This window comes from Lissotriton helveticus, chromosome 1_1 (assembly GCF_964261635.1).
Source record: "Lissotriton helveticus chromosome 1_1, aLisHel1.1, whole genome shotgun sequence".
Classification (NCBI taxonomy): domain Eukaryota; kingdom Metazoa; phylum Chordata; class Amphibia; order Caudata; family Salamandridae; genus Lissotriton; species Lissotriton helveticus.
The window spans coordinates 557268532-557340620 of record NC_136057.1 but is presented as its reverse complement, the minus strand read 5'-3'; positions in this window follow the sequence as shown (position 1 = coordinate 557340620).

Below are 72089 nucleotides of genomic sequence, written 5' to 3'. Positions count from 1 at the left end.
GTCTCCATGTAGGAGTGGAGTACTTTCTGAGTAGAATCTTGCTTGTACCACATGAACGCCCCTTGACGTAATAAAATAAGTCATCCATCTAAGGGCTAAGGTCTTGTCTCCACATGACTCCAGTCACAGGAGAATTAGCCCATGAGAGACGGTGTCAAATGCAGCACTTAAAACCTACAGGACCTGTGCATCAGTCTGACCCACGGCTGCTCGTCATCCCAGGCTTCCACTCATTGGAGTGTGCAGCTTGGAAACAAGATAGCGACATGTGTAGCAGATCATTCTCAGTGCAATGGTTGGTGAGCTGTAGATTAATTTATTTAACAGCAACTCTGCAGCTTCCTGTGTATGTGGGTGCAGAGGTCATAGCTCTCCTGGCATTGTCAGTGGTGCTAACTCATCGAGTGCCTCTGTGAAGCAGGATACTACTTGTCTGTTGGCTATGTCAATATCATTAACCAATATGGGTTCATTTTCTTGTAAAGCCAGTGCAAATGTCTCTGTCCCCAGGAAAGGTAGTGTAGAAATGGGCCACAAAAAAATAAGCACTTCATGGTCTATCTGAGGGTACATTTCAGTGGACGGACCATGTCTACTTTACATTCAAAGGGGACTGTACATGAATTGAATGAGTGGTAGAACAGTAATGACAATGATAGCATGATGCTACGACCTATCTGCATATGAGTGTATGTGTGTGCAGCTTCCTGCAGTGAGCCTGTAATGACAACAGTTGCTATCTTCATAAACACATCTGTTGCTAGCACTCCAAACTCATCAAAGGTTATCGCTATGACTGCTATATCCATAGTAGTTATGCTACCCATGCCCTGGTGAGCCTCCATAGGAAAGTTGACAGAAACTTTTTACACCTCATCTGACAATAAATTGAATAATCCATTACAGGACCCCATAGATGTATGAGGGGCTGAGTCAATCTCACATCTCATTGTAAGACTTTCAGTAAGCTAAACATGTTTGCAGGTTAGTATTCAGACATATCAAGTTGTGTGTCATACAACTTGCGTTGAATGCCCTGATCAGTATTTAAGATTGTGATTGTACTTGCTTGTAAGCCCCCTAACTATGAAACAATAGTTCTTCGGCCAACAGTGTGTCAGCTGTTTTCATCATTGCTCTTGCCTATCGTACATCCATGTTGAACGTGGGTGCAAAGGTCATAGCTCTCCTGGCATTGTCAGTGGACTATGGTGCTAACTCATCGAGTGCCTCTGTGAAGCAGGATACTACTTGTCTGTTGGCTATGTCAATGTCATTAACCAATATGGGTTCATTTTCTTGTAAAGCCAGTGCAAATGTCTCTGTCCTGCTCTGCAGTTAATTGGAGTCCAAGCCAGGAAGGAGCACGTAGTATAGGTAATTTTCATCATTGCTCTTGCCTATCGTACATCCATGTTGAACGTGGGTGCAGAGGTCATAGCTCTCCTGGCACTGTCAGTGGACCATGGTGCTAACTCATCGAGTGCCTCTGTGAAGCAGGATACTACTTGTCTGTTGGCTATGTCAATGTCATTAACCAATATGGGTTCATTTTCTTGTAAAGCCAGTGCAAATGTCTCTGTCATAAATCATCCCACTGCCTGTGGGTCACTGTTTCATTGGCTTTGTATGTTGTGACTACTTGACTTGGGATGTGAAAAGGGATACTATGGTGGTAGTACCATGGAAATGGCCACGAGCATTCACAATTCCATGGTTGTCATGTCATTGAAGATTGCATCCAGGAAGTGCCCTGCTTGGTGTGTGGGAGCAATGTCTCATTTGTGTCAGCTGCAACACTATGAGGCTATCACAGACTATTGCTACATCTGATTTCCCAACATCATCAAAGTGTAAGTTGAGATAACCTAAGCTGATGACAAATTTGTGTCGGATTGACCAATGTATCTCTGAATACACACGGCTACTGAAAAAAAGTTAGATCCTGGGCCAGTGGTGCTGGAAATCAGGAAGCATGCTATGATGTAATGGTCACTGATGGTGAGTGTGGATACATATCCTTCACATTTGGACATGTCTGCCTCTCCCATTTGGCATGTTAACGATAATTTGTAACTTATTGCAGACCACCCCTTCCTTGTCCCACCTGATCCTTACTTGCAATCCAATAGCCTCCTGGTACAGCATCAAGGATGTCAGGGATGGAATAATTAACAAGAAACATCTTGGCAATGACCATCTCCTTTGGGCTTATCTCCCTTGAGTATGGTGTGGTCTACAGATTCATGTCAGGTAACGGACCGACTATTCAGCTGGAAGAAGAACAGGTCTCTACCCAGTTGTGTAACGGTAATCAAGTGTGAGACCTCATTGTTGCAGTGCCCACAATTTTAAGTCTCCTTGTCAGCCAGGATACATTGCTGACATACATTTCCAAACATTGGAGTCCTGCTCTGCAGTTAATTGGCCGTGTACTCAATGCTTTGATGGGGTGTATGACTTGCAGGAATCAGGGGCCTGGTTCTGGCTGGTTGCGGACAGGTGCCAACGTGCTGCCCCTAGGTGTGCATAATGAGAAGTCTAAGGTGTGCCCTGCATGGTGGATCAGTGTGGTGACAACCCTGCTCAGCCTAATGTCAGACAACATGTCATATGTCAACATGGACAATGTATGTTGAGCAGTCATGGCATGTGAGTTGGAGTCCAAGCCAGGAAGGAGCACGTAGTATAGGGAGTGGATGGTGTTGCATCTGCTGAAGTCAATGGTGTTGGTGAAGCAAACAAGTCCACAATGGTCCATGCATGTAAGGGGTAGCTAACTTTTGTTTTGGGTCTACTCATGACAGGAAACATCATTTGTTGTGCGTTGCTGCAGGCTGGCCAGCTGCAGCAGCACAGAATGTCAACTGTGTGTTATGTGTTCTCCTGCATCCTACTTAGCAAATGCAAATGACAGTACATTCGGGGGATCAGTGTCAGTGGCAGACGGGAGAAGAGCCACTCATGCTACTGAGCTTCACACAAAAAAGATGTTGGGTAGTTGAGGGAGTAACATCAGAGAGCCAATATTATTTGCAAACATGCACCAAAGCATTACTAATTCCTCTTTCCCTCATATGTCACAGGGGACCAAGGATATGCACTCGGACTATGGATGATGACACCCCTACAAAACCCCACCACCCATGGCCAGAGGCAGTATAATGCGGCACACAGACGCATAAGGTCCATTGTTGAGCGCACATTTGGCGTTTTAAAATCACGTTTTCGGTGCTTGGACATCACAGGTGGCAGCCTGCTGTACAGCCCTGAAATGGTGAACAAAATCATCCTTGCATGTTGTGTGTTGCGCAACATATGTGTGCGTACAAAAGCACCATGGATCCAAGTGCCAGAACCACCAGATGTAGATGAGGACAAAGAAGAGGCTGGTGCTTTACACCCCAAAGCAAATGCAGCCGGACTTGCACGAAGGAATGAATGATAAACAATTTCTTTGACTGAGTCAGTCACATTGTGACGGTCCCCCTCCGATGCATGTCAGAGCAAAATGACCACACACGTTGTGTGTGTCAAATAAAATGTCAGAAACACATGCCATGTCTACGTGTCTCTGTCTGACCTGGGCACTGTACTCATGAAACAGTTACGTGGCTCAACATGTTGTAAGATAAAACACTACTCCATTAATGTTGGGAATGTGTCCACAGTACAGATGTGCTTCACAGGGTGTCAAATGTATGACATTATAGTCTACATGATGCTACGTAGGCCAGCCAATATAAAAAGGTTGTGTCCCCTGAGATTAATACAAGCAAACTAGTGTGTTGTTTGTGAGGAGGATGAGATTCAGAATCGGTTGACATTGGCCAAATCAAGGTATATTGGAGGGTGTACTTAGTGTGAAATGTCAAATTACGGAGTGTGTGAAATGGTGTAAAGGATGCTAATAGTGCATGCAATCTTCTAATATACAATGGGGCATATCATCCAGACCCTTGTTAAAAATATGTCAGTCTTAGCGGCCGGAAACTGTCCCTAAAAAAGCAACAATGGGCTTGCTAATCTGCGTGTTACAATTCATATAGAGAAACAAAAGAGGAGCTTGGCCCTGATGGACAAATGGGGAGGCTGGGCCTAATTAATTATTTGAACATGGAAAGGTGCCCCACCACTTACTTTTTATCCCACTCTTAAGGAAAGTTGAAGACGCTGTTTGTCGTACTCAACTGGGTATTTTTATTTATACCAATCGATTTTTTGATTTCAAATTCTATTTTTTCAAAAAAACCTTATTATAGACAGACAAACACATATATACAATGTACATTAAACATGTAGTGTGGCTTATCTACACGACAACGTGTTACCAAACAAATTATATTCACTATTGTCAAAAAATTAAATACAGAAACATTTTGCAACAGACAGTAATATTTACAGTGTAATGAATGAAAAACACATTATCAAGTGAATAAGACTTTGTGCAAAACACCAGGAAAATGGTGAAAAAGTGGGAAAATAGGAAAGGAACGTGAAGGCAAATTCGAAATTAATTATCAGCCAGCGAGAGCTGGTATCCAAATTGTCCTTTTCTAATTGGCCATTAAACATGTAGTGTGGCTTATCTACACGACAACGTGTTACCAAACAAATTATATTCACTATTGTCAAAAAATTAAATACAGAAACATTTTGCAACAGACAGTAATATTTACAGTGTAATGAATGAAAAACACATTATCAAGTGAATAAGACTTTGTGCAAAACACCAGGAAAATGGTGAAAAAGTGGGAAAATAGGAAAGGAACGTGAAGGCAAATTCGAAATTAATTATCAGCCAGCGAGAGCTGGCATCCAAATTGTCCTTTTCTAATTGGCCGACGCGTTTCGAATCCAGGAGATTATGTTCTGGATTCTCATCAGGGCACAATTACTCAGTCTGTGAAATTTAAAAGAAGAAATAACGTTTTTGGGTATTTGGGATGGAAAGACAGGGCTCCCTATGAAGTGACATACAGCGAGGGGACCTACCGGGTCTTCAGCAGAAACAAATTCGAAGGACAGTTGTGAGTGCAGGCTGGAACGGCTCCAAGAGGAGTCAGAGGGGCAGAACTTCCTGCAAGGAGGTGGATTTACATTAGCACAGCTAGAACATGTAACAAGCAGAGTTCGGTTGGAAAGAGGACTCAAAAAATGCACATACCGTCAACTAATTCTCTGCTTGACGGGGGCAGTCGCCTTTGAATGGAAAATTGGATTCTTCTGTGGAATCTCACTGAAGGTGAAGTCAAGGCGCTGTGTGTATAAAAGTGCGGAATTGATATGTGTGGCTGCGGATTGCATGGGCAACAAACACTGTACTCAGTGGCAATGGACATACCTTTGAAATTCAATCACTCGGTGCGGGGGGTATAGCTCTGCGGGCAAACTTTACTTCGATGGCCAGCGCATGCGATTTTGACCGGGCTCCAATTCACTAAAAGCAAGCGGGACCGGGTTAGTTTGTTTACGCGGTGAGCGAGAGTGAACAAAAGGTAATGGCGTGGCGCCGCAGGAGCGATGCTTACCTCCGTGTTACTCGGTGAAAATTTCCAGCATTCTGCATGGATCCAAAGATGGACGCCACCGATGTTGCCATGGAGATGAGCACGTCGCTGTGTGCTAGGGTTTATGGGATTTGTAGTTCATGCTGCGCATTGCTACTGGGAAAATTCCATGTAATGTATTGCTGAGGAAGAAATGAGACGAGACTAGTCCGCGCAACAGGACTGGAGGCACAACTGAATCATAGTCTCGCAATTTCGGACAAGCTGTTCAGGCCCTTACGTACACTATTAAATTTCAGAATGAGATATGCTTCCTTTTTAAGGAGCATTCTATCCAGATCTGCGTTATTCTGTGATGGACGTAATGTATGCAGTACCGTCCACCTAAGATCATTGGCATCGTGGTTGGCAGTCAAGAAATGTTCAACCATGGGGGCAGTCGTGATTTTGTTTTTAATTCGGGACCGATGTTGGCAAATACGTGTATTCACTTGTTGTCTAGTTTTGCCAATGTAGATTTGGTCACAGGGGCACTGCACCAGGTACACGACATTCTTGGTTTTGCAATTAGAGAATTCTTGATGTTTCCATCTGGTTGCCCCATGCTGGAACTCATCACCTTCGATCGTATTCGGACACACAACACAGGTACCACACTTGTGGTGTCCTGTAATTGGCTTAAGGTTCCACTGGGTTAGTAGATCAATTTTCTTTTTTGGTAACGACACGTCTGCCCTCATAATATGTTGTCCCACATTTTGATTCCTCTTATAAGCGAACAGCGGTCGGAAGTGGGCAGTCTAGATTTGCCATTAGGTGCCAATTATTCAATACAGTTTTTCTTACTGTGTGCATGCGCTGGCCATCGAAGTAAAGTTTGCCCGCAGAGCTATACCCCCCGCACCGAGTGATTGAATTTCAAAGGTATGTCCATTGCCACTGAGTACAGTGTTTGTTGCCCATGCAATCCGCAGCCACACATATCAATTCCGCACTTTTATACACACAGCGCCTTGACTTCACCTTCAGTGAGATTCCACAGAAGAATCCAATTTTCCATTCAAAGGCGACTGCCCCCGTCAAGCAGAGAATTAGTTGACGGTATGTGCATTTTTTGAGTCCTCTTTCCAACCGAACTCTGCTTGTTACATGTTCTAGCTGTGCTAATGTAAATCCACCTCCTTGCAGGAAGTTCTGCGCCTCTGACTCCTCTTGGAGCCGTTCCAGCCTGCACTCACAACTGTCCTTCGAATTTGTTTCTGCTGAAGACCCGGTAGGTCCCCTCGCTGTATGTCACTTCATAGGGAGCCCTGTCTTTCCATCCCAAATACTCAAAAACGTTATTTCTTCTTTTAAATTTCACAGACAGAGTAATTGTGCCCTGATGAGAATCCAGAACATAATCTCCTGGATTCGAAACGCGTCGGCCAATTAGAAAAGGACAATTTGGATACCAGCTCTCGCTGGCTGATAATTAATTTCGAATTTGCCTTCACGTTCCTTTCCTATTTTCCCACTTTTTCACCATTTTCCTGGTGTTTTGCACAAAGTCTTATTCACTTGATAATGTGTTTTTCATTCATTACACTGTAAATATTACTGTCTGTTGCAAAATGTTTCTGTATTTAATTTTTTGACAATAGTGAATATAATTTGTTTGGTAACACGTTGTCGTGTAGATAAGCCACACTACATGTTTAATGGCCAATTAGAAAAGGACAATTTGGATACCAGCTCTCGCTGGCTGATAATTAATTTCGAATTTGCCTTCACGTTCCTTTCCTATTTTCCCACTTTTTCACCATTTTCCTGGTGTTTTGCACAAAGTCTTATTCACTTGATAATGTGTTTTTCATTCATTACACTGTAAATATTACTGTCTGTTGCAAAATGTTTCTGTATTTAATTTTTTGACAATAGTGAATATAATTTGTTTGGTAACACGTTGTTGTGTAGATAAGCCACACTACATGTTTAATGTACATTGTATATATGTGTTTGTCTGTCTATAATAAGGTTTTTTTGACAAAATAGAATTTGAAATCAAAAAATCGATTGGTATAAATAAAAATACCCAGTTGAGTACGACAAACAGCGTCTTCAACTTTCCTTAAGAGTACAATTCATATAGAGGCCTGTGTTAGATGTGCAGGATATCTAACCTGGGCTTGTATTTGAAATATATCCTGCATATTAGCAATCCCATTGTTGCTGTATCATTGGCAATTAACAGCTGAACAGATGGCCATGATGTTAATGAGGTTCTCGAACATATGCCCTGAAGATTTATGGGTGGAATCGGGTAGGAGCTGCAAAGAGGGCATGTAATGTCTGGAAACATGGAAAATGGGGCGTGAAATGTGGCACAATATGAAATTTGGGTGTCAAGTTGGGGGTCAAATACGGAAATGGGGCATGAAATGTGGCACAATATGAAATTTGGGTGTCAAGTTGGGGGTCAAATACGGAAATGGGGCGTGAAATGTGGCACAATATGAAATTTGGGTGTCAAGTTGGGGGTCAAATAAGGAAATGGGGTGTGAAATGTCGCACAATATGAAATTTGGGTGTCAAGTTGGGGGTCAAATACAGAAATGGGGCGTGAAATGTGGCAAAATATGAAATTCGGGTGTCAAGTTGGGTGTCAAATACGGAAATGGGGCGTGAAATGTGGTACAATATGAAATTTGGGTGTCAAGTTGGGGGTCAAATACGGAAATGGGGCGTGAAATGTGGCACAATATGAAATTTGGGTGTCAAGTTGGGGGGCAAATATGGAAATGGGGCGTGAAATGTGGCACAATATGAAATTTGGGTGTCAAATTGGGGGTCAAAAATGGAAATGGGGCGTGAAATGTTGGGCATTATGAAATATATGGGACATATTTCCCCACAATGGGAAATGTGGCGTATAATGGGGTATCAAGATTTATCTGTCTGTCATAAGACATTAGCCTGGAAGCCAGTACCACATACAGATCAACACGGTCTACCATAACTATGTTGACAAGATACTTTCCAAAACTGATGGACCACCACCGACACACGGAAAACACCAACATCTCCAAAAGGGTACATGCATGGGTGAAGACACCTCCCACAGCTGGACAGACAACTATATGAGGATACACACTGACACCTGGCTCATTCATAGCTATCAGTGAGACACATTCCCCATTGCATATGAACCACTACGTAACATCAACATCTGTCAAAACACATGTAGGTACACCCACCCCTGGAAGTGTACAGAAAGTGATGGCCCTATGTCATGTGTCCCCCATGGGTGAGTAGCACATGTAAAATAAATGCTCATTACTGATGGCCCACTTGTGAGCAATGCCAATATGGCGTGAAATGTGTGGTGGTGAAGCCAGCAAATAGTTCAGATGTGCTTGGGTCAGCGCAGCCGGGAGCTTCATTTGTACGGGCACATTCATACGTTGTTTGCAGATCTGCTGCACATCTTGGTGAATGGCAGCACAACTACACACCTGCTGCAGCCCTGAGGCTAATCTAAAGGAAAATCCGGGCCTGCTCATCACACCGCTGAGCCAGGGACTACTGAACCACAGATTACGCACTTAACATATGTGAGTCACTCGCTATGTGAGCACCCAGAAGAGCTTGCCCCCCCCCATGCTGTGGAAGTGGTACAGTTACCATTACGGTGCCACTGGGAGGAGGACGAGGGCCACAATGCATAGGGGAGTGCAAACTGTGGTCTGGACAACTGATCCACTGGACTGGACCATTGTAGCAACTTGGACCCTGATGCCAACCCACGGTGTCCCTGCGTGGTCCTGCGCACTGACACCTGATCCCGAGAGGATGACCCAGAGTGTCACACTCTACATCCTGTGACGGACCACTACGCTCCCAGATTTGTGAAAGAGAGCCCCAGATGGACTACAATGTCCTCCAAGAGTCCTGCTGCCAAACCGGTACTTGGTGAAAGTGGGGACATAGACTTATGACAAACTTGTGTCGAGTCATGATGAGTCACAGTGCATCTGGACATCCCTGAGGGCCTTCACCACACCCCACCCATACCTGACCTATTCTGACCTTAGACTGTCTGATCCTGGGCACTGTGGGTCTGTTGGTCAGCGCAGGGAGACGACAGAAGGTTTGTTGTGATCCTGCGTGCTGGGGTGGTGCGGTGGTGCCTCTGCTGGCCCGCCCGCTAAACGCAGTCTCCGCATAGCCCCACTTCCACCCACTCTGCTCCCCACTGCTGTGTGGACTAGCTATGACTGCGGCCATGTCCCAACACTCACCAACTGCTGTGCCTTTGGCGTGGGTGCACAAGTGTGACGGGGAGGACTCGATGCATGAGAAACACTAATAGGTGCGGCAACAGACGCTCAGTATGCGTGCCATACTCTGACCACACAACGAGTGACTTGTAATGGACACTTTGCCAGCCAACCCTACTCGCATTGCAGATGCGGATCAAAGTGTTGCGCCCACAGAAGGGAACTGTGGCATGTTCATCCTGACATCGTAGTTCAGGAAAGGCCTCCACCCCTGTGATACAGAGCCAAGCGGCTCAGATAAATCACACACATGCACCACGCAGAGCTGTGCTGTTGCAAACAACACCTCAGTCTCCAGCTGGACACTGTCCACCAAGCCGCTAACCTGTTGTCACGCATGGAATGTAGATCTCCAGGTGCCCTACACTTCAGCCTGTGCTCAATGCTGAATGGTGTAACCCTGGTGTGGCAGCTTCACCTGCGATGGGTGGACATTCCGAAGCCCAACCTATTCTGCGCCAGGAGGCAACATGTGGCTGAAACTCCAGCCACATGTCACACGGCACTCGTGCCAGGGTGGCTGCCAGAGGTGCACTGACCTTCCCTCCATCCTTCATGGGCAAATCAAGTAAGATGAAATAGCAAACTGCAATGGATTATGGCTCTGGCATGCAGGATGCACTGTTAGTAGCAGTTGAAAAGCTGGGTGAGTCACTACAGCAAGTATGCTCTCCCTCAATGAACAAAATTGTGAACGTGGCAATAGACCTCACACATCTACGTGCAGATCATCCCTAACAGGAAGATCACACCATTCCCGCAGAAGCTGACATTGCTAAAATCGCTCTGCATGTTGCAGCTGCAGACCTACATATAGTACACTTACACAACCATGTAGAGTTGCTGGAAGACAGAGTTGAGGATGCCGAAGGATGGACACAAAGCAACAACATACGCATGGTGGGCCTGCCGGAAGGCCAGGAGGCTAAAGATCTGGATGTGTACTCTGTGAATTGGGCCTACTCGATGCTACCTGAAGGCACTCTCTCATATTGCATCAGACTTGAACGGGGAAACAGGGTGCCTACAAGAACATTGGCAACAGGTTTGAAGCCACCTACGTTCTAGATCCGCATCCTCAATTACAGGGACAAGGATGCCATATGCAAAAAAATTAATACAACAAGGCATTCAGGTTGTCAATCATACTAAATTTCCACCCAGGACTACACGTCACAGGTCACTAAACACAGATACACATTCATGACAGTCAAGGAACGTCTTAGGCAATACAAGCTTCTGGACTCTATCCTGTTCCCAGCATGTCTACGTGTAGTAGCAAAGGGAAATACTCAATTTGTTCTAAATCAAGGCTGGACAATGGATGGACTCTTACGCCTCTGCAAACACTGAGACTGTGCCCACTTATCCGCAACAGCAGTCGCACAATGCATCCTCCCGCCGCACCAATGCAGGTAAAAGGTGGATGCAATCTCACCCCTCACAATCAGCAGGACCGGCATTGAGCCATGCGCAGATTGAATGTTGCAAGGCACTCAAGGCCACAGCGGACATCACAGGATTTCAACTGGACCACCTGGCTCTACCATGAGCCAACAGGACCAGATGAGCCACAATCACTCTTCCAAAGAGCCACAGGCATCTCAAAACTCTCATGAACTACCCAATGCCACTCCACAAATGTCCAGCTACATCGCCTAACAAGCTGCACTTGTGCACAACTTGGATGACACACCCTTGGTAACTACAGGGACCAGCAGCCATGGCATGCCTATCCTGAACTGTCTTGTGTCACAATCCCTGTGAAATCCCACATACTTGCATTTTGGCTGTGTCACAATCACTGACTCCCTGACCCAGAGGACCCTCTCATTCCCAAGCTGTGCTCCCACACGTTTCACCTATATCGGTATGTATCTTCGGGCTGGGATGTTGCACCCTGTGGCGCATGCCCACTTGCAACTGTCTGGCAGCTTGGAACCTCACAAGAACCAATCAAGACACTTGCATACCCTTGGTCCATCATGCGGTACGTATCCCACACCCCTCTGTCATTGTGTGAATGTTGCCTTGGTACAAGGTTTTGATGATTGACGTTAGCCAATTCTCCCTATTGTAATAACTTGCTATCTAACATCTGTAGAAGTTTAACTTCCAAACATTCAGTGCCAGGGTAGCCAACACTGCGACCACATTACATTGTTGCAACTTCTACATGCACATGTGCTCTCCAATGGATTACACTCTACACCTGCTATGACCTCCCTCAAAATGGGAACATGGAATGGGCGGGGCATACACACTCCCTCATGTGGTTTGTAATTTTACAACTATCTCAAACAACACCATATACAGCCAGCACAGCTACAGGAGATTCATTTGTCTAAAAGCTGAAATGCCACCTCTACATCAACGTTGGCTGTGACAGTTGGATGCCACGGGATACTCAGTGTATGCAGGAGTGGTACAAATATGGGTCAGACCGGGGGTCACCTTTCTATCCATGAACGTCAAAATAGAGATCAAAGATAGCTATGTAGCAGTGCATGGCATTATAGACATCAGGCCTTTAGTACTTGCCTCACTGTATGCAAACATGGAACAGGGGGCATTCTTTTATTACAGTTTGCTAATACTAGCTCAATGGCAAGTACGGATACCTTACCTTGCCTGATGGGCTATTGAGATTGTGACATTGGCATACCGTTCCATTGGTGCAATGGTGGCACCGCCTGTTTACACATATCAACCAATTTAGCAAAATCGCCGGATCAGTTTAGACATGTACACTGCTAGTCTTTACATTGGGGTACCTTCTTGATGGATCAGTCTCCAGACACTAATTGCCAAATTTGTACCTTGACATCATTTGACAAAAGCACATATGTGAGAATTAATTATTATTTATTTACAATATTTACAAATGTGGTGAGCATATAGGACAAGTGCAGAGGTTGTCCGTTGAATGGCCAGACAGAAACAATTGTTGTTAACTGGGCCAAGGGAAGAGGCATCGTTCAGTCCACAGGCTGGTAGAAGTGGCAAGGAATGGGGTGATATAGCAGTCCACCGGGGGTCCGGGAAGGTTCCAGGGGACAGTGGAAGAAAGTGCAAGAAGTATATGTGTGGCATGATAGTGAGCACAGCACAACAGAAGAAACTGGGGCTTTGGCACAGAGGGATGCTACCGCTTCCTCCTCAGCACAAAAGCGCCGTCATCCTCATCTCCATCATCGGGTGTGTCATGTGCCTCACAGGTTTCAGTTGGTGTTGTGGGTGCAGTACTGTGAGGCACTGACACACCAGGTGGTGAGCTGAGGATGTTGAGGCAGCAAACCTTGTGGCAGTAAGGAGTCAACAAGCAGGTGCAGGGCATTATAGATCCCAGCAACCAGGCACATGTGGGCTGCCCTGGTAGCCAAGTCTTGGGCCTGCTTCTGCTCCATGCTCTCCTTGATCTGGCGGATGTTGGCCAGATCCTGGCTGACACTGCTGGAGCCACCCTGAGCAGATAGTGACTGTTGTCTCCGGATCATGACTCCAGCAATGTCAGCCATGGACTGCTGGAGAGCATTTAAGGGGCTGTGGGTGTATGTGAGTGTTTGCATGTAGTCCCTAATGGGACTTAGGCACCCACGTAGGCCCGCAATTTGGTCTGCCAGTTTCTGAAACCCCACCTGCACCTTTTCCCCCAACTGTTCCTGGAGCTCGATGACCCGCCTTTGGAAGGCACGTGTGGTGGGATCTGGCTCCTGGGAGCTAGCTGGGGTGGGAGGTGGGAGGGTGGGGTTGCCGGAAGGCTGCTGGGTTGCCCTGCTCCAGAGGCAGACGAGTTGATGCTTTGATCAGGAGTTGCATGGAGTTGACGTCGATGTCCACATACTCATCCACGTCATCAGCGGGTGCTAGGCCAGGCTGCTGTTCAGGAGGTGCTATCTCGCCCTCTGAAATGTGATATTGGAGATAAATCACATCAGTGTTTGTCAGAAACAATCATGCAGTTGTTTATTTCACTTAGAGACAGCAGGACAATGTCAGAGCATACTGATTGGTGGGGGGCGGACAACTTGTTGCCAAATGGCTATGACTTTGATGAGGTTGCATATGTGAAGTTGTAGTGGTACATGGTGGTCTCACAGTGCCATATCGGCAAGAAGACCTAGCTAAATGGCTCTGCTTTCGCGCTTGGAAACTGCCACTGGAGCGGGGATGATGTTAATGCTGTGCTTGATGATATGCCCTGTGATGTTCATTGACACTGGCAATAGGGTGTCAGTTTGTGACCCATCGTCGCATATGCTCATCCTTCCCCACTATCCTGTTCCTATCCTCCCCTCCCCCTTAGTGGTTGGATCTTCTTTGTTTCTGTATTGATCCATGCTGTATAGTTAAGGGATTACAGACTTCCATATCAATGCACCACCCACGGCCTTAATAGGGACAGATACATGGAACGCTGATACATCTCCTGGTGTCATAGGGCCTTACTGCCATCCTCTTAACCATTGTGACTCCAGGATGCCACTATGGGAGTTCCATGCATCCAGCTAGCCGCTGTGCCTATGATATGGTTGCTTGCATTACGTCATGGCGACCTACACCTCCTCTAAGGCCCACAGTGTTAGACATTAAGGGGCAGAAACACAATAACTGATGCATCCATGCGTCAGCAGGGATCCCCCAGTTATTGTGCACAATGCCGCAGCCAGCATGGATGTGCTGCATATACAATGCGGCGTAACATGGGCCACAAACGGAACGGATGCCTGACGCATATCTGCGGTAAATGCATCGCATTGCTGGAGTGGGTTTGCAAGTGCAACGCAGCCTCTGACATGATTTTGGGGCCCAAATATTTACAATGCTGTGTCAATCATTACACCTGCTAGAAGCAAGCACAGGGATCTGAAGCAGCATGGCCCCAAAAGTGAGTGAGTGAAATCTTGTAGATTTCACCCAAGCACTTGTATGAGGCGTTCCAGCGCCGGAACGCCACCCCCTGCGCTTGCATGCCTCCTTCTGACACTGGACTTTTGAACTTGACAAATCTCACAGATGCGTAACGTTGTGGATACCCCGCTGCATGGCGCATCTTTTGCGCCGCCGCTGCATCATAAGAAGGGACGCAATGGCGGCATAAAAGAGGTCCAAGGGGCGTGTAATTCAGCACCATGAAGTATGGTCGTTGGAGTTTAAATCTTCCCTAATGGGTGTTGCCTTGGAACAACTGCATGCTGCTGTATCACGTAATACAAAATGTTTGAAATGTAAATGAAAAATGAAACATATTAACATTAATGAAAAATAAAATGGTTTTAAAGTGATTAAAATAAAATCCAGGCAAAGTTTTAATCATCATCACCATAAAAATACACCACTGTATTATACAGTATCACCATTGGGCCCTTTGCGGCCTCTTAGCATGCATTTTTTGATCGCATTTCCAAAAAGGAGCCGCATTCACATATCAGTTTTACAATGTAAACCTTTGCGGCCTATTTGCGTCCATATTTTCGTCGCTATTGCAAAAGTTTTGACGCTAACACACAGGAAGTGATGTATTACTGCTTCCTGCCACAGGGGTGTGGTATTGACTTTCACTTTCACTTTTCAGCACAGTACTTGTGAATGTGCTGAGAGGAGGAGGTGTATGTTGGATTGTGCTGTTGCTGTGTGATTTTGAGAGTGGTGCTGTGTGCTGTGTCCTGTCAAGAGTGTCTCTTTGGTCTGTTTTAATTGTTTTACATTGTTTGTGTGTCTACTGTCCTCAGTCTTGTTGTATTTGTGTGGGGTTAGTTAGTTAGTTAGTTAGTTTGTTACAGTTTGATTAGTGGGTCATTATTTATTAGATTTTAAGTGGGTAACAGGGTGCAGGATGATGCTGGCTGTGGGGAGGTCGGGGAGGATGAGTGAGGGGGCATTTGGGGGCTTCCTGTGGTTGGTTAAGTATTACCTACCTTTGATGTTGGAGGCTGGGGGACATATCCTTCAGAGCTACAGAGTGTCAATCAATCAATCAATCAATCAGGTCATTTGTAGAGCGCACTACTCACCCGTAGGGTCTCAAGGCGCTGGGAGGGGGGGGGGGTGCCGCTACTGCTCGAACAGCCAGGTCTTGAGCTTCTTCCTGAAGGAGAGGTGGTCTTGGGTCAGGCGCAGATTGGTGGGAAGTGAGTTCCAGGTCTTGGCGGCCAGGTAGGAGAAGGATCTTCCTCCTGTTGTCGCTCTTCGGATGCGGGGGACGGCGGCGAGGGCGTGGTTGGTTGATCTGAGGAGGCGCTTGGGAGTGTAGAAGTTGATCCGGTTGTTGAGGTAGCTCGGGCCTTGGTCGTGTAGGGCTTTGTGTGCGTGGGTGAGGAGACGGAAGGTGATTCTCTTGTTGACCGGGAGCCAGTGCAGATCTCTCAGGTGTCCGGAGATGTGGCTGCGTCGGGGGATGTCGAGGATGAGTCTCGCCGAGGCGTTCTGGATCCGCTGGAGTCTCTTCTGGAGTTTGGCAGTGGTTCCGTCGTAGAGGGCGTTGCCGTAGTCCAGTCGGCTGGTGACGAGGGCTTGGGTGACCGTCTTCCTCGTCTCGGTGGGGATCCACCGGAAGATCTTACGTAGCATGCGCAGGATGTTGAAGCATGATGAGGAGACGGCGTTGACTTGCCTGGTCATGGAGAGGGAGGAGTCCAGGATGAAGCCCAGGTTGCGTGCGTGGTCCGTTGGTTTGGGTGCGGTGCCCAGGGCGGGAGGCCACCAGGAGTCGTCCCAGGCGGAGGGTGAGGAGCCCAGGATGAGGACCTCCGTCTTGTCTGAGTTCAGTTTCAGGCGGCTGGTCGTCATCCATTCGGCTACGTCTCTCATCCCTTCGTGCAGGTTGGCTCTGGCGGTGGCGGGGTCGCTGGTCAGGGAGAGGATCAGCTGGGTGTCGTCAGCGTAGGAGATTATGTTGAGGTTGTGTTGGCGTGCGATGGCCGCGAGGGGGCTCATGTAGACGTTGAAGAGGGTGGGACTCAACGAGGATCCTTGAGGGACGCCGCAGATGACTTTGGTGGCCTCTGACTTGTACGGTGGTAGGCGGACTCTTTGTGTTCTTCCGTCGAGGAAGGAGGTGATCCATTCCAGTGCCTTCTCCTGGATTCCGATGTTGCTGAGGCGCTGTACTAGGGTGCGGTGGCAGACAGTGTCGAAAGCCGCGGAGAGGTCCAGGAGGATGAGGGCCGCTGTTTCTCCGTTGTCCATCAGGGTTCGAAGGTCGTCGGTGGCGGCGATGAGGGCGGTCTCGGTGCTGTGGTTCGCTCGGAAGCCAGACTGTGAGGGGTCGAGGGATCCATTCGTCTCGAGGAAGGCGGCCAGCTGTTTGTTGATGGTCTTCTCGATGACTTTGGCCGGGAACGGGAGGAGCGAGATGGGACGGTAGTTCTTGAGGTCGGTGGGGTCTGCTGTGGGTTTCTTGAGGAGAGCGCTGAGTTCGGCGTGCTTCCAGCTCTCAGGGAAGGTGGCGGAGTCGAAGGAGGTGTTGATGATGTCCCGCAGGTGGGGTGCGAGGACAGTGTCTGCTTTGTTGAAGACGTGGTGAGGGCAGGGGTCAGTCGGAGATCCGGAATGGATGGAGTTCATGGTGCGGATGGTGTCTTCGGTGCTGATCGGGGTCCAGGTGCGGAGGGTGGTGGTGGGTGGCGTCGTTGCGGTTGTGGCTGGCGTTGGTTGGTTGTTGAAGCTGTTGTGTATGTCCGTGATCTTGTTGTGGAAGTAGGACGCGAGGGAGTTGCAGAGTTCTTGCGACGTGTCGATGAGGAAGGTGCGCTGGGAGCGTGTGAGGGAGCAGATGGAGCTCTACTTTGGAGTAAGCCGGAATGGGTGCCAGTGGAAGCACCGCTGGCAAGACAAGTTGGCGTGTGAGGCGGACCTACTTGACTACACAGTAGTGATGCCTGGCCTACAGGGTGGTAAGTACTAAGCCCATTTTTTAACATCACAAAACTTTAAGTATGAAAGTGAGTGACGTGTGTGACAAGTATGTATGACATGTACATGCTGTCTCATAACTGTTATACTTTGACAACGTGGTCCTGACAATGTTATTAGCCAGAAAAGACCTACGCATGATTCACGTAAATTAGGATTGGAAGGACTACCTCTTCCAAACACAGTGTGTGCAACAGTGGAGTAGGTGTGTGAGTAGTCAATCCAAATAGCCCTTATTGTATTGCACCATCAAGGGCCAGTTGTGGTGAGTATTCACGTTGAAATTGATGCGTGAAAACATATTTGCGCTGTGAAGACCACATATGGTACAGAGATCTTCTGTGTGACACTTGGCAAAAACCAACAATGTCATAGTGAGTGGCCACTCAGCAGTAAGGGTGGCAAGGCGCGGAGGGTATTTGCATGTATAAGTCCATCAAGGGTGGAGTCAGTCAAAAAGATGTTTCCAGCTTTTATCATCCTTGATGGTGAGCACTTTTGTCTGTCGGAGGAGGGGACGAATCTCAATGCGGGCTATGTCTGCAAGGTGGGAAAAGGAGCAGACTCACAATCTCGTCTCTCTTGTGCCAATAGACACATTGTAGGACAAATGACTGATCATAGGTCCTTTTCCTGTGTGTAAAATAAGTTGTACGGTGAGGTAAGCAGGCCCAGTGTTGAAGAGGGCTGTGTGAGCATTGATGAACATCTTGGAGGAGGACCCGGCCTCCAATGTTGAGACAGTGAACTGTGCGCAGATGGTGGGAGATGTGTCAGTGTCCTGGCAGTGTGAGGATCAGTACTGCGGTGGCATGTGGGATGCCCTGTAATTTACAGATGTGCTTTGTCTTTATTCCAGCTGTGATAGTGGGGCTGTATTTGGGTGAGCTGTTGCCACGGGCATGAGTGACTGTCCATGTGTGTTTGAGAGGTAATCATGTGAGGGTCTAACATAGGGGGCAGAGAGTATGGTAGCAGGAGCAGGAGCAGGAAATGGGGTAGATTTTGGGCTACATATATATATGTTACAGTTCATCTATATTCACAGGTTGGTTGGTTTGTCCCGGGGGGTGTCCCCAAGGGTAATCAGACATAATATCGAAATTATTATATCGAACTGACATAATATCGAACATTAAATATCGTAGGTCAAAAATATCGAACTAAAAAATATCGTATACAAAAATATCGTAAATAGTATGTTTATCATAATATCGAAAGTAATTATATCGGAAGACAAAATATCGAATAAAAAAAATATCGTATAATAGTAAATAATAGTAAAAAATATGCATATTAAGTTAATATTTTATTGAAATCAGTTAATGTTATGGAACAAAAAATATTTTAATTTTTTTTTATCTTATAACAATTATAAATACATATATATTTTTAGGAGCGGGTTATTGGGTTTATAGGGGATGTTTTTTCGAATTTAGAAATTCAAAATTTAAATAAAAAATGTAACAAATTTGGAAAAATTTTCGAATTTCGAAATTTGAATTTTAAAAAAAATGTAACAAATTTGGAAAAATGTATGTATTACATTTTTTTTCGAAATATTGTTTATATTATAATAATTATAAATACATATATATTTTTAGGAGCGGGTTATTGGGTTTATAGGGGATAAGGGTGGGGAGTGTTTTAAAAATATATGTTTAAAAAAAATTATATTTCTAAAATATGATATCTTTTTATAAATATTAATATAATAATTATAAAATGTAAAAAAACAATTAAAAAAATTTCAAAATTTTTCGATTTTAGAAATTCGAAATTTAAATAAAATATTTAACTAATTTGGAAAAATATATGTATAAAAAACAATTTCGAAATATTGATTATATAATTTAAATATTGATATATTTATATAATGATTATAAAATTTAAAAAAAACATATTAAAATTGTTTTAAAGTTTTCGATTTTAGAAATGCGAAATTTAAATAAAATATTTAACAATTTTGGAAAATTATATGTATTAAAAAAATTGCGAAATATTTATTATATAATTTAAATATATATATCATTAATATAAAAAATTTATAAATTTTACAAAATACAAATAAAAAATCCTAATTAGATTTTAGAAATTTAAATAAAATATGTAAAGATTTTGAGAAATATATGTATTCATAAAATTTCCAAAATATAGATTATATATTTATTAATAAATATATAATCATTAGAAATATAATACAATATATAACAAATTAAAAAATCTAAAACAAATGTATACATATATTTTTATTAAATAAATATAACAATTTTACAAATATATGTATTAATAATTATAAATATTGTTACATTTTATTTTTAAATTTTTTAATTTCGCATTTTGATATTTGATTTGTAAATTTTCAATTTCTACATTAAATATTTAGATTTGTATAAAAATGATAAAATATATATATATATTTTATATAATATTTTTTTAAAATCTTTTTGTTTTATAGTCTTTTAGTTTTAATTTAAAACTGTTATAATATTAGAAGTTTTTTCATATATAACAATTAAAGATTTCCTATATTTACGTCCAGCACCTATTTCAATTTTATGTACACTGGAGTGGGAATAGTAAATTATATGTAATTAGTGTCCAGCACCTACTTCTATTTAATGTAGACTGGAGTGGGAATAGTAAATTATATGGTTTTGTTTTTTAAGGGGTATTTTTAGGGTTCAGGGTCAGTTTTCAGTTTTTGGGTAAAGGGGTATTTTTAGTGTTCAGGGTCAGTTTTCAGTTTTTGGGTAAATGGGTATTTTTAGGGTTCAGGGTCAGTTTTCTGTTTTTGGGTAAAAGTGTATTTTTAGTGTTCAGGGTCAGTTTTGGGATTTTGGGTAAAGGGCTATTTTTAGGGTTCTGTGTCAGTTTTCAGTTTTTGGGTAAAGGGGTATTTTTTGGGTTCAGGGTCAGTTTTCAGTTTTTGGATAAAGGGGTATTTTTAGTGTTCAGGGTCAGTTTTCAGTTTTTGGGTAAAGGGGTATTTTTAGGGTTCAGGGTCAGTTTTCAGTTTTTGGCTAAGGGGTATTTTTAGGGTTCAGGGACAGTTTTCAGTTTTTGGGTAAAGGGGTATTTTTAGTGTTCAGGGTCAGTTTTCTGTTTTTGGGTAAAGGGGTATTTTTAGGGTTCAGGGTCAGTTTTCAGTTTTTGGGTAAAGGGGTATTTTTTGGGTTCAGGGTCAGTTTTCAGTTTTTGGATAAAGGGGTATTTTTAGTGTTCAGGGTCAGTTTTCAGTTTTTGGGTAAAGGGGTATTTTTAGGGTTCAGGGTCAGTTTTCAGTTTTTGGCTAAAGGGGTATTTTTAGGGGTCAGGGACAGTTTTCAGTTTTTGGGTAAAGGGGTATTTTTAGTGTTCAGGGTCAGTTTTCAGTTTTTGGGTAAAAGGGGTATTTTTAGGGTTCAGGGTCAGTTTTCAGTTTTTGGGTAAAGGGGTATGTTTTTGTGTTCAGGGTCAGTTTTCTGTTTTTGGGTAAAGGGCTATTTTTAGGGTTCAGGGTCAGTTTTCTGTTTTTGGGTAAAGGGGTATTTTTAGGGTTCAGGGTCAGTTTTCAGTTTTTGGATAAAGGGGTATTTTTAGTGTTCAGGGTCAATTTTCAGTTTTTGGGTAAAGGGGTATTTTTAGGGTTCAGGGTCAGTTTTCAGTTTTTGGGTAAAGGGGTATTTTTAGGGTTCAGGGTCAGTTTTCAGTTTTTGGGTAAAGGGGTATTTTTAGTGTTCAGGGTCAGTTTTCTGTTTTTGGGTAAAGGGGTATTTTTAGGGTTCAGGGTCAGTTTTCAGTTTTTGGGTAAAGGGGTATGTTTTTGTGTTCAGGGTCAGTTTTAAGTTTTTGGGTAAAGGGCTATTTTTAGGGTTCAGGGTCAGTTTTCAGTTTTTGGGTAAAGGGCTATTTTTAGGGTTCAGGGTCAGTTTTCAGTTTTTGGGTAAAGGGCTATTTTTAGGGTTCAGGGTCAGTTTTGAGTTTTTGGGTATAGGGGTCTTTTTAGGTTTCAGGGTCAGTTTTTGGGTAAAGGGGTATTTTTAGGGTTCTGGGTCAGTTTTGAGTGGGAATAGTAAATTATATTTAATTAGTGTCCAGCACATACTTCAATTTAATGTAGACTGGAGTGGGAATAGTAAATTATATTTAATTAGTGTCCAGCAACTACTTCAATTTAATGTAGACTGGAGTGGGAATAGTAAATTATATTTAATTAGTGTCCAGCACCTACTTCAATTTAATGTAGACTGGAGTGGGAATAGTAAATTATATTTATTTAGTGTCCAGTAACTAATTGATATATATGTGGATTAATTTGGGAAGAGTTGTTGATTTATGTATAATAAAATAATATATATTATATTTTGTGTATGGGAAAAAAACATTTTTATGATATTAATAGTAAAACACACACTTAATAAATTTTTTCAAACAACATACATTTATTAGGTATTGTATCATTTGCTGAGTAAATTATTTTCAACATATATTATTGACATTTGTGAAATATTTATATTTTTGAAACAAAAACATTATATAAATGTAAAATAAAATTTTACATGAGAAAAATAAAACATAGTATTGTTTAATGTCATATCACATTTTTATAGTGTTACATATATTCTTAGTAAATGCAATTATTGTATTAATATTAATATTTAATATATTAATATTAATTATTTAAACAATGTATTTCGATACATTTTATTTTTAACATAGGTTTCTTTATATACATTTTGAAAATTGTCATAACAAAATTTTGTAACATTACATTACATTTTTCAAATATTTTAAATTAATATTAAACATTTTGTTATTATATTTATTTTTACAGTTTTACTACATATTTCACAATTATTTAATATAAGGAGAAAAAAAACATTGTGTTAAATATTGTACGAATTCTGCAAATATTGAAGGTCATTTTACACAGATTAATTAATATATTTGTCATTATGGACTATTTTGTTGCTTTTGGGTCTTTTATTTTGTAACCGGGTTAGGTCGTTTTGTGTCATTTGGATGGAGAGCAGCTCGCGGTTGGGAGAAACTTAACGTCGCTTAAGGTAAGGTTTTTTTTATATGTTTTATGTGTATTTAATGTTATTTTTGAGACTAGTGTGGTGATATTTATTGTTGTTAGATTTAAGTGAGTGGTATTACAGGATTTATTATTGTTTATTTACGTGTGGTAGGTACACGTAGTTTTACCGTTTTTTAGGCTTGTTTGGAGAGTTACTATATAGATGTTTAAAGTATAAGTATTAGGAATATAATGTTAATACTAATGTTAGTAGTTGTTTATGTGTAGTTTTATGTGGGTGGGAATGTATGTTTTATATGTTTCTGTTCTAGGTGTTTGCCATTTCGGAAGGAGCGTTTTTTTTTAAGGAAGTGTTTCTTAGTTTTATTAACTACTGCATTTCTAACACTTCTTCAAACTTTGCGGTTTTCCTGGAGCGTTTATTTTAATTTTGAACAATTTTCGGGATTTTTATGGTTTTCCAAAGGATCTTCGTTGGATGGATTATCGATTTTTGGTACAGTTGCAATTTTGCATTTTTTTTTGGGAACATTTTACACTACCTGGATTATTTTGGGGGAGAAGGATTTCCTGGATTGTCGACATGCATGGTGAGTTATTTTTTTTAAAAATATTTTGTGGGTGGGTAATGTATTTATAAATTTGGTTCTGTGTTATAGTGTTGCATTGTAAGTAATGTGTGCATATTTATGTCAAAAAATATGAAATATATTGCATACATTTAAGAGTTTTGAAAATAAAGATTTTGATGTTGTTTTAATTGCTTAGGTTCCATTTTTATGTACTTGTTTGGTGGTATTATTTATTTAGAGTAGTGTTTTGGCAATTAAGTTTAGGTATTCAATTCCTTTAGTACTAGGGTATAACTTTACTTGTTGTTCTAGGTATTTGTGCATTTGTTTGGTTTGTTTAGATGTTTTAGGGACTAGTTCAGTAATGGATTGTTCCATTCTAAACTCCTGGTAGCTTTGTTCTTTTTGAAGGCATTTAATGAATGTTTCTAAACTTGGTTTAGTTCTGCCAGTTGATTTTATAAAGGCATTGTGCCAACCTTCCACTGCGTTATTTGTTTTAGATTCTCCGTTTAAGGTGCTTTTGTAAACGTTCCACCAGGGTATTAGGAATTTAGGATTTCTTCTGTGGCCAGATCTATGGAGTCTGCCTACCCAGGTGTCTTCAAAGTAGTCCAAAAATGGACTCAGTTTTGCTTCATTTTGTTTATAAAAGGGGCTATCTATTAGAATGTTGTAGTGTTCTGCTACGTCTGTTTCTGGGACATAAGCTAGTGCAATGAGTTTTTTGTATTTGATATGCAAAACATGAGTTTGTTGCATATTCTATACTTAAGGTTGTCTTTTGTAGATGCCTCCATATACACTGGTTTAAATTGTAGTAGCAGCCTTGAATGCAGGTATGGGGGTGTAATTTCAATATGCTTGAAAGCATTGCTTGTTCAAAATCTAGGATTATTTTTTCTGGGGAATAGTCATTAGTTTTTTGTTTGATTATATTTAATAATTCCATATATGTGGAATTAGTTTTATTTGGGAGTAGTGCATAAAGAAGAGGTATGTTGCAGTTATTATATAGGCCATGTATGGTGTATAATTGGAAAAATGGTTTGGGACAAATGTTAAAAGTCCCGTCCATCATCCAATATTGAGTTTGCTGAAGTTTTATTAAGTTAAGATTTGTTCCAAAAATTATAAGTCTTTTATCGTTGCTTTCATTGTCGTAAATGATAAATGGTTGTTTGTTTAGAGTTATGGTTTGTTTGGCATTTAAACTTATATCACTATATGTTCTTGGAGGTGTTGTGGTAGTAGTAGTACTTTTTTTTGTTCGTGCTATAGTTCTTTTTAGTGCACGAACATTTGGCATCTGTGTTGTTGCTGTTTTAGGAATTTTGGGAATTTCTTCTTTTAATATGACACTGGTTGGTTTTTGGGAACCTGTGCTTGCTTCTTTTATGTTTTCTAATGCTGTTCTAACTTCTATTTCTGTTATGTTTGGTGGGTGGTTGTGTTCCCTTGTATAAAGTACAGTTGCTTCTCTAGTTGTTGCCCTTCCATAACACTTGTTAGAATAATATTTGCAACATTTCCAATTTACTTTCAATCCATATTGTTTCTCCTGGGTATAAGTGTAACCCATGTAGCAGAGTAATAGCTTTCCTTTCTGGCTGGTCACAAATTCTGCTCCCTCAGTCATTTTGTTGTTTGTGAATCTACAAGAGATATATTTATTAGTTATGTAAATGGTAATGTCTGTGTATAAAAATAATTAATTAAACAATACTTTAGTATATACTTACAATTTGTTCAAATCTGTGAAATATTTTGATATGCTTTATTCTTCGGTTGTTGACTGTGTTTTCTGTTTGTCTCTGATCTCTAAGGTAAAAATAAGAGTAATTTTAATGATTTGCTTTTGTAGATTTTTAGAGTTTCAGGGCCAATTTTTCAATAAAATTGGCTGCTAATAACTTTAGGATATTAAAAAAAATTGTGAATATACTTACTTTGTTACTTTTAGATAGGACGTTGGAGTAGAGTTGTCTGTTATTTCTTAGTAGAGTATTCTGTAGTAGTATCTGAAAAAAAAAAGATTTATTAGAAATGTTAGCATGTCTTTAGGTTTTTAACATTTTATCTGTTACTTTCGTTATTATATATACACACTTATTTTGTTTTATCTATGTGAATTGGTAATTTATTTTCTTGTTTTTGACAGTAGAGTTTTCTGTAGTTTTAGGAGCGAAAAAAAGTAGACATTTGTTATTAATTAGAACATGTGCTGTTTTTGGTGTTTTAACTCTTAGTTTTGTATTTGGAGGTACTTACTTTGTAAGTGTTCTTTTTGATTGTATAATGTTGTTGTTTGTTCTTTTGTAGTATAGTCTTATGTAGTCGTTTCTGAAATACAAATTTTCCTATGTTTTAGAAATGTAAACCAGTGTTTCATTTTAAACATGTTACTAGTTAATGAAGATGTTGAATATACTTACTTAGCTTTGTGCATCTTTCGTTCTCTGAGTATTTTTCTCTGTTTGTTGTCTGTCGAATTGTCTGTAGTGGTAGTAAAACATAGAAAGGAGATATGTATAATTAGTTACAAAATGTCCTCATTTATTTTGATTTTAGCTTTTAATTTAGTGAGTCATTATACTTACTTTCTTAGTTGTATCTTTATGTTTGAGTTCTGTATTCTTGTATTTGTTAGGATAGTTATCTGCAGCATTAGAAGAGAAATAAAAAAGTATAGGATTTTAATAATATGGTTTGTATTTTATTAAAAAGATTTAAATGTGTTTCAAATATAGACAATATATTTACAAATGTTAGCGTTTTATTTAATTATAAATCAGTTGTGTGGTATATCTTAGTATACTAATATGTAGTTAATTGAGAAATGGAAAAGTGCATATTTAGTAATTAATTTACATTTTAGTAGTAAAATATATTTATATTATTCGATTTACTTACTTGAAAGTCATGAATCAATTCTTCTAATTTTGATGTTCTTGTCGTTGTAGTGCAATTCATCCATAGATGTGTCTCCTTTCGTTTTTTTTAGCATGTGGTTTGTGTTTAATGGATAATTGTTTATATAGAGTATTGTAATTAGCAATTAGTTTGCTATTGGTTAATTTAGTATTTCTGTGTGTTTATTGGTTAGTTAGTAGATTTGAATTTCGGTTAGGATTTTCATGTTGTTAGATAAGGTTAATGTAATTTATTTATGATTACAAGTAAATAAAATAAATATTTTTAAATATTTTGGAAATATAAATAATAATTATTATGTTGTTGAATTAAAAAAATTATTTAAAATGTATAAATAAATGAGAGGTGTTTATTTTATAGAAAATAATAATTTTTGGCGATAGCAATTATGTTTATATACATATTTAATATTATCGATATATTTTAAATTACGATATTATTGTTGGCGATATTAGTGAAATCGATATTTTAGTACTAGTGTATACATTTTAATGTGATCGATATTTATGGTCTTCGATATGTATGTAGTCGATAATTTTGACATCGGTGTTTATGTATATCGATATTATGTTACCGATATTTTGGTATATGTATAGTTAAGTATAGGATGTCGATATTAATGCTTCCGATATATTTGTGTCGATATTTTAGTATCTCGATAATGTGTCTTTCGATAATATGTCAGTGATCCGTTTCCAAGTGCAGGGGATCACCATGTGTACACCAATGCATCTCTGCCTCTGAGCATGACGGGAAATGATGTTTTGTTGTCGTTCAGTTTTAGGCTGCTGTCTGTCATCCATATGGCAAGGCCTTTCATATCCTAGCAAAAGTTGGGTATGGCGGACATGTGTCATTTGGATGTGAAGAGGCTGATTTTTTTCTTGTTGTTGTATAGTACAATAGAGATTCCATAGCTTTGGAAGATACTTGCAGGCTGAGCCATGTAGATGTTGCCACACCTCGGGCTGAGGATGGTCCCCTGGTGGACTCCACAGGTTACTGTAGTGGGGTCTGAGAGGAAAGTGGGGACTCTGTCCCACAGCGTTTGTATGTAGATAAAGAAGCAGATCCAGGTGGGGCCTTCTCTTAGATCCATGCCTCATGGATTTTGCACATTGGTGTGTGTTGAGAGACAGTGTTGAACGCCACAGAGAGATAACGTATGATGAGGGCAGCACTGTTACCCTTGTCCGATTCTGTGCTGTTGTCATCCCTTGTGTTGATGATGGGGGTACATAGACTGTGGTATGACTTGGTGCCGTATTGGGATGTGTGGATGATGTTGTACTGTCTGATGAAAGTTGCAAGTAGGCTGTCAATGGATCTCTCAATGAGTTTGGCTGCTATAGCTAGCAGGGAATTATCCATGGAGTGTTTGATGTTTGTGGGCTCTGCCTTGTATCCAATCAGGAGTGACTTGTACTCACCGTGTTCCATGTAGTTGGTCAACAATGCATGTGCCTGGGAACGTTTGATGTCATGGCAGAGTTTGTCTGGAATGAATCTTGCATACAAGTGGAAGATGTTTGTGCGGCAGGGTTCCATGCGGCACACGGTGTGGCTTGCCTTCATACACTACAGTGTATCACTGTTGGTGATGGGTGTCCAGTTATTGATTGCTGGTTTGTGGTTGTGTAGCTGTTTGAGATGCATCTGTGCATGTCTTGTTATGCGATGGCGTTTGTGTAGACCTCCTCAATGTTTGTGATGGAGTACCTGAGTGATGTGTGTGGATGTTGAGCACCGATTCAGGGGCTGTCTGTTTCTGGGAGTAGGAGCATGTTTCTGTGGATGGTGACAGGCTTGAAGGTGGAGTGGACACATCAACAGTAATTTAATTCCATTATAGGGATGTGGCATGAGCTCATTGACTCTCCTGGTGTGAAGTATGGCAAACCTGTGGGCCCCGATGTATGCCTGTGCTCAGTGACAATCTGGCAGAGTACAATGTTATATATATTATGGTGGATTACATTTGTGCTGGGCTACAGTTGTTTAGCAACAGCGGACGTCATTGAGTAGTGTTACAATCATTAAAAAATAGCAAAGTGAGGTGTGATTTGTGAGGTGTGGCTTCAACACTGTCTACCACCAGATACAACACACAAGTCTCCACAACACAATGTTGCTAACCAGACCTCTGGAGAAGAACACCTCCTTCCACTCTGGCATGACCCAGTGCTTCTGCATCCCCCTTTCAGCTCTGGATCCACCACAATCATGTGTGGCGAACACATGGCTCATCCTTCAGCACTACATAGTTCAACATGTACATGTCACTGCTTGGCCACGATGCCTGACAAAACGACCTTTACATCATCTCCTACAACAATGACAGCCAGCTGATCCTATCCCTCACCAAGGACCCCCTCACCGCCACAGCAAACCTCCATGTAGGAATGGTAAGCGTCACTGAGTGGATGTAGTACTGGAACAGGGAGAGGAACTTTGACAACACGTGAGTCATCTTCCTGTGCTTCACATCCTCAGCTAGTGACAACTCCTGGTGAACCACTGCACTGGTAACAGCTCCAACAACACCCATCCACGCACATTACCTGTGCTTCTTGTTCTAATCTACTATCTCTGTGACAATGCATGTAAGAGGCCATCTGCTCCTCCAGCTTCAACAACCTCCACATGCTCCACAGGATGTACAGGTGGATCCCCACCATAACAAGGATTAAGGTCTCCCAGGTCACGCAGCAGCAGCAGGTTGGCAATAGATAAGGCCCTTTCTGCAGTCCCTTCAACCAAACTTCTGAACCAACTCCTACACATTTGAAAGGCCTCTGCACGCATGAACAACAACATTCTGCGCAGCAGCCACATCACACCCCACCTGTGAGGCCAGCACTGGCTCACTGTCAACAAGAGGGTCACAATCAAGCTCCTAACACACGCACACAAGGCACTCCATAACACAGGCCCAGCATAGCTCTAACAACTACTCAGCTTCTACCTCACATATATGCCATCCCTGCTACGCCACGCTCACCCTTGTAATACTTCCCCGCATCCAGTGAGCGACCTCCAGGGCTGAAAATTCTCACTCCTCACCACCCAGACCCGGGGCACTCTCCCCATCCTCCTGCAGCACACCCAGGAAATGCAAACCTTCAGGTGACTCTGCAAGACGTAGCTTTTCATGCAGTAGCAGCATCCCCCCCAAGCGCATTGAGACACTCACAGCTGAGTGGTGTGCTTTATGGATGTGCAGCTTGATAACTTGAGATATATAATTGGCTCCTACGCAGTCATCTCACTGCCTATCTGTGTCAGATTACACATGTATATTGGTTCTATTTCACTTGGTGGACCTTCTTGTGGATTCACATTCCCTTACTTATTGCCTCAGTTGAATACTTTCGTGGTCAGGTAAACACCCATCTGTGTGTATTACGTGAACACATTTACAATACAAAGTTGAGACTGCACCAGTGCTGGCCCATATAACACATGATTTGATGGATGTTGGAGTTGCAGACATAGTCCATTGTGAGTGTCAGAGCCAAGTGAAATGGCGGAGTTTGCTGTGCCATTGTCAATGAAAAGTAGATTTTCTGCAATTTCATGCATGTGTCCCAGGTGAGTGTTTGTGGACGTTGCGAGACAGTGGAATAAGGAGGTTAGTGGAATGACGTTAAACAAAATACTCAGGTAAGACAGGCCTTTGTACGTCACTCTCTGCAATGTGTTGTTGATAGGCACCCAAATGACCCCAGGGTCATACCAGACACTGGATTTTGGATGCAATTCTATAGGGGATTTCATCACGCCTCTTGCCATAACTTTATGTCCATTTATCAACTGCAAGGCAGTGATGATTTTGTCACCTATCTGGGTAATGTGGCCCCACATCTTATGGATCGGCCAGGAGGCATATTACATGAGATTGCAGGTGTAGTCTTAATTTCGGATTTTGATAATCACCACACACATTTGATTTGTGTGCACACAGACACATGCAACTCTGACAGCACATTGTGGATGCACTGTGTATGTTGATGTTCATGTGCACAATTAGGCATGCCACCTCGGACATTGGCACACAGGTGACATTGGGTACAGGTGCTTGAGTAGTCTGCAGGCAAGTGTGTATGTGTCAGGCTGGCAATGCTTGCACGAGTTTAGACACTACTCAGACACATGTGGGCAATACTGCAGGTGTGCAGATGTTGGGGGAGGCATGCCTGTATGTGCGCAGGGGCATAGACATTTCCTGCACATCCACAATGTGGCATCCTAGTGATATGTGTAGTTGTGGAGTCAATTTGTATGTGCATGCTGATGTGGCAAGGGGCCCATTTGGTTATTTTTCCCCATGCCACGTTGTTGTACCACTATGTGTTTTGCAGATGCACATGTGGGGGGCTCTGGCATTGTGATTGGACTATGTTTGCCTAGCTTTTCGGTGTACATGTAATGTTCAGTTTGGCTGTCACAATGGGCCATGATATGAAATGTGTAACCAACATTGTAGTACATTTTTAAGGAGGGTGATGCTGCTTCAGCGACACAACGGTGCTTGCTGATATGCACTATTGGATTCAAATGGCAAAAAGGCTTCTGGCGTGCACCTGGCATACTATTTACATTTAATTAATCATATGACCCTCATCAGTGCTTTGTGAGCTGTTTCCTTCTGCTACCGCACTGATTACACTGGCGTAATTCCTGTTACTATGGCCCTGTGTGCTGTGTGAGTTGCTGTTTGTGAATGGTGATATGTCCCTATGACAGCATGCGCAGGGATATCCAGGACTTGTTGGACAGTACATGAGGTTATGCAATACAATTACTTTAATAGTACATGGGTGCCACTGTGCCCATCCACCCCCTTCCCCCGTCCCTGGTTGATGCTCACCCTGGTGTTGGTGTGGGAGTTCCAACTCAGCACTATCCTGGCCTGCGACTCCAACAACAGTCTCCTCGCTGATGACGCGGGACACCTGCTCCTCCAGATCACCCAGCTCCTCCTGTAGACCTGGTCCGCCGCCTCCGGTCTCCCTCGCTGCCTTAAGGTTGGCTCCCCTTTTCTTCTTTGTCTTGCTCTTTGTATCGTGCCACTGCTTCTTGCACTCATCCACTGTCCTCCTTCTCTCCCCCACGGCATTGACTGTGGTCATGATGTCCTGCCATATCTCCTTTTTCCTTGCAAGGTGATGGTGGAACTCACGAAGAGTTCCTGCTGGTGTTGCGCCACCTCTTCAACCAGTACCTGGATCTCCATTGAACTGTACTTGGGGTTCCTCTTCCTCTTGGCCTTTCCTTGGGTCTCTGCCTGGCCTTCCTGGGTGTTGTTTCTGCCCTCTGCACTTGTCCCTGGTTGCTCACCATCATCTACAGGGTTCTGCATTGTGTTAGGTAATTTTTTCAGCTTAGCGGGCGTTTTTCAGGTCGCTAACGCATAAAATGAAAGCCTGGGGCCTATTGGCTTGCGATATTTATCGCTGATTGGGCCAACGTCATTTTTGTTCACGCTAGCCTGCATTGCGTTAGCGACGTCACGCTAAATCTATCGCCTCATTTTTTCGCCTGGAATGGAAAATATCGCCGGCTTGCGACATATTGATAATACATCGCTACAGCGGCGATAATTACTGGCGATGCACAGCGATAAAAAAACTTGCGCTAAACAAGTTTTGCGATAAATATCACCTCTTGTTGATAATATCCCCCACTGTTGCTCAGGTACAACACTTCGCCAGAGAATACAGTCAGGCGAATTGTGCCACCAATTAAACCGTCAATCACGTCTTGTGTGTATCTAGAGAAAGGAATGAAGCAAACACTTGTATTGTTATTTCAGAGATACAAGAAACCTCCCATCGTACCCATGCTTTCCATATAATGGGCAGTTACTAGATAACTATCTGCACTGGTCCAATTGTAATAAACCTCTAACCAACGCAAAATTAATGCCTCTCAGTGCCATTCTACAGAACATTGATGCATTGTACCTATCCGTCCTAATGCCAATCAAATTTTCAAAGAATAACCTTCTGTTCATTATCAGGAAACATATTCTCAATGTAATTAAGTATGCCAGGAAATCTAAAAGAGACATAATTAGCATAGTAGACAGCATTATTATTAATTAATCTTTCATTGTACTCACAGAGGCTGAACGAATAAAATGTTTTCGCTCAAAATGACATGCCATGAGCATATTAGAGTGAACATACATACGTGATAATAATATTATTCTGTCTTATTTTGACAAAGATTATACAATTAATATTTAATATTATTACAATAATGTTAGACAATGCTGTATTGGGATATAGCCAATCACAGTGGCTTTCATGCTTCATACATTGACCATCAGTCAGTAATTAACCACCAATGAGAAGTTACATTTTGAATACTCAGGGTCAATCAATCAATCAGGCGTTTGTTAATCACGGCGCTGGGGGGGGAGGGTTAGCAGGCTCCAGTTCATTAAGGGGGTGGGGGTTTGTCGAAGAGCCAGGTTTTGAGGTTGCTTGAGAAGATGGGTTGCGATGTTGTCAGTCTGAGGTGGAGCGGTAGGGCGTTCCAGGCTCGGGCCACTAGGAAGGAGAAGGAGCAACCTCCCAATCTGGTTTTTCTGGTGCAGGGGACGACAGCATGGGGAAGCTGGGCAGATCGTAGGGTCCTCGGGTGCGTGGAATTTGAGTCGGCTGTTCAGGTATGCTGGTCCGGTGTTGTGGAGGGCCTTGTGGGCGTAGATCAGGATCTTTTTTTTTCTAGTTTAATCTAGTAGTAACAGGAAGTTTGATAACATGGAATATGAAATAAAAGCAATGTTACACAGTATCCTTAAAAAATAAAACTGTACTTATAGAAAAAGCATTTTAGAAAATGTTAACGTGAGAAGAGAGGAGAAAAAGAAAGACAAGAGAAGAGGAAAAGAGAAAGAAAAGGAAGAGAAAGAAGGAGGAGGGGAAGGAAGCAAGAAAAGTTCTGAAAGAGGAAGAGAAATAGGGATAACTTTCAAAAGTTGTAACAATAAAAGGTTATGTTGACATTCTGGATAGAAAGTTAGTTAAAGGTAACTATAATAAGTCTCTTTTAATCAACAAGGAGGTGGAAGTTGCATATGCTCTGTCCATTCTGTTATGATGAAATTATAAATTCCACCATGCTTGGTAGGAGACATTTGAAGTGTCCTTCCAGTTAACAGTAATAATCTGAAAAGTAATAGCTAAGAACAAGTTAATAAAATTACCCACGTCCTTATGGTTAACAAACACAGGGGAAAGACTACCCAGGAAAACATGTGTAATATGGAATGGAATATCTAATAGGAGAATATTATTGAGTTTATTCCAAATAGTAATCCATAAGGTTTCGATTAGTGGGCATTGGAAGAACATATGAAGGAGATCTCCCGTAACAAGAGGGCCTGACCAACACTTAGGAGAGTCAAGTAAGTTAAATCGGTGGAGGTCACTGGGGGTCAAGAATATTCTATTGTAAAAATATTATAAAGTCTGTTTTGTGCTAGCTGAATGGGAGGTGTTATGAATCTTGGACCAAAGAAGATCCCGAGAACGCACAAGAAGATCAAGGCTTAAATCTTTTTCCCACAGTAATTCTAGAGGGGATTTAACTCTGATTGCAGGGGGGTGGGATAGCAATTTATAAATGGTGGCTGCTTTAAATTAGGTAGAGAAGTCAATAGAGTTAGAGGGAGGAGGTGAGTGCTCGAAAGAGGTAATAGGATTAGAGTTTGCAGGGGAGTGATAACAGGTGAGAGCATCTTTGAGTGTATTATATTGGGAGGTGTGTAGCGAGGAGATATATAGAGATTGAAGTTCAGAGAAAGGCATTAAAGTGCCATCTTTCATCAGTTGTTGAGGGGTAATGATACCTTTATCTATCCACTCCTTCCAAAACAAGGCATGATTATTAATCTTAACATTTTTATTATACCAAAGAGGGATGTCCATGGAGCGAGTGTTGAAAGAGAGATGTGCGCAAAGCGAGGAAAGAACTAAAGCCTTAGAATGAGCGAGAGTGGGGAAAGACATGCGTTACGGAGGTAAAGTATCCTGAATGGCAGATAGAAGAGAAAAAGGAAAGTATTGGACTTGTTCTAAGGCACTCCATGCTGTACAAGACGAGGAAGTGGAGTCAGACAAAAAGGTCCAAACTTGTTTCAAGGTAAAAGCTGAGTGATATCGTCTAAGATTGGGAAAATTAATTCCTCCCAAATCTTTAGGGAGTTGAAGTCGGACCAGTGAGATTCTAGATTTGCGATTACTCCATGGAAACTTGATGAGTAGGCTATTGATGGTACGAAAGAAAGTATTGGGAAGAGAAATAGGCAGCATAGATAGATAAAAATTAATAATTGGAAGAAACATAATTTTGATCGTAGCTAATCTACCCCACTATGAAAGGAAAAGAGGGGACCAATTGTCAATGAGGACCAACATTTTCTGAAGAATTTCAGCATGATTGATTTTAACAAGGTCTTTAAGATTGTTACAGTATTTGATACCGAGACATTTGATTTGAGAAGAGGACCATTCAAAACCAGAGTCAGTGAACATAGAGGGGAGGCAACATTTATTTAAAGGTAGGATTTAAGATTTTTCAACATTCAACTTGTATCCCGAAACAGTGGAGTAACTATTTAATAGGGAAAAAAAGGCCGGTAGGTAGACAGATGGGTTTGAAATAAAAAGTAGGATGTCATCGGCATAGGAGGTAAGTTTGATGTCAACATTTTGAAACTGAAAACCCGTATAGCATTTAGAGCGTCTAATAGTCTCTAAAAAGGGCTCAAGGGTGAGGATGAAGAGGAGGGGGGATAGAGGACAACCCTGCCTAGTACCTCTGGGAAGAGGGAAGTATAGGGATTGACAACCGTTAACCCAAACAGATGTAGTTGGAGCAGAATATAAAAGTTTAATGAATTTAATGATAGTGGGACTGAAACCATGCCATTTCAAAGACCTGAAAATAAAGTCCCAGCTTACCCTATCAAATGCTTTTTCAGCATCAAAGGTAATAGCTGCGATAGGAGATTCAGATTTCGAGGCTAAATGTATGATATTAAGAAGGGTACGTGAATTGTCTGTAATAGAACGGCCTTTCACAATAACAGATTGATATATATTAACTAAGTTGGGTATGACCTTGTTAATGCGGAGGGCGAGAAGTTTAGCATACATTTTACAATCAGTGTTGATTAAGGAGATTGGTCTATAATTCTTACACAAAGTAGGATCTTTGTCCTTTTTAGGTATGAGGCAAAGCATTGCTTGCGTAAAAGAGCCCTGTGATTCACCAGCAAGCAAAAAGGAATTTACCAATGACAATAGATGAGAGGTCAAAAGTGTTTTGAAATGTAGAAAAAAATCGAACAGTAAAGCCATCCGGCCCCTGTGTTTTATCTTTGGGTAGTAGGGTCATTGCCTCTATAAGTTCCGTGGCTGAAATGGGTACGTCTAGGGACATAAGGTCGGGGACATTGTCAAGGGATTTAGGGATGTTTTGAAAAAAGGAATCAATAAGATCAGAAGATGGAGAAGATGGAGAAGTCTCGGGTGTATAGAGAGCAGTCAAGTATGGAGGAATCAGAAAAGTGTAAAGTTCCTAGGTCGTCCTTAATGGCTATAAATTTAGACTTTTGTTTCTTAATCTTAGGGTAGTTTGCTAGGAATCTACCTGCCTTATTGTGACCACCATACATTTTGGCATTACATTTGAGGAGAGTGCTGCTAGCAGAGTCCCAAGAAAGTTTATTGTATTGCATTTTGGCTTGAATAAGAAGAGGTAAAGTATCATGGCAGTTAGTGGTGGTACCACCGCCAAGCTCCAGAAGAGACTCCAGCGGATCCAGAACGCCTCAGCCAGACTCATCCTCGACATCCCACGAACCAGCCACATCTCCGGACATCTGAGAGACCTTCACTGGCTCCCCGTCAACAAAAGAATCACGTTCCGTCTCCTCACCCACGCACACAAAGCCCTACACGACCAAGGCCCGAGCTACCTCAACAGCCGAGTCAACTTCTACGCTCCCAAACGCCACCTCCGATCAGCCAACCACGCCCTCGCCGCCGTCCCCCGCATCCGAAGAGCGACAACAGGAGGAAGGTCCTTCTCCTACCTGGCCGCCAAGACCTGGAACTCCCTCCCGACCGACCTGCGCCTGACCCAAGACCACCTCTCCTTCAGGAAGAAGCTGAAGACCTGGCTGTTCGAGCAGTAGCGGCACCCCCGCCCCCCAGCGCCTTGAGACCCTTCGGGTATGTAGCGCGCTTTATAAGTGTCACTGATTGACTGATTGATTGGTGAAATATGTGTGCTCCAGAGCTTTATTTGTTTAAGAAGCGATAAGGAACGTGAAAGAGCTTTCTTTTTTTCGGGAAACAAAGTCAATGACAAATCCCCTGGCGGAGGCTTTGAAAGCATCCCAGATAACGTGAAATTGAGAGACTGAGGAGAGATTATGTTGAAAAAATTCTTGGGCAAATAAGAGAAACTGTTCAGAGAATTGAGTATCTAGAAGGAGGGAGTTATTAAAGCGCCATCTTTTGGAAGCAGAAGAAGGAAAGGGATAGTCCATATCAAGAATAACAGGGGCATGGTCAGATATAAGTATAGAACCAATTTCAACCTTATTCATATATTGAAAGGCCGGTTGTGTAAGAAAGATATAGTCAATTTGTAAGTGTGATTTGTGAACAGGGGAAAAGAATGGCAATTCTAGAGTGACAGGGTGGGAAGTGCGCCAGGTGTCTATTAGTCCCCTGTTGGTAATATTCTTAAGAAAGCCTTTCTACATCCTATTAGGGATATATCTAGTCTGGGACTTCCGATCAAGGAATGGGTCAATAAGTTGGTTGCAGTCACGACCCAGGATTAAGTGTTCAGCAGACTGTGAGGAAAGGAAGGTGGAAAAGTCACTCCAAAAGGATACATCTACACCATTTGGACCGTAAACATTGCATAGAGAAAATTGATGATTGTTAACTTTGACATCTAAATATAACCATCTACCAGAACTCGTTCTGTAATAAAACATTTAAAGATTTATTAAATAAAATAATCACACCGTTCTTATTATTGACAGCAGGTGAACAAAAAAAATCGCACCAACCCAGTGTTTACGTAACATAGGTAAATCTTGGAGCCTGAGGTGGGATTCTTGCAACATTGCAATTTGACAATTCAATCTAGCAAGGTGCGATAACACCCGTTGTCTTTTAATGGGATTGCGCACTCTCTTAACATTCCACGTTATAATGCGACTTCCTTTCATGAGAAAGGGATAAAGAAAGTTATAGAAGTAAAAGAGAGATTAGAATGAAAAAAACCTGAAACAATAGGTAAATTGAAACTAATTAAAGAATGATTAAAAAATGTACACAAGTGAATAAGAAAATATAAAAGGAAGGAAATGGAAGGAGATGTAGGAGTCATATAGCGAGAAGAAAGGGAGTAAGGGGAGAAAAAGATCCAAAGGTCATGAGATAAACCAAACAATAAGTACTGGAAGGATGCATGATGAAGAAAAAAGAAGAAAAAATGACAGAGAAGGTTGAGGATTAGAAAAGCGTGTGAGGACCCAGAAAAAAAGAAGAAGGGAAGAGAGGAAAAAAGGGAGCAAGACACAAAGAAAGAGAAGGTGGAGAATAGGACTCCACCAAAACAGATATCAAGAAGAAGATGACCAAAAGCCCACAGACTTTAGTCAAAGAACGATTCAAGGGAGAAGACATTGAAAAGGGAGGGGGGTGGCGAAAGGCAAAACAGCCACACAGGAAAGGAACATCGAGAAGAAAGAAGTGATAAAGTGGGACAGAAAGGAGGAAAAATACATATTTGATTATGAAGTAGAATGGTAAAAGAAATCGTTGTGGAAGGGAATAAAAATAAGGGAGAATAAAGGGAGCTTACCATACACTGGGGGGGAACGAGGCCATGGAGTAATATAGCACACACATTACATACAGGAGGGCAACGAGTGGAAGGAAAATCATCAGTCACAACGGGGAAGATGGACCTGGAGAACACAGAAGGGAATAATGAGGAGTTGTTAAACAATTGTGAGGATCATAACAAACAAAAAGCGAAACAAATTTAAGGAACAATGAAATATTGTCATGGCTTGCTAAGTTCCATCAATTCTCCTTTGTGAGAGTGGATAAACTTTCGAAGATCAGATGGATCCTCAAAACTCAGAGTTCTCTCCTTGTAAGTAACTTTGAAGAAACAAGGATGGATTAGTCCACAATGAGCATTCATTGATCGAAGTGCAGGTCTCAGATCGAGGAATTCCTTCCGATGACTGGTGGTTGACTTGGCAACCTCTTGACTGAAGAAGATTCTTTGACCAGACCAGAAGAGTTGTGTATGTTGTTTTGCAGCACTAAGAATTGCCATGAGGTCTGAGTAAAGGAGGAAATAAGCAATGATACCACGCGGCTTGGAAGAAGTAGAAGCACTTTGAGGCCCAAGTCTATGTGCCCTCTGGATATTGAAGTCCATAGTCTTTGGAAGACCAGCAAGTTGAAGAACTTAAGTTTTCGAGAACGTAATCAAGTCATTACCTTCAGAGTTTTCCGGAATACCATAAATGCGCAAATTATTGCGCCTGTTGCGATTTTCCAAATCCTCTGTGGTCTTCTTCAATTGAGTAACTTCTTTTGTAAGACTTTCAACTTTGCTAGCAACATCTTGGGCATCACTAACCTTCTGTTCGATGCCTGAAAGTCTGGAGTCAAGACCTGACCATTTGTCTTCGATGCGTTGTAGGGCAGCGGCAGTGTCAGTCATAAAATGCCTAATGAGGCGCAATTCCTCCATGATATCTTCCAGCGTGAGAAGAAGCGGTGATTTAGAGGGAGAAGGCGGGTCCTTTTTAAGGCATTTACCAGGACCAGCATTGGTATCTTTGTGCCCACCAGTTGAGGGACCTTGAGATTTGTGTGGATGATACATGTTTGCAAAGAGGCCAGAAGACAAAAAATAGCCACAATGTCACCGTATAGAGCAAATCAATTGAAGATGCGTTAAAAACCACAAAATGTACGTCAGAGAGGCTTCAAAGAGAAGATGGCATTAAAAATGAGGAAAAAGAGAAAAAGTGGGCTTGTCCTGAAAAACTGGTGTAAGGAAAATCACTGAAAGCAGTGTACGAGCATGATAAAACTGGCACCACAATGAGGCAGGAATACAAAACTCTCCAAAACCCTAGCACATGGAACAGAGGGAGAGAGAGCAACTGATTTCGCACCAAAAAATAATGTAGTCAGGCTGATAGAAGGTGAAGAAGTGAGGTAGAATAGCAATTGCGGCACAGTGACATTGCCCTGACAGCGAACGCGGTCGCGGGAAGGAAAGCATATAAAATGGCGGCTGCAAATGCATGGGAAAAAACGAGAATGAATAAAGAGTCATGCAGACCTTGTCTAGGTCTGATACTTGCAAGGAGCTGCCCCCATGAGTTCCGGCGTCGGGATCCGCCGTCTGAGCGAGCGGAAAGTCCTGTGGGAGGTCCCTTTTCATACGAGCGCTGCTCGATGTGACGGGACTCCTCAGGTGGCGGCCATCCTGCCTCGCTACGCCGCATCGACCCAGTGGATGAGCATCTTGAATGTGACTCTAGCTTTAATGGGGAGTCAGTGGAGTGTGCGCAGGTGCTGGGAGATGTGGCAGTGTCTTGGCATGTCGAGGATCAATCTTGCAGCGGCGTTCTGGATGTTCTGTAGCTTGCGGTGAGGTTTTTGTTTATTCCGGCATAGAGTGCGTTGCCGTGGTCAAGTCTGATGCTGACCAGGGCAAGAGTAACGGTCTTTCTGTGTTCGACGGGGATCCATTTGATGGTCTTACGTAGGAGGCGGAGGGTGTGGAAGCAGGAGGGAGAGACGGAGTTGATCTGGTGGTCCAATTTGTGAGAACTTCATTCTGAGTAGTCTAGTCTGGAATAACAAGGTGGTATTCCCATACCGGGATGTGTAATTCTGAGTTGCTGGAATACCTCTGAATTCGGAGTTGTACCGGGAAAAGATTTTAAGAAATGGGTAATGGTCATATTAATGACTGTTGGTGCAACCCATTCCTACAGTAATTGCTTGTTTTTAAACAGTGTTTCACCAGCAAATTTCACCTCTTTTCAGCAGGTCAATTATCTATGGGAAGACATCAGGGGTGTAGATTTACCATATTTACGTGTATTCCAAAATTGTCCAGAAAATCCTGTTTCCAAGCCTTAGTTTTACTTCTTGATAAGCCATTTGTTTACAGAGGGATGTGATAACCGGGGGAATATAGTTGCATTCTGCTGTTTTAGTGTTTGGAAGTTTTCCCAAGGATGCGTTGTGTGCGATGGACAATGTTTTCAAGGTTCCTAAAAAAAAGGCTTTATGGGAAAGTCACTGCCTGGCCATCTGAGTTGTGTTTTGAGATCCAGTTACTGCAGTAGTTTGACTGAAGCAGCTGGTAACATTCTACTGTACAAGGAGGCATCCAAGGGACATAGCTGCACATTCAGAGGCAACGTTCCTTGTGACCATGCGCTGAAATAATTCCTTTCGTGGGAAATGATGTTCTTATCTATCTGGTTTTCATCATTAGCTGGGACTTGATTTAAAGGATTCCAGCACAATGCCTCCAGAACAAGGAGTCCCTCAATGTTGAACAGGAAGAAACGGAAACTTTAAGAAAGACCACTTTAAGTGAGATGCACTAGACAAAAAGCAGGTGCTTCAAGCTAAACTTTGGGTGAATACAAATGTGTGATGGTCACACAGTGGTTCTCAACCTGCTTGTTGAGTAAACAGCCTCTTTGTCATCAGAGACATCTGTCCTGAGAAACAACAGAACACCCCTCGGATGTTCCACAGCTGTGCAGAAGTTTCCTGTGAAGCATCTTATTGAGAGCCAGCAGTTTCGAAGAAGGCTGAGATAGTCTTGAGATAGGAACCATGAGTATAATGGAGGCGGAGCCAGTGATACTTTTAATTTGAGTTTATTAGTGTACTATGAAAGAATAGGTCCAGGGGATGGAAATTTACAATAAAAGTAAGAAGTTGAAACATTGAGAAAAAGAAGAAGTAGTGCACTCCTATTGTTCCCACACCTTGACACCAATAAGCTCATTTACCTGAGAAAACAAGGTCTCTTCCATACTGGCCAACTAGTATGGGATCTTTGAATACAGGAACATTTCACAATAAAATTTAGATGGTGCATAGGGATACTGGAACCTAACTTGTTCAAAATATTTTGGTTGTCGATTTTTATTTGGCTACTTTTGTTTTTGAAATACAGGAATGCAAGAGCTTATAACATCTTGTGATATTGTCACAGGTTTGTGGTACAAAATATTCTCTAATTGCTTTAAGCCTGATTGTCAAGAAAGACATTTCAATTTGGGCAAAGCCCAGCCTTCTTTATTGATCGAGTTATGCAGTTTACTGAGCTTGATGAGAGCTACGGTCTCACCCTAAAATGGCCTGATTACCAATCACTGAATTATTTCCGAAGTTAGAGTGGAAATATATAGGGGAAATGTGCCAAGCCAGAAAAATAACTTTTGGCATAGTTACCATATGAGCATAGGATATCCAAATGCAGAAGCGCAGTAGTATATAAACCAGAGTAAAAATAACAAAACACACTCTAAGTTCATAGTAGGATCTATCAGATTAACTTCTGTTCTAGAATCTTGGATCTCTATATATACATATCAAGCCTTCTTTGGCATATCACTTTCAACGGACATTTACTTTGTTTATCCTCCACTCATTCTGCGTTGCCATGAAAAAAATACCCTTTCTAGTACTGGTGTTGTGCAAGGTCTGCACATGTAATAACTGTTAACATGTAGTAAATCCTCACCAGTAAAGTGCAATTATGAGTTAAACCGCTTGACATGGAGAATAACCGTTCAGACCCTGAATCTCTGCGCAATATCTCAGGGACTTCTGTGAGGGGTGGGGATGGAGTGAGGGGAATTGGAGGGCAGAGGAGGGAAGAGTAACATTAGTTATGGCAAAGGGGACCATTCCATACCACCTTACCATATAAAAATGCTGTGGTGAGCAATGGATGAGGTTTGGTTACTATTGCATCCAAAGCTTCATGACATTTTACCAGCTGGAATTACCTGCAAGTAAAATCAGGTCTAGAACACTGAGCCAGTCATGCTCAGGCAGAGTGGTATGCCAACTTGAGATATAGCTCCTCGTACTTATAATCAAGCGCTTAGTCACAGTAAAGCCAATGCCAACCGTGTTTTAGGGCACAAATGTGAGTAATTGGGTTGTAGGTTGAGGGGGGTGAAACCCTACTCAACCAATAGCCACAATCCTTATCAGGGTTAACCACAAAAAGTCACTACATTAATCTATGCTTAACCCTCTAGTAGCTTGGCACAAAGGCAGTCTGGCTTAACTTAGAGAGAATGTGTAAAGTATGTATGCAGTACACAAAAAGTAATAAAGTGAAAACACAATACAAAAAAACCCCACACCAATTTAGAAAACAAGAGTACATTTAATAAATTATTTGGCACAAAGATAAGAAAAATCAATTCAGTAGTACCGAAGATATGGAATTTTAAAGGCAAGAGGTATGTATAGTGCTTAAAAGCACGAAGAGCAACTCAATGCTATCTGCTCCTACGAGACCAGGTGAAAATCTCAAGTATCTCAAGTTCAGGCAGACAGCAGTGGACCATGGGCTGGATACAGGGAGCAAGTTAGTCCAGCTAAAAAAGTTACTTTCCAAAGTCCAGGGTAAGGTTTTCCGTTCGAGTTGGAGGAGGTTGAAAGGAGCAGGGAGAGTGTTGCAGATGGATGTCACTGTAGTGCAATGAGCACGCCGGGCATCACGGATGGTCAACACTGTAGGGTGAAGATCTTGTTGGGCATCATGGACGGTCATTGCTGGAGCTTTGTGTTGGCGGTTAATGTGGTCTGTCGATATTGTAGCATGAAGTGCAGATCTCGCATTGCTGGTTGTGGCTGGCAGTCACCGTGGCACAAAGACTCCGTATCACTGCTGTTTCGATTTGGCCGTCATCACAGATAGCAAGATCTTGGCATGAAGGGGCCTGTTTATGGTTGCAAAGAGCGCACAACTTCCTCCTTTTCTTCAAGGAGGAGCTTACATGCTGCCACACTAAAAGTCCAGGACCTGAGAGGCACCTCTTGGGGGATCAAGAACTCCCTCTGGCAGAGGCCAGCAGGGCTCAGGCAGGTCCAGGCAGGTTCAGTTGCAGCAGGTCAGCTGGGCAGTTGCAGAGAGGCAGTTGGAGCTTGTTATGTCCCTGGAGCTCAAAACAGGAGGCCAGTCAGCTGACCATTGGAGTCACTTTAACCTGGGATGACGGGTGCAAATCCAGTCTTCCTTCCCAGGCAGCAGGGCATGTCTTAGGGAGCAGGGTAGTCTTCCGGTAGCTGATCAGTCTTTCTTCTGTAGTGTCCACAGGTCCAAGAGTATTCTGAAGAGTGGGTCTGATGGTTCTAATTTTATACCTGGTGTCCTCATTGAAGTGGCTGAAGCTTCTGGAGTTTTCGTCTCACAGAGCTGTCTTGAATGAAAAAATGCCAACTACACCTAGTCATGTGACCCGGGAAACAGGCTGCAGGCATCAAATGGTTTGGACAAGAAAATGGCAATTTTCTAAAAGTGACCTTTTCAGAGCTGGTATTTAAACTCTGATTTTAAATTACAACTCCCCAGACACTAGACATGACATTCCTACCTGCTTCAAAAAAACATTCATATATAAAAAGGGGCATCCCAGTGACCCAGGGACCTGCGCTGGACAATTATTAAGTAATAAAGTGGGCCCTATGGGGGTAGTGTAGCCCTTGACAATAGTGCTACCTTAGGGAAAGAAGAAAAACTTCTGAAATAAGTTTCAGTTATGCGTTCAATGTATTTATTTATACATATCTCATTTATGAATATATATTAATTAATTCACACAGTGGATATAATACTTATACAAGGTTCTCCTAAAGAGTGACAGGGCACTGAAAGTGATATAAGGTGAATGAAAAGTGCATTTGTGCCATGTACAACATATATACATGTGACTGATAGGAACAATAAAATGTTTTGAAGTACACACCTGTGATCCGAGTGTTGACATCCACCATCAAAATTCTTAAAAACACAGACCACATATGCTATTTGTCGACATTTCAATCCCTCAACATAGGCATTTAGTGCAGGGTCATCATAAGGATGAAAATGATCTATAACGGAGACACCAAAGGATAGGGCAGAATTTCTTCTGTCAAATGAATTTCAGACAGTTTGTCCTGGACAAACTTCAAAGTAAGTATTGACATACCCAAAATTTATGGCATTGAAAGTCCCATAACTGTAGAAGTGTTATACTATTTCTAAGGACAACTTTAAAATTAGGTTTATGCACATAGGGTACTCAAACCTGTAAAATTGGGCAAGTCAGTTTACCATGATTGCACCTAAATGTGGGATGCATTCAGTTTAAAAAATAGCATAAACCATTGATGTATTCATCACCTGAAACGAAGTCAGAAGCCTCCTTTAAGGTGCGCTTTCCATTCAGTTAACTTAAATGCTGTTCATACGTTGCCCATGCTCGACCTCCGGGACCCCTTCCCCTTTGTGAATGTTGAAAGAATTATTTTTTGGGAGCCGGCAGTGGTCCCATGAACTATGCCTGCTCTTAAAAAATGAAACTTCAAAGCTTCATTTTCTGTTTTCTAAACGTGTTGCATTTTCCTTTAAGGAACAGGTTACCCCTTCATGAATTGTGTATTTGGAATTGTAATGAAGAATACTAACTCATTGTGGAGTCAGATTTTAAATTACAATTTGAAAATGCCACTTTTAGAAAGTTGGCATTTTCCATCCTTAGCCATTTAGTGCTGGTAGGCTGTACCTAGGTCACATGACTTTGTATAGCTAATAGTTGTGCTTTGTGTATTTCTCTTAGACAGCCACACACAAGAGGGAGCTTTCTGGGCATCATGGACAGAATGGGAGGGATGAGCTGGGCATAGCTTCAGGTACACTTGAATAGGCTGTGTCCTGCCTCTGCACAAATGACTGCATACCCCCAGTAGTTAATCTAGAGCAAGGACAGGGATGACTGGATGTCTGAGGACTTCAAAGGGAAACCTCTATAAGCTTTTCCCCACTTCAACGGCTCAACTGGGTATAAATATTGGACCTCAATGACCACCACTTCAGTACACTTCTGGACCTGTGGTTACTCTGCCAGGAAGAAGGACTGCTGAGCTGCTAAAGGACTGGCTCTCTGCCAGACTGGCACCCTGCTGGACAACTGCCTTGTTGCTGCCTTGCTGTGATCACCTGCTGCCATTTTGCCTGGGTGAGAAGGACTGGAACTGCATCTCTTGAACTTAGAACCCCAGAGTGACTCCAAGGGCTAGTTGGTTGGTCTCTTGACTTGAGCACTGCCAAGTAGTGCCACCCACGTCCTGCACCCTAAGGTGCTCTGCCAGCCTCAGTGGATCCAGCAGAACTGATGCATCTCCTCTGCTGTGCGGTGTAACTCCGAGCAGAACCAACCCATCACAGCTAATGCATGGATTGGAACAGCTGCAAAGACCTGCATCACATCCCGGCCTGTCACGGCGCCGAAATGGCCGTTGTGTGATGCATCCTCGGCACAGGCCCTTGCAGCCCTCATCAACAGCAGTCTCAATGACAATGCCAGACTCCACATTGCAGCACCTCGGAACCAACGCATCGCCAGACTGCACGATGCATCCTCGACTTCAGAATTTTTATCCTAAGCCGTGGTTGACAGGAACCTCGACAACGACGCAGGACCTCACACCGCAGCGTCACCCCATCTCAGAACTGACGCATCGCTTTGGCTGCCCAGCGCATCCTTTTTTTTGTGTAAAATGTTATTGATAATTGGAACATTCGTCATGTACAGATATCATGATATACAGTTCGTCATTGAAAATGCTGTGTAATATGCAACTATACAGTCAAGTATTACATTTTCATGAATTTCCTTTGTGTCATTTCAAGTTCTACAGTTGGTGAAATCCGATGCATCCTTAACACGGATCCCACAACACTCTGCAAACCAGGATTTAAGGTACTCTGTTCAATAGGCCTAACTGCGTGCCTGCACCGTCCCGGGCTCCAGTGCGGTCGGCCTGAACTTGTGACTTTGTCCCAGTCTGGTGCGACCAGATTTCCACAGTTAGCGCATTGCACCTTTTGGCTATATGTTAACTAAAATCTTTAAAATTAATTATCCACAGTTCTACTGATTTGATTTCTATCATTTTGGGCTTGTTTTGTTTCTAACAAAATACCTCTATTTTCTAATTCTATTGTGGGTTCTTTTTGTAGTGTGTTTTCACTGTGTTACTTTTTGAAGTGTTGCGCAAATACTTTACAGATTGCCTCAAAGTTAAGCTTTACTTTTCTGAGCCAAGCTAACCAAGGGTTGAGCACAGGTTCATTTAGGGTATGCTTGTGATTTTACCCTGAGAAGAATTGTGGTTGCTGCTTAAAAAGGGTTTCACCCCTTCAACCAGTAACCCAATTTCTAACAAAGTCCATGTAGATGACCTGGTTGGGTGCAGCTACGTTGCACTGAGGAGCTATTTCGCTGACAAAACCTGCATTGACAGCAGCAAATAGAACTGAAGCTCAAAGCTAGGACTGTGTATCATTTGTATAATTTCCTTTAGCGTAGTTATGTAAACATTTTGAAAAATTGTGCCTAAATACGTGAAATTGAAATTCAGTATATAGTGCTATATTTCAGGACAAAATGAGTTCTCACGTCTATCAAAAATAGTGTTATATTTTCGCACAGATTGCATTCTCACACCCATCAAAAATAGGACAATTGAAAGAAATTGAAATATGGTATGGGGTGGGCGACTGCCTACCTCAAGGAATAATCTCATCTCTTGTCAGGATGTGCTCTCAAAGTCTGTAAATTAACCAGAGCTCAACCCTCTGATAGCTACAGCACAGAGCAGACAGGCTTAACTTAGGACAATGCATCAAGTATTTATGCAGCACTGAAAGGGTACTAAAGTAAAAATGCACAACAAAAACATCTCAAACCGAATTAGGAAAATCGAGTAAGATTTAATATACAAAATGGCAGTAGAAAAGCAGAAAAGTAGAAAAAGCATCAACAAGCAATAAGTGTGGGTAATAGGCTATGGTTGAGTTAGACGAGGACCTCGACATGATTTAATGCTGATGGAGCATGGTTCAAATGTATATCCTTCTGGCGTATCTTTTAAGTCCCAATCAACCACGGGAGTGCACTTCTAAAGCCCCCAGCAGGACCACATAGGAGGTAGTTAGAGAATCACAGGATGTCATGGAGAGGCCAACAGATCCAGTTGCCACTGGTCAGCTGACAACTGCCAGAAAAGGCCTCTTAAATCTTGTTGTCTACCTGTGGCTATGCAGGAGATGACCCTTGGAATCCAATTCTTTGTCATGGGTACAAGAGGAAGCAGGCTCGGTCCTTGAGGGCTCCTCCCAAGTAAAAAAGACAAGGTCCAGTCTTCTTCCGATCTGTGTGTTTTAAAGAGGATGGCTGGGAATTTTATGCCTGGCACTATCTAGTGGGTGACGGTGGCTCCTATAGCCCCTTCCTAATCGATGGGGTAAAAGTTCCCAGGCCCTGACCTACCTACTTTTGCAGTAGTTCCTGTTTATCTTACTGTAAACCGTCCCAAAATGCGATTTGTTGGAGCATTTTTAAAACAGCAAAAATCTTCTGCCACACTTGGGCTCTGAGGGATGGGCGTGTGTGAGGAGTGTAATAAGATAATGAGAATGTCCTCATATATCTACCACTAAAATCCAATTGAAGCAGGTGCTATACCCACAACAAAAAAGAGACAGAAGTGTGGCAGGACAGAAGCAGGGTCCATCACCAAACAGATAACAAATGCACAAGATTTGTCTTGACATCCTGTTCTCTTCTTTTCAAGTGTGCCCAAAGTCGTACATGTAGTACAACAGAGTTGTCAAGCAGGGTTTAACACTGTGCTGTCAAAAAGAAGCTCACAGTCCATATCCTTTATATTATGTTAGGCTCAGAGGAGTTCTCTCTGCCCATTCAGGTCAGGCTATTATCTGCTCTATGGAGGCCTTTCACACCTTTTTCACATCTATTCAAGGCAGAGAGCTGGCAGAGGTTCATTCTAATTAGACTTGTCATAGTTCAGTCAGGTAAAGGTTAACTTCTAGAAGTTACATATCTTATATATTTTTAAAATCTGATCTGACTTCACCAATGAAGTTTTAAGTGAAAATAGTGTCAAAAGGTGTAAAGCACCAACAGCAGTTATCTGGTCATGTTAGACCAGGACGAAGCCACAAGTTCGGAATGACAGTGATGGTGCGCTGGCTGGGTACAAGACCAGGTTCGTCCCACTGGAGGTTTTACCTTCTGAATTTGATGCAACTTCTGCATCACTTGCCGTATGATCTGTGAATCTTTCAGCTGTGCAAAGAAGCTTTGCAGGGCGTTAAGTCGATCAGCATTGGATCTAATGAAGCCTATGGGTACGAGCTACATGGCTCCTCTGGGCTTGGCATTGTTCTGTGTTGGGTCTGGTGAAACATTGAGACAGGATCTGCTAAACGATGGACTATAGGGCTCTTTATTGTTTGGTGTTGGATCCGGTGAAGCCCTCGATGAGATGCTGCATGGCTCTGCAGGGCCTTTTGATGCTCACGTCAGATCCAGTGAGACCTTCAGTTGAGTAGATAGGAGTACACAAAGACTTCAGCCAAGGGTTTAAGACCTTGAGGACAGCACATTAGGGTATCAATGACTCACTCTTACAGAGGCTAGCAGAGAAGACCAGGGCAGGTCCAGTTGTGTCTGGTCAGCTAGAGATCAGGAAAGGCATCTAGAAGTGTGTTGTGTCCCTGTAGCTCAAACCGGATGTCAGTCAACTGGCCCTTAGAGTCACTTCTGGAGTCGTAGGTTGAAGACAAGCAGGTCCACTCTTCATTTTTCAGCCATCAGGGCAGTTCTTCTTCTGAATCTTCTCAGGTCCAGGAGCATTCTGATGAGATATTCTGGGGGGTGGGGAGAGGGGGTTTCCTCTTTTATACCAAGTGCCACTCTGTGGGTTGAGAACAACTCTTTGTCTAACATTAAAAGTGGTTCTGGTCAGTTCTTCCCTTTTCCCAGGGTTTGGCTGCAGTCTTTCTAGTGAAACAAAGGGCAGGCAGGCCCAGGAGTGAGATGCATTTGCCAGAGACAGTGTAGGCATCTTTTGAAGTCATGAAGGACTGGGTACATCCCCCAAGCTGCCCTTTGAAGTACATTTAGAACAGGGGCACAGATCCTTCCAAGCCATCCTGTCAGGAAGTCCCTCACCTCATCGCCCCACACCCATGTCCATTGTAAACTGTCTGGGATGAATACACATTACACCACAGGCGAACCATTAACAGTCATATGATCCTGTATAATGTCAGAAAGGCTAATTTGGTTTAGGCAGGAAAATGCCAACTTTCTAAAACTTCAGTACCAAAAAGGGGTGGGCCCTATACCACACAGCTAGATTGGGCCAATGAATTACAAAAACAAGTGAAATATCTAGCTGCCCATTTAATTTGCCTGTCAACAATTGAACAGACTAAGACCAAAATCATGAATAAGATGGTCTACATCATTTAATTATTCCTTTTTAGAAAATTATTATGTAGGTTTTAGAAGTACACCTGGTGGAGATGGACAACACTTCAGAATTTACATAGTTTAACAATTTACATAGTGTAGAAAATTAAGTTCAAAAAGTGGACGACAAACACAGATACAACAAAATCAATTACTGATTTCACAAAGCAATACTTACCAAGTGAAGCCACAACATACATAAATCAATCGAAACTATTACCAGTCAAAGAGAAAACAATAATCAGGTACCCCATATAACCAACAAAGCTTATTTAAATGGAGCAGATTCGGGATACCATCCAACGGGGTATTTAACTTTCATGCAAAAGAGGATATACATTTTAAATCAAGTATTCTTCTCAATTGCTATACAATTTTTAAGACAAACTGTTCCACTCTTGGTAAAAATATGCCAACGCGTTTCGAAACCCTTTTTATTTTGAGGGATTCTTTTCAGGGCTGTAACTGGGTTCAGTGAAACTACGAAAGGAAAAAAATCTTATTTACAGCAAGTCTTTTTTAAGGAAAGATTGGCCCTCCTCTTTTCTAAGTTTGACCAAGCGATTATGCTAGGAGATATGTCCCTGCAATTCTGTTTAGATATTTCTTCACAATTGCCCGATTTATTCACGTTGATGACCGTGAGACCTGAAACATGAATGGGCATAAGAAAGTTAAGAATAAAGTTGATTTAGAGAACACAAATAGGTCATATGAGTACTTGGTATGAACTTACTTGTGCCGCCTGTTAATGTAGGCAGAGCTTTTTAAAAGACGCAGGTAGTTGTTGTCTGAAAAAGCAACAACACTTAATTAATACCCTGCTGTGTATTTTAGGGGAAACTTGATGTTATCTGCAACTAATAGTTGATAGGCGAAAGTGCTGGGCCGTTGTAATCCCTTCTTTAACCAAAGCTGTACCATAGCAGCCTTTCACTCTGCCAGCATAAGTTTAAGCGTTTATTTTGCTCTGTAAAGAAGGGGTTATTTTGATTCACTATGGAAACTGCTCAAAATTACAAGTTCATGTTTAAATAAAAACTTGAGGCTTACTTCGCGGCGACTTGTGCACGTTGTGGAGCCCACTCCCTGCAGCAGTATGTAATTATTTAGAAGTGTGAAGTCGAGTGTTTTTCACACAAGGTGTGCACGAACAAACATTGTACGCGCTATGGAAATCTGTGGAGATAATTAAGGATGAGTCATGTTTTGCTCGGTTTTCATTTCTGAAACCAGATACATTGTTTCAAGTATAAAGACTCACGTGTGTTTCAATGCATGCATCCTTTACTCTTCACGCTGCCATCTACCAAACAGAGCAGATTCTGTTGAGTTTAGTTATACAGCGTTAAAATGGACTTCCTGTTCTAGGCCTGTAATTTGGGAAAATGCCACAATGGATACTGGGCCTTGTGGTATCCTGACTGAATGTTTTTATTGTGTGCACCATCGATGCTATTACACGCCACAGTGCATGTCGAATTTTAGAGGTGCTTAAATCATGTTACAAAGCTGTTTAAACTATAACAACTCAACAGAATTTTACAAAGCTGTTTGAATTAAACCAACACAAGGAGTCATAACCCAACATGTACATGACACATTGATATTTTTATTTCGTAGAAATTTCGGTCATCTCATTTAAACTTGATGTTGTGCTGTTGAATTTGAGAATGAGGTAGGTTTCTTTTTGAAGAAGAGTTCTTTCCATATCCCCACCTCTCGGTGTCACAAAGAACAGTCCATTTAATGTCTCTGTCGCTGTGATTGGCTTGTATAGAGTGGCTTACCATGGGCGCATTCAACACTTTTGTGCGAATTCTAAATCTATGTTGGACAATTCACAATTGAATTTCTTGATTAGTTTTGCCAATATACAACTTGCCACAAGGGCAGGGGATTCCATGAACGACATTCTTTGCTTCACAATTGGAGAAAGACTTATGGGTCTATTTAATGTTGTTGTGTTCAAATGTAGTTCCTTCACAGGTAGTTTTGCATGAAACACAATTCCCACATTTATGGTGGCCTTCCATTGGTTTCAAATTCCATTGTGAGCGAAGGTCTTGTTTGTTAATTAATGGAGTCAGCTCTCACCAGTTGATGACCTATGCTGATTTCTTTCTTCATAGCGAAGAGCAGCCTTTCAAAAGGACATTCCAGGTCCTGGAGTAGGTGCCAGTGTTTTAAATAATTTAACAGAATTTGTTATTGTGTGGACGACACACACACCTTTTTGGTCATGGGCTCCTTAGCTCTTTTGGATAGAAGACATTCCCTCGAAGTAAACCACGCCCTGTGTTTTGCCTGTTTAAGCAGTCTTTTAGGGTAGTCTCTTTCCTTCAGTTGATCACAAAGGGCTGTTGCGTGGACTTCGAAGTCCTCATTCCGTGAACAGTTTCTTCTGATCCTTAATAACTGGCCATACGGTAAATTATCCCACAACTTCCTAGGTAGGAAGCTTTGTGGTGGAGAATAGTATTCACTCGACTTCACAGTCCTAAATAATTACATACTGCCGCAGGGAGTGGGCTCCTCAACATGTACAAGTCGCCGCAAAGTAAGTCTCAAGTTCGTATTTAAAAATGGGCTTGTATTTTTGAGCTGTTGCCCTAATGACTCAAAATACCCCCTTCTTTACAGAGCAAAGAAACGCTTAAAATTATGCTGGCACAGTGAAAAGCTTCTACGGTCAGCATTGGTTAAAGAAGGGATTACAATGGTCTGCCCAGCACTTTCAAGTAAGTGCTATTAGTTCTAGATAAAATCAAGTTTCCCCTAAAATACACAGCAGGGTATTAAGTGTTGTTGATTTTTTTAGACAACAACTACCTGCGTCTTTTAGAACCTTCTAGCTCTGCCTACATTAACAGGAGCCACAAGTAAGTTCAAACCAAGTACTAATATGACATATTTTTGTTCTCTAAAGCAACTTTGGGGCATATTCACAAGGAGCTATTGCCGAATTAACTGCACTTTATCGCAGCCAAAGTTGTGATAAATTTACCCCATCATTCACAAGCAGGTGCTAACAGCCCACAGCACCAGTTTTCCCGTGATAGCAGCCGCAACATAAATCGCCTAAGAGGATCTCGCAACTAATGCTAATGAGATGCAGAGTAGGCGTTCCCGTGCAAAATCCCGCGACACCACACCACAACATTCACAGCGACCAGACAGATCGGCGATAAGAACAAAAAACACACAATAAGGTGCGTTAGCAGCAGGAAATTTACACCTGCTCTGATCTGGTGTAAAGTCGGACGGCAGTCTGCACCACAATAGGGAGCGGAGCCCAGGGCATCATCGGAAGGCCAACCGATGGCATGGAGCAACGGATTATGCCCACCGGGTACCCAAGAAGGCCACAACACCCACCTCCACCACACCCAGGACCCCCCCCAGGCCCTACCCAGACAAAGACATGTCACATCAGCTACACCTAAACATGTACCAAATAATCCGCCTGATGTCGCACAATGACAACTGGTGACATGCATGTGTCCGTAAAGAAATGACCATCACACATTCACTATCGAAACAAACAATTAAACTTTACTGAAACGACACAGAAATCAAATTAAGACACATGGCGGTTCCCCTCGACACATTCTGTAGGTCACAGCCTGCAAGACAAAAAACATGAGGGGAAGGAGTGTCCTGTGAACATCAAAGGAAAGAGGGAAAGCAAAGGAGAAAGAGGGGGAGAGAGAGAGAGAGTAGAAGAGAGGAGAGAGAGAGAGATAGAGAGGAGAAGGAGAAGAGAAAAGAGAGGGGGAGTGAGAGAGAGAAGAAGAAGAGTGGGGGAGAGAGTGAGAGCCGACCCTGCGCACCCAGGCCACACAGCTCACCTGCTGCCACCGGTGTTGTGATGTATTCCTATAGGTTCTGTATCGATCCCCCTATTCCTGACCCTGTTCTGGTTAATAATTAACTAGCAGCCATCCCACGGTACAAAAAACCGTTATCTGATTAAGCCACACCACGGCACAGGAACGCGTTATCTGATTAGGTCATAACGCTTGCCATCTAATTAGGCAAGCACTATTCCTCCAGCCCCTGATAAGGCATACGGAGTTCTCAAAACAAATCAAACCTATGACAACCTGGGAAAATCCCTGCGGCCATTGTTTTGATTTCACCGAGAACTTCAGCAAAAGAATGTGCGAACAAGCCCGTTCGTATGACATCCTTATTGACGTATCCATGTCCATCCTTACGTCAATCTCGGCACCTTACAGGTATAAATATTACCGACATTGCCTTAAGCAAACACACGCGGTGGTGACGAGATCGGAGCAGCGAGACGTGCTGAGGAGCCCAGCAGAGAGCGAAGCCCACACGCGCTGCCCCGCCTTCCTGACGCGCTGAGAACGAGACGCTGCTTTTCTCCTGCCGAGAAATCCAGCTCCGGCGCTTCCAAGCAGCCCTCGCAGGCAGCTGGAATATCAAGACCAGAGACGAGAGATACCAGCCCTCAATCATTCTAGACCTCAGGTACAGAACTGAACAACCCCTTGCAGAGAATTCTTGAGTCAGTCCCTTGGCAAAACAAACTTAACTTAAACTGCTACTTATCTACTCCCGCCCACGTATTAGGCTTAGGTCAGGTACACTGGGGTAGGCGTGGTTAGAAGCACCAGTTGAGTACGATTAGTCAAATGTATATATGTATGTATATATTTTATCAGTTTTAAATATCATATGGCTTAGAAACCATATCAATGCTTCTGCAGTATTGTTTTATACTTCTGCTTTTATTGTATGCACTTTACTTAACCATAAGTATCGCAATAATATCGATTCATTTCTCTTGTACGAGAAAAGAGACTGATCAATAAATACCATCTTTTATTGAACACGCCCGTCTCTTCCTTTTCTCTACAATCTGGTGAAACTAAGAATGCACGTACTGACTGAGTAAAATAAGTTGTCTTTTGTTTTCACACGACTCTAGAGATACACTCTTGATTAGGGGAGAGCAAAGTTGTCATGTTCTATGGTTGTCAGAAACTAAATCCCTTCTTGTCTATCCAGGGAGGTTAAACTCCTCCTTGCCTATTCGAGAAAGTTTCTAGTGAACTCTGAGCTAGCTGGCAAAACCAAAAACTTTAAGTCTAATATCGTCAGTGGAAGACCTAGTTAACCTCTGCCCTAGGTCTATACTATTGAAGATATTATTCCAATGCGCAGAGCCTATTGGGATAATAGGAACTACACTACATGGCGCCCAACGTTTGGATAGGCGATAAAACTAACGCAAGACATTAGAGTAACTCAGTCGTGCTTTTTCACACAGAACCCCTTTTTTCCCATAATACTCCAAAGACGTCTGGAGTGGGTGAAAGGTCATATCCGCCAAACCTTGCAGGAGGAGACTCCTATGTATGGTTCTTGGTTTAGTCAACGTTGAAGGATACACTGTTCCAAAATATTGTGCATCTAATCTTTGTTTCCATAGAAACCTGATCTGCAAATAAATAAAATAATCTTCTTGACAATGTTATGTCAGAAACTGAAGAAGAAAGGGAGACAGCTAGAATAGCAGCTGAACTCCTAGCAGCAGACAATACTCTGCTGGAAAATGACCCACATGCAATACTCATCCCGGTCAACATAAGGAAATCTATAACCTTAAAACTTATAGAAAATGGACTGACACCAAGAGGTGGTACAGTCATATTCGTAATTGAGGCCCACGAATATCGGCAGACAGAGGTATTCTATTCATGGACAAACGTTCCAGCAGCAAACGCTGTAACAAAAGAGTTCCACTATTATAAAATAGAGGAACCACCGGATATCTACACTCCTTTCGAGGAGGTGGAAATACCACTCAAATTCCAAGAGCACCTGCTCTTGTTTCATGGCGCCCTAAAACATAATAATCACATCACCAGGCTCGGTCCACTAGGTAGACCAGGAGCAACGTGGCCGGTCCTAGCCGGATATACACCACATCCAGACATTGAAGAAATGCCTGCAGCAGAGCTTTTAATACAGCTAAAACAACTAATCAAAATACATAGACAATTAGTCCAATATGTAATGCGGACTTCAACAGTCCAACCAGCAGTTAAAATTCCACAGCTGAACCCTCATCAGGGTAACACAAATAAAATTACACCACAGAACATACAGTCCTGTCTGGGTAAAGTACCCGCAAAACGGGAACAAATACCCTTCTGGCTAGCACAAAAAATCACTCAAATAGAGGCGGTGTTTCCAGACACCACCCCGGTATAAAAACACAGGATTCTGACTATCTGTCTTCCAATGGGAATCGCACCACACGTGGAAGACTGTGACACTTGGGGTACAGTCTTTGCTTCCATATACACAAAAACACATGGTGTACCATCCATGTCAGTAATACCAGATGTGCTAAAACAAATTCAAGATGAATACGGTCCAGAACCCGCTTTAACTCTCGGTATGAAATTACTGAAGGACTTCAAGCAGGTCTCGGCTATATTATTAGCCAACATAAAGGGAGAAGCAGCAAACGTGGTGATCCGCCAAAGGTTAAAAGAGACAGATATAGCAGACCAACCAACTGAAATTGCCAGAATCATAGAGAAATCCTATGAAGAACTAGGAAGAGATAGTCTGGGTGGAATACCGGTAAAACCTCAACTGATTGAAAGTCCTTAAAAGATATTTATTAAAAATAATTTAAACACTCAAAAAAAGAGCTGGGATGGAAACAAACAATCCAATCCTAAAGAAAAAAGATTCCAGTCCAGTGGAAGGTCTCCTCGGCGGAGAGAAAGATCTCCGAACCAAGGACGCAGGTCTCCCCAAAGTGAGCCCTCTGGGAAAAAATACAACCTTAGAAATAGGGATAATATAAAGAAACCTGATAGATATCAAGATATTGATACACGTCCCTCTCAATCTTTTCAGACTTCCTCGCAGAAATCGGAAAGAACAGGACGATCAGAACACAGGGAAGAGCACGTCAAGTCCAAAGACAAGGAAACTGCTCATCCTAATAAAAAGTTACAATTTCCAAAAAAGAAGGTAGCCAGTATTAAAGTAATCAAAGATGCCGAGAATACTGAGAACACAGCTGAAAAACGGAGAATGGGCTCAGACAATGCTAGACAGCGCAGCAGAAGTGAGCATAGCTCGCAAAGTCCTTATGAATCATCTGGAGACAGTGGACACGAATGAATACATTCAGGTGGAAACTGCAGACACCAGAGTTAGCAAACCTCACAAAATATATGAAATAACATTACGTATAGAGGGGGATAAGACTAGAAAAATAAGGGGACTATTTTGGGATAATCTCTCCCAGGGCTATGACATCCTTCTAGCTGAGAAAGACTGGCCACCAGAGTTTGTCAGGGAGTGTCCTCATGGCGAAGAAATAATTATGCCTGCCTTCTCAAATCATATTCCAATTCATAAAAAATATACACTTGCTAGAAAGTGGGCAGTAGCTCAAGCTCCTGCTTTATATAAAAATCATGTAGGATGGGATGAGGACTCTCCTCCTCACAAAATCCAGTTAAAATCACAACCTACTGCACAGAGGCAGTACCCAATTAAGCAAGAAGCTAAAAAACAGGTAAAAGAGATCCTAGATCAACTTGAATACCAGGGGGTGATTGAAACTTGCACCTCACAAATTAACAATCCTTTGTTTCCTGTCTCCAAACCAGACAACTCATATCGTCTAGTTTTGGATTACAGACACCTTAACTCATGTTGCAAAACATTTGCAGTACAAAACTCGCATAGTGCTGCACTAATGAATAACATAGTGCGCAAAAAATACAAAACAACATTAGACATCTCTAATGGATTCTTTTGTCAAAATATAGCACCAGAGAGCAGATATTTGACTGCGTTCTCGGTAAATGGCTCGCAAAAAAGCTTCTGCCGTTTACCCCAGGGGCACAAGAACAGCCCAGGATTATTCTCAAAGAGAGTAACAGAATTACTACAAACATACGATGACGAGGCATTATCATATGTCGACGACATTTACCTAACAGATGATGACTTGGATACTCACTTGAAGAGAGTGAACACCATAATACTTGGGTTCGCAGCAGAGGGTTACAAATTCAACTTTAAAAAATCAAGAATTGCCCATCTAACAGTCCTGTTTTTAGGATATGAATTATCAAGTGAAGGCAAAAGCCTGGCTGACAATTTCCTAGAGAAATGTGCTGTACTCCAAGCTCCTAGAACACTAAAAAATGTACAATCAATTCTAGGCTTCCTAAATTTCGGAAGAACATACATTGCAAATTACGCAGAAAGGATCAAACCCCTTTATGATCTAATAAAACCAGATTTTAAAAAGAATCAATTGGACTCAAAAACACACAGAAATTTTGAGATCTTTACAAACAGACATGTTAATTAAAACAAAATTAGAAACACGTGACAACACACGCAATCTTGTGATTCGAGTCATCTTAGGAAGATGCGGATTCACATACCTGACCTCTAATGAGGGAGGAAAGGTACCAATTGCGTACAAATCACACTTGTACACAGAAGCTGAAAAGAAATTCAGTATTAAAGAAAACATTGTTCATGCAGTTCAAACGGCTATAGCAAGAGAAAAAGACAACGCTGATGGTAGACGTATCACAGTCAGAACAGCGGAGTCAGCCTTTGAGGCATTAACAACCCCATGTAATTTACCAACAACAACGTTGAATCCAGAATGGATACAATGGGTGAATTCAATTACAACGGACAGAGTAAAATACTACTTTGATCCAGAATTAAAGGAATTAAAATATCTAGAATATGAAATGACATACCCTCTGCCAATCGACATTCTGCCTTTACGACAGTATGCCTGTGTAATACATACAGACGGGCATGCTCAACCCTCAGTTTGGGGAGAGCTGGCTTACAAGGCCACATGCGAAATTGTAAAAGAAGTGTGGCGCGGAGGTAAATTAAGACCTCTACTTACAAAAACACACTAAGTGGAAAATAATTCAGAACAACAAACGGAAATAATAGTGTTAAAAATGGCGCTAGATAATGCCGATCGCGAATTCCCGACACTTATTGTGTGCGATTCGTATTACTGCGTCAAATCATACAATAACGATTTACAGAAATGGATTCAAAACGGTTACAAAGATGACACAGGTGCAACAATAAAGCAAAAAGTGCTTTGGGAACAAGTAGTTCTATTACAGAAAGAACTACCAAAAACTCACGTGATACACTCACTGAGTCATCAGCGTGATGGCGTTCACGTTGCAGGGAATTCATTGGCTGAGAAAGCCACAACGGCAGCAACTGAATCGGCTTCCGTAGTCAAGAAAAAGCATACAGTAAAACACATTGACGGTGAAACAGTGCTGGCGGTGAAAACGTCATCAAAAGGCGACTGCTCAGCACTACCGATCAACTATCCACTCAATTATACATACATAATCGATGCAAACTCAGTCCCTTTTGCTCGAATCCCTGGAGTGGGGGACAGAGTGATTCCAAACACGGACAGGAGAGGCTTGTTAATAGCAGACGCACATATGGGTGAAGGTCTCAGACACCTTAAACTAAAAGATTCTCTGGAAGAATTACAATCAGTGTACTGGTGGCCAGGTATGAGCCTGCATCATCACATCTTTGTAAGGAACTGCCCAGACTGCAATAGAGATCGCAGTGGCGAGAGAAACGGTATATTAGCATGGCGTTTCACTCCAGAATTGATCAACAATAAAAATTAATGCGTCCAATTAACATATAAAGACTAGTTTCCACTTGTGATGTAGACCCCAGCACTCGGCTGACGTCTGGACTGTTATAAAAAGATTTGCGAGTCTATAATGGCATATACGCTAGAAGCATGCTACGTTTGGCTGAATGTTTTTTCTTCTTGCCCTAAAGCGTATGAAAAACATGGCCAAATGAGCATAGCATAGCGGGACTCTTCTCACTTCCTACCTGAGGGAACGGGATGGTGTAAAGAAAAAACCAAAGGCATAAAGCAATCTATAACAGCAAAGGTATTAGGTTCGGGAGCTGGGTGGGTCAAACATCTAATAAGTGTCCAACGTAGTCTAAATAACCTGCCAAGAAATTCTCTGAGGGGATTCAGTCCGTACGAATTATTGTTTGGAACTAGAATGATGATCTTAGATCTTGACAGTCAGACTTCAGTGGTTAAAGAAAAAAGCTTTGATATCAAAGATCGTTTGGCTATTTTACAGGACTTAAACGAAACAAGGAAAGACCTGAGCAACATAAAGTTGAAACAACAGCCAACGACCACTGAAGAAAAACAACCTGTCCCAGCAAGACCTGTCTGGATTCCAAAAGTCGGGGATCTAGTCAGAGAAAAGATCGCGGTAAAGAAGGAATTTGGGCCTTCTTACAGAAAAGCAGTTCCTGTCTTGTCTATCAACGGGACAAGATCAGTAGTACTACCGCCCCTTGCTGGTAAAAAGGAGAACAGGGTTGTATCAATCGACCTGATAAAACCACAATCATGTGGCCGATAACAAACAGTAGGCCAAGTGGACTCCCGATAAGTAGTAGAACACCAAGGTTTGCTACAAACACAGAGGTTCAATCTAAGAGGCTACTCACATTTGAAATGCCAACAGAACAACAACAAGGACTATGCAACAATGCTATGGAACTTAAACCTCTAAAAACCCAAATAAAAACATTTAGCAGAGACACACCAATCTACAATGAAGTAACAAATGACTATGCTGCTGCAACAAAACACAATAATAAAGCAAACAGCAATCCTGAAACAATAGGAACAATAGACAGAACGGCATCCGGTTACTTCATCAACTTCAATGATTCATCTGAAAACCTGAGTGAATCAAAGGAACAAACATCAACAAAAACCTTTAAAGATAAAGCTAAGGAACTTTTTCAACATCTGAAAGAAACCTATCTGATTTCTCCATGGATTGAATTCTGGGTGGCCTTAGGTGCACTTATCCTCATACTTTGGCTCATCATGGTACTATGTTTGGGACACTTCATTGAGGGAAAATATGCTAAAATGGACACAGCAAGCCAGAAAATCAACTTGGTCCTCAAACCACACACGTCTTCACACGTCGAGAAAAGAGAACTTTCTTCAGTCAACTTCACAGCCAATCCTATACCCGGTGGGGTAGCATGGGACAATACTGATTATGAAATCTATGGTCCGGTTGAAATCCTGAAGTATCCACATCAAATCAAGATCTCATTGAGTGACTTTGTAAAACCTAGCTCAGTTGCTGATGATTGGGACGTTGAAAGCATTAATAATATGATGTCTGACCTAGTGAAGTCTGCTAAATTTACAAAACATGATTATTTGCAGGGTTCGTTAATTATGATAAAATGTTCTGCTATAATCACTATAGTAATCATTATCTGCATAAATCTGCACAACCTAGAAATGTTTTAAATTATAATCAATGGGAACACTGTGCAACCCCTCCAAAAGGTAGCTCAAGAACTTTTTATGACAAATATTCATATTTTTCAGGGTTCAACACAAGCAATGCAGAAACATTTTATTTCAAATTATCAAATAAGACAGGTACAAAGACCATGCTTACAAACACTAAATTGATATATTCAGACTCGTTTTTTGAGCAAATGAGTACATTTGGTTTTGATTACTGGGACAAAAATGTTGAAGTAAAAAGTGTTTGGGGTACAAAGGAATGGCAAGTACAAGTTATAGAATCATTGTTTAGAGCCTGCATGATCCCAGAACAAATTATATTTTTGAATGACACTGTTCAACAAACTACCTGTCTTGGCCTAGCCAAAATACAAAGACTTAAACAAACCGTCTATTCCAAAGCCATCAATGAACAGTAATAGCTCTATAGATGTTGAGATAGACGTAAACCATATATTAAGCCAAAACAGAACACATCCTGATTGGAAAAAGTGGTTGATCTGGCCCACAGATACAAATAACTGTCAAGACAGATTCCTGAACGAAATCCAAGGGTTCACATTGACCAGGCCAGACCCTAGATATTCCCAAAGACAACACCCAGGGATAATTACCACGTACAGTGTGGGCAAGCTCTGCCTTCAATGGCTACAAACATCCACACTGGCAGAAATTAAGCAACACCTGACATTACTTACTGATGGTGCTGACTTGCGTGATTTCATTATGGGACCGCGCAAACAGCGTCAAAAACGCTTCATAGCAGCCTCTGTATATGCAGCTTATAACGAAGCCTGGAAAATAACTCAAATTGAAACATCAGAGAGAATACGGGAAATTGACCGTATTCATTTGGAAAAATCACTTTCTGTAGTGGACAATGGGTTAATGACTCTGTCCTCCAGAATATACTCTTCGGACAGCATTGTGTCTTCAGCAATCGACATAATATCGCAAGACTTACTGTTGTTACAACACGGTCAGTCTCAATTGCGTTCTATTGTACAACTTGGCTGGACGTTACAAAATCTGCGTTCAGGCTATGTGCCTTGGCGTTTAATCAACACAACGTCACTGTTCAATATCTTTAACCTTACTGATAAACAAATCAGTATGGCACACAAGGGTGCTGATTATACAATCCTGAGAATTGAGAAACTCGAGAGATTACCATTGACAATGTCAGAACGACCTGTCAGTGAATGGATAATACATGGAATAATTAATATTCCAATATCTACTTTCCGGTTTCAATATTGCCAAAAATATATACAGGCTGGCATGTACGAAAAATTGGGTAAAGGGTACATTAAGTCAACATGGAACTTGCCCTATTCACATGCTTGTGTCAGTAATAAAGGCCGGAAAGTGTTTCTTAGTGGCAATAATTGTGCCATGTCACTAAGCAGTACACTTCTGTGTAATGGTATTAGTTTACACGGAGCCTGTGAAGGGTCCTCAAATAACCTTTCATGTCACCAGCTAGGCACACCTGCGACACAAATAGAACCATTCTTTAGGAGACTATCGAACGGGAGTTACATTATAATCGTAGACCGCAGATGTTGTAGCTTGGTGCCCGGAATAGCTTATCTCATAACTACGACTGCGAAGGTTATGTGCTGTGAACGAGTATTATTCCCCAGCGCAATGCCAGACAGGGAGGCAAGGTTATGGCCGAATTTGAAAATTGCTTCCATTCGAGTTGATACTTTAAGCAGAATGAAAACAGTGCTCCTTCAGACGCCGACCAGGCTCACGTCATCAAAAGAAACGTATGATCTCCAAGTTGCAAGGACAACGGCAGAGATTCATTCATTGTTATCAACTAATTCCCCCATACATTTCGCAGAAATCCTGAACGAAATCTTAAATATTTCTGATACCAGTGGAGTCTCAAATGTATTTAAGACAGTGTTTTCGGGGGCTTTAACACCATTTAAAGCCATTCTGGGTATTTTTCCGGACTTTGTCCATTCCATCTTTGGTGGACTTCCTCTCCTTTTGGGACTAGTGTCAGGAATCCTATTTTTGATCCTGTTATTTCGCTATGGCAAACCGTGTCACAGACAAAACACCTGCGACAAGGGAAGAAACAATCCTAGCCATTGGATACCGGGACCGGATATCTCAAATCCTTGGACTGTCCCGGCTTAGAGACCTGAACATGACTTGGTTTCTTTCATTTAGACCAATGTGGAAAAGCTGTGTTTTACCTGTATTAAGGTGCTTGCTATGCGGAGAAGAATGCGTGTTGGACACCTGTCTGACGCTACAATCGGATGCGCCAATGGATGCAGAAACTTTGTTGGGTCCGGTCACGGCTCATGCATTGTGCTGTCCCCAGCGGCTACCAATCCTGATGACGGCATTCGTGGAGACTTCACCACTACGATTGAGGGGTAGTGAGGTTCAAGATGAAAGCAGCATCGATCAGGTACGACCTTCTGTCAGCTATGCTGATCGAAACATCAATGAAGGCAATCATGCTCATGAATGCATGGTAACATCTTTTTCCGAGTTAATGGAACTTTCACAGGAAGCTGTTGACAGTTTTTTCGAGAGTCTAAATGATATGCTGTTCTCACCAGAGCAAAAATAATGACTTTTGAGCAGGCTAGCACACGGCGTTCCCAACACCCTGAATTTGGCCTCCAACTTTGATAATAAAGTATTGTGAACAATTTTTTCCAGTTTATGGACAGCGGAACATAATGCTTTTAGCGGCCCCAAAATATTTTGCAGTTTTTCGGGAGACTTATCTTCTGCTTAAAGTAGAAACTATTCTTAGGGAACTAAATTTCTATTTTAGGAACTTTAGAGACATTAGCTGCCCTCTGGCATGTTCATAAATATTTTATTTTGTGATGAAATGGTCTCGCATTTTTTTTTCTCTTCTGTATTAAGAGCCATTTCATGTGTTAATTTTCATATTTTATTAATAATGATGTATGAATATGCGTAATTTATTTAGCAGTATTATACTGCTTGAGTGCATATAATGCATATATATATCTTTTCGTATATTTCATGGTTTCAAAATGCATATGGATGTATTTTGGGGTGGTACGGTATACACGTGCTCTACTAGTATATTTACTATGCCTAGATCTTGTAAATATGGACATAGTCTGCGTGGAGTGGGTGTGATGTATTCCTATAGGTTCTGTATCGATCCCCCTATTCCTGACCCTGTTCTGGTTAATAATTAACTAGCAGCCATCCCACGGTACAAAAAAACGTTATCTGATTAAGCCACACCACGGCACAGGAACGCGTTATCTGATTAGGTCATAACGCTTGCCATCTAATTAGGCAAGCACTATTCCTCCAGCCCCTTATAAGGCATACGGAGTTCTCAAAACAAATCAAACCTATGACAACCTGGGAAAATCCCTGCGGCCATTGTTTTGATTTCACCGAGAACTTCAGCAAAAGAATGTGCGAACAAGCCTGTTCTCACCAGAGCAGAAATAATGACTTTTGAGCAGGCTAGCACACGGCGTTCCCAACACCCTGAATTTGGCCTTCAACTTTGATAATAAAGTATTGTGAACAATTTTTTCCAGTTTATGGACAGCGGAACATAATGCTTTTAGAGGCCCCAAAATATTTTGCAGTTTTTCGGGAGACTTATCTTCTGCTTAAAGTAGAAACTATTCTTAGGGAACTAATTTTCTATTTTAGGAACTTTAGAGACATTAGCTGCCCTCTGGCATGTTCATAAATATTTTATTTTGTGATGAAATGGTCTCGCATTTTTTTTTCTCTTCTGTATTAAGAGCCATTTCATGTGTTAATTTTCATATTTTATTAATAATGATGTATGAATATGCGTAATTTATTTAGCAGTATTATACTGCTTGAGTGCATATAATGCATATATATATCTTTTCGTATATTTCATGGTTTCAAAATGCATATGGATGTATTTTGGGGTGGTACGGTATACACGTGCTCTACTAGTATATTTACTATGCCTAGATCTTGTAAATATGGACATAGTCTGCGTGGAGTGGGTGTGATGTATTCCTATAGGTTCTGTATCGATCCCCCTATTCCTGACCCTGTTCTGGTTAATAATTAACTAGCAGCCATCCCACGGTACAAAAAAACCTTATCTGATTAAGCCACACCACGGCACAGGAACGCGTTATCTGATTAGGTCATAACGCTTGCCATCTAATTAGGCAAGCACTATTCCTCCAGCCCCTTATAAGGCATACGGAGTTCTCAAAACAAATCAAACCTATGACAACCTGGGAAAATCCCTGCGGCCATTGTTTTGATTTCACCGAGAACTTCAGCAAAAGAATGTGCGAACAAGCCTGTCCGTATGACATCCTTATTGACGTATCCATGTCCATCCTTACGTCAATCTCGGCACATTACAGGTATAAATATTACCGACATTGCCTTAAGCAAACACACGCGGTGGTGACGAGATCGGAGCAGCGAGACGTGCTGAGGAGCCCAGCAGAGAGCGAAGCCCACACGCGCTGCCCCGCCTTCCTGACGCGCTGAGAACGAGACGCTGCTTTTCTCCTGCCGAGAAATCCAGCTCCGGCGCTTCCAAGCAGCCCTCGCAGGCAGCTGGAATATCAAGACCAGAGACGAGAGATACCAGCCCTCAATCATTCTAGACCTCAGGTACAGAACTGAACAACCCCTGCAGAAAATTCTTGAGTCAGTCCCTTGGCAAAACAAACTTAACTTAAACTGCTACTTATCTACTCCCGCCCACGTATTAGGCTTAGGTCAGGTACACTGGGGTAGGCGTGGTTAGAAGCACCAGTTGAGTACGATTAGTCAAATGTATATATGTATGTATCTATTTTATCAGTTTTAAATATCATATGGCTTAGAAACCATATCAATGCTTCTGCAGTATTATTTTATACTTCTGCTTTTATTGTATGCACTTTACTTAACCATAAGTATCGCAATAATATCGATTCATTTCTCTTGTACGAGAAAAGAGACTGATCAATAAATACCATCTTTTATTGAACACGCCCGTCTCTTCCTTTTCTCTACAATCTGGTGAAACTAAGAATGCACGTACTGACTGAGTAAAATAAGTTGTCTTTTGTTTTCACACAACTCTAGAGATACACTCTTGATTAGGGGAGAGCAAAGTTGTCATGTTCTATGGTTGTCAGAAACTAAATCCCTTCTTGTCTATCCAGGGAGGTTAAACTCCTCCTTGCCTATTCGAGAAAGTTTCTAGTGAACTCTGAGCTAGCTGGCAAAACCAAAAACTTTAAGTCTAATATCGACAGTGGAAGACCTAGTTAACCTCTGCCCTAGGTCTATACTATTGAAGATATTATTCCAATGCGCAGAGCCTATTGGGATAATAGGAACTACACTACAGTGTGTCTCAAACCACTTGTCGGTACGTGTAGCAGCACACCAGGTCCCACATCTGAGACAGATCCGTCATCTGAAACAGAGTCCAGAGACTTGACTGCCACAGTACACACACATGTACAAGACAACATCGCACGCCCTCTAATGCAAACCCAGGCAGAGGCATCCCAACCCCTCCCACTGCCCATTGGAGCATGCCAGCCCGTGCACACCCGGGCCACACTGCTCATCTTCCACCTCCGGCGTGTAGACTGCCGGTCCCACCACGTGCTGCTGCAAGCCACAGGCCGGGCCCGCAGACATGGCACCCTCTGCACCATGCGTCCATGCTGCGCTGGCCACCAGGTTACACGTCTGGTGCTGGGACTATATTACACCATAGCATGGTATGAACCAGTCCACCCGGCAACATCGCAGCCAACACAGCCCTTCAGCCCAATGGGTGCCACTAACTTCGTGACCCCGGAAGCGGGCCACGTTGCGGTAGGCCACGCAGGACGCTGGCACAGCCTACACTGCGGTCCAGCAAGGCAAACAAATCCTGGGCAGTCCGGACCACCAGGATGGGGCATCATCGCAGGCTGCACACCCGCTCACAGCTCAAGGTGCCAATGACTCAGTGCGCCCTAAGTCACCGTCCCTTGGCGGGGTGCCTGTGCTGGCCTCAATGCAGCATCTGCCTTAAACCTTGTCCAACCCCAGTCAGCGTCCCGTAGTGGGGTGCCTGTGCAGGCCGCAACCCAGCGACTGCCACAAACCCTGTGCAAATCCAGTCAGTGCCACAAGGTGGCAGGCCCATGTCGGCCTCAAGGCCTCGGGCCCGCCATCCAGTCACCACCGGCAGAGGTGTATGTGATGTCGTCAGCCCCTCATATTTGTGCTGGGTGTGTGTGGTGTGTGTGCAGACCTACCCTCAGGGAGTGGCTGTGACATGCTGACAACAAGACCAGTGACCTGCATACCACCACCGAGTACCCCTGCGACGGGAAGCAACGAGGCCTCCCCCAGGGAGCGTGAGCAGAGTGGTCTGGCCTGCCATATGCCAAAACAGGGCAGGGCAGGGCTTGCAAAAATGACTTTGATGGCACTGAGCTTGGTCCATGTCCGGACAAAAAAGTGGCTGATGCGTGTATCCCTGTTGTGGTGTCCACGGGACCCATGACACAAATTTCCATGTTGCACCCTCTGACTGCCATCCCACAGGATGTGCTTCATTGACACAAGGCAAATCACTGTCCCTACATGCATCCACAGATACATACATGAATGAGGAAAGACATGACACAGCAGTGCGTCACTGGTTGTTTATTGCACATCCAGTGCTTTTCCGCAGCTGGAGTGGTACAGGGCACTGCCAAATACACCACACTCTTTGGGCCCGTGGAGGGCCAGCCAGAGTCCATCCGTGGAAGACAATTACTGCAGAAGAGGAGGCTTGCAGTCCGCAGTCTGGTCACCGTGTCATTGGTCATGAAACAGGATGTGGTGGTCCGTGTCGCTGTCCAAGGTGAGTGCATCTGAGTGAATCGGGGGTCAGTGGAAGGTCAAGAGGCCACGTGTGGGACCAACTAGGAACAGGCCAGGTGAAGGAAATGAATGCTACAGAGCCCTTCTGATCACAAGCCCATCTATGTCCTCGTCTCTGGACATGTGACCTGCCCCACCTGGGGGGTTTGCTGTACTGGCTGCAGCACAGGGAGGCACTGACACCTCAGGTGCCGGAGGTGGTCCATCTGCCGCACTGTGTGGCACTGACACCTCAGGTGCCGGAGTGGTTAGGCCTGCCGCACAGGGAGTCATGACCATACCTGGGGTGGAGATATGGATGGTGTGGGGGCAGCAGCATTCAACATCACCACGCCTTGTGGCAGCAATGTCATGATGAGGATCTGCAGGGCATGGTAGATCCCAGCTACATTCCGCTGATGTTCAGTGGTGGCTGCCATCCTTTCCGCCTCCATCTGCACCATGCCCTCCATGAGCCTCCGCATGTGTGCCAGCTCACGGCTGGTAGTGCTGGAGCCACTCTGAGTGGACGGTGTTCTTCTCTCCGCGTCATGTATAGGCCAAATTATTGGCTTATGTACAATACGCCAATGAACAACTTCCGTCTTTTTCGTACTACTGAACTGTCCAAATCCTTTAAATGTTTTCAAAAAGAAGAGTCCACATCACTGGGTTTTCTTTATAGACGTGAATAGACCTTTGAGACAAATATAAGGGTGTGCTATATATTTCTTTCATTTGTTACAATTGTGTTTACTCAACTTTTGGTTGAGTTGTTGGCACCTCTGAGTAGTAGGTGCAAGGAAGAACGGGTTAGCACCCCAAACAAACTATTGATACATGTATAAGAAAACTCACACTTAAAACTGTTATTGTGAATAATCTGGTGATGGTGCGGTTCCAATCCTTTGAAAGGATACACTACTACCTAAATACTTATAGCTTGTAAAGTGTGTCTCAAGTCTGCGTTTGCAGAGCCTGTGTGTGATCTGGTACTGCCATGTTGACTTGGCAAGTGCACCCACTTGCCGGTCCCAAAACCTTCCCTTTTCTACATAATAGTCACCCCTAAGGTAGTCCCAAAGGCAGGGTACATTGTAGGTGAAAGGTAGGACATGTCATGATGAGTGTGGCATGTCCTGATAGTGAATTACAGTCATTTTAATTGTTCACTATTGCAAGGCTACCTGTTCCCCATAGGCCAGAATGGGCAGTCTGATTATAAAATGTTATAATACTAACTGACTCAGGGAACTAGGTAGAAATTCGATCCTAGTATGCCTGAACTCAGAATGATAAAATACATATTTTAGTGAAGTTAGTTTTAACATTCTGTGTTTGAAAATACCACTTTTGAACAGTAGGTATTTTCTTGCCTAACTGTCCAAGCCTGCCTCTGCTAGGTTGTGTATTCCTTGTCTGGTTTTTGAGTGAAAGGGGTTGGGGGGCTCCAGGAGACAGGGTGAGTCAACACAGGGCTAAATAGACCTATCTGCATGTATGGTGGTGGGAGGAGTTGCAGCTGGGCCTGAGTAGGGCTGTGCCTGCCTTCCACAATGCTGGCTCCACCTCCTGTGGTGTGTCTGATGACCCTGACCCACACTGTCAAAAGAAAGGAGTCCTGTAAACAAAGTGCTCCAGGACTGCACATAACTGGTTTGGACTAGGCACAGACACTCTCTGCCTTCAGAGACAAGGGATTTTGGTGTATAAAGAGGGGGACCCAAACCCCAAAACTTTAGATCACTTCTGGAAGTCAATACGAACATTTGCTGAGGAGAAAAAACAGAAGCTGGAGGAGACTACCCCTGTGCTGTGTGTTTGGGGGTTGGCCTTCAGTGGTTGCTTCATTGCCAAAGAAAGGAGAAGAGGACTGAGTGTGCTTTTCATCAACTTGAAGAAGAATCTCCAAGGGCTTGAACTTGAGCTTGCCTCCTGCCTGAAGTCTCAGGGATAAAAGACTTCACCAACCAGCTCCCCTTGAATTACCCTGCTGGGATTTGAAGTGCCTGCTGTTGTGCTGGGCCTTCTGAGAGACTGCGTGTTGCTGAGAGCTGGAAGCGTGACGCAACAATGAGAAGCATGTCGCCGCTGCAGCAGCTTTCGTCGCATCACCAGTGAAGTGAACCGCCGCTGCCGCTGTCATCATCGCATTGCAGAAGCGTGACGCATCACAGGATAAGCGTGCCGCCGCCACAGAGGTCGCTGTTGCATCACCGGAGAAGCGTGTCGCAGGGCTTGTCGCAGCTCCTAAGATCATTGAGTCGCCACACGTCCGTTGGGTGCGCATGCATTGCATCAATGTCGTCGCAACGTAACCAAGACGCCATTTTGTCGCATCGCACCGGAGAGAAGTATCGCATTGAGGTGCCATCTTGTCACATCGTACCGGAGAGCAGTAAGAAACTGACGCATCACCTCCCCACACAGTAAGGAAGCGAGCATCAACTCCCCTGCGCAGCAGTAAGGAAACGACACATCCACTCCCCTAAGTGTAAGGAACCGACACATCAACTTCCCTGCGATCCTTTTGTTTGTTTTGCGTTAATCATCCAAGGTAATTTTGAGAATAAAGTGTTACATTTGCAACTTGAGAGAACTGAGCTATTTTCTACCATTTTAAAGTCTATTTTTGAGTACAGTATTGTGGATTTTTGTTGTTTGGTCTTGTGTTAAGTTTATATAAAAATACTTATTTTTATAATATAACCAGTGTGGTGTCCATCTGTAGTGTTGTCACTGAATTACTGTATGTGTTCACAAATGCTTTACACATTGCCTCTGAGATCAGCCTGCCTGCTCGTGCCAAGCTACCAAGGGGGTGAGCAGGGGTTATTTTAGGAGTATACAGCCTGATTCATGAAGCTAAATTGCACTCGCAAAGGGCAAGATTCTCAGAATCTTGCCTTTTGCGAGTGCAATTTTGGCATTTGGGATTCACAATCCCAAATGCAAAAATCGCTAATGAAGAATTAGCTAATATGCGAGGATTAGCATTTAAGGAATCTCTATTAGAGATTCCTTAAATGCTATTCATGACACTTTCAAAAATTGCGAATTTGCAAATTTGGGCCGCTATTTACCGAGAGGTCAGACCTCTCGGTAAATAGCAAAAACTTAGAAAAATGCTTTTAAAAGCATTTTTCTAAGTTGCATGTTGCACACACACATGTCCTTTGGACATGTGTGTGCGCAACACCTGTTCAAATGTGCATTTTAGGGGTGCTACAGGGTGTCCTTTGGACACCCCTGGCACCCTTAAAATCGCTATCTTATTTGCGAGTAGTAAATTGCTACTCGCAAATAAGGGATACTCCCCATTCATTCCTATGGGCCTTTTGGCCCATGGGAATGAATGGGGAGTTATTCCTTTTTTTGCGAGTGGCAATTTTCTACTCGCAAATAGAGAACATGTAGGAATCGCTATTTATTTAGCAATTCCTACATGAATACCGTTTTGCGTGTCCTCAATAGCGAGTCGCTATGATTCGCTATTAGGGCCACGCAAAACGGCCCGTACATGAATCAGGCTGATAGCCCCTTACCCTGACTAGATGCAAGGGTCCCTATTTAGTCAAAGGCTCATATCTCTGCCAACTAAAGACCCCCAAATCTAACATGCTCCCTTGTTAATAAGGCAAAGCCCATATCACCACAGGAACGTCACTAAAAGCAATAGGGTCTTGTAAATATGACCCACTGTGTTTTAAGTACCCCTCACAATCTGCACTCCTTTCCCTTTCGACTGACCCTTACACCCCTCATGCACTGCTTCTCATATAATGATTAACATTATACGTCAGTGTTATTGTCGGATAATCTGAAGTACACTCTCCCCCAGTCTTACTAATTTG